Source organism: Triticum aestivum, chromosome 4D (assembly GCF_018294505.1).
Source record: "Triticum aestivum cultivar Chinese Spring chromosome 4D, IWGSC CS RefSeq v2.1, whole genome shotgun sequence".
Taxonomy (NCBI): Eukaryota; Viridiplantae; Streptophyta; class Magnoliopsida; order Poales; family Poaceae; genus Triticum; species Triticum aestivum.
In genome coordinates, this window is record NC_057805.1 from 482,266,209 (window position 1) to 482,338,297 (window position 72,089).

The window sequence follows — 72,089 nt, forward strand, 5'->3', positions numbered from 1 at the left end:
CTGTCTAAATCCTTGTCTTGTGTTGCGTCTCTCGATTCCGCTCAACCCCTCTCAAGCTACCGCATAGATGCGTTGGCCTCGCGACTAAGTCCTCACACTAGGACATCTGCCGTGACAATTCCACGACAGTTGGCGCCCACCGTGGGGCTGACGCACAGTGGTGTTGAGTTCTTGAAGGGATCTTTTTCAGTGTTTCGAGAAGTTCGCAATTCTCCGGATGAAGAAGAACCGGTTCGAAAAGATTGGCATCAGCCTCAAGATTTATGATATGTGAAAGAGAAAATGGGGTTGCGAGCCACCTGCCGCCGTCCTGAGGATCATCTGACGAGTTTTTGAGCCGCCAAAACTAACAGGGGGCAAATTTCTGTGGCGACTTGCTAAGAGAGCGGCCTGATGAATCTGTCGACTCGCTTATGAAAGATCAGGAACTCACCAAGAACTGTATTATTTAAAAAACCAAGAGATCCCATGGTGGATTGTTGGCTGCGCGTACTGACAAAAGCATCAAGAGGAAACATCTGGTGAGCGATTCAGAGACCGAGGCGTCAAACAATTACAGTCAGAAAAGATTCATTAGGCGGCTCGACGTCTAAACATCAGAGTGGCTGCGTCTGTGCACCGTCGTTGTCGTACGGTCAATCCGATTGAGATTGACTCTGTTGCAAAGCTGCTGTTTTCGATTGCCACAGTCGCACGTCATCGAGACCCACAGGGGTTCTATTTGAACGCGTGCAAATTTACTCGAGTCGCAGCCGATCTGTCCGACTAATACAAGAATCAAGTTGCCGAGACCGACGGGATTTCGATTGCGCGCAGCAGTGTCCGAGATTGACAAGAAGTAGGCTGTGAAATAATCCTTGAGATCTTTTTGCCATGGGCCCTGGCATACTTCCGCAGCGTCAGGCACATGCCATACGGCAGGGAAGCTTCAAGTCCCGAGGAGCTCAGGCGCTGTTGGAGTTTTTTCTGCTCGTTTTTTAATCAAGACCGCAGCTATTACGAGGTCATATTGCTGCCACTCAAAAACAGACTACATGGAGTACAAAACACTGGTGTTGCAAGTGCATTGCTACTAGTATTACTACTTGCATGTGGAGATCAAGGGTCACTGCCGTTTCTTCATTAGATCAAGAAAAGAAGAAGATTAGATTGGTAAAAAGGACAACGACCTGGAACCGGATTGGATTTCTGCTTTCAAGCCGTCGTGCCCGAATCAGCTGTCGCGCCCGTACTGCTGGTGTCTGCCACAACTGAGCCGTCAAACCACCCTCGTTGTGAGTGGTCTCACCTTTGTTGTAAGCCGGCCTAGGCCCTACTGAAGCCGCTGTTGTACATCGAACCGGCGCACACTGGGGGTCACCTCTGCCTCCGTTGACCCCACGCTAAGCGGTCTGCCAATGTCATCGACCCGTGGGTGCCGCAGCGGTCCAGGGGCAGTGCGCTGCTGCCAAGCGGATCAGGTGATACCCATCCAAGTTTATTTTATTAAATATATTGGTTTTCATCAAAGAACAAATACTTTGGTATATATATTTTTATGCGCGGCAAAGGTGGTGCCATGTTGTGCCTATGAAGTGTGCGTCAGCACCATCACGCACCGGCGTCTACGCCTGCTTACTGATGGAACAAGTGTGCGCAAGTCGCCGCCCGTGCAACTTAATCTACATCAACCCGCCGGAGCCGTTTTGAGCCGCCCTTGCCGTTTTGAGCCGCCGGGGTTATATTAAGTCGCCGGTCTGCCTAAGTCGCCGGAACTATATTGAATCGCCGGTCTGCCTGAGCCACCTCTGTCGCGATAAATGGATCATCCGTCGTCCGAACAAATTAGGTGATATCCATCTAAATTTATCTATTAAACACTTATTGTTTTTCGTCAAAGAACAATTACTCTGCTCTGTAATATTTTTATACAGGACAAATTTTTTATGCCATTATACCTCGGATACGGAGTGCATGCACTAGCATTCGTCCATGCCACGCTGCTCGACAGACATGCGTGCAAGCCGCCGCCCCCCGTAGTCCGGTCTACCTCAACACACGGCCGACTCACCCGTCCGTGCCGGCTTACAACACCGCTTCACCGTGGTGATCATTAAACTCCGTGGTGGATATTTTCTGGCTTAACATATCAGGTGAAATCCATCCATTATATTTTCATATTATGTATTGCTTTCTTTAAAAAGAGCAATTACCCTGGCTTGCAAGTTTTCCAATGCAGGACAAATTGTCTACTGCAAAAAGGGATTATTATATCGCTGAGCTATTGGATAACCCATGCCGGTTTATATCGTGGTCCAGTCCGCATCAACTCATCAGGACCGTGCGAATTACCCAATAAGGCGTGCACAGGTCGTCCGTCTCCCGCGGCCTGGTCTACATCAACATACCGGGCCGCACCAGTCTGCATGAGTTGTTTATTGAGTATGAGCAAGTCACAGCTTGGGTAGCCCGGTTTTCTTTCAAATTGGAGGCAATTTATCATCAACCGCCGTCTGCGCTGGATGGATCAATGGGAAGGCGCACAAGTCACCGCCACTACAGTTTGGTTAACTTCAAAACAGCCAGTTGGAAGGGACCATTGGCCGAGTTGCTGACACGGCTCATACAGGATCATTTATAACCCGCCGCAATCACCTCAACCTTCTGTGGATTTACATCGCGCTATCAACACCAATGATATACACCTTATGCTATGGTCAATATGGAGAATCTCAAAGCCAACTCCTCGAGTCGCCTTGAGACTCGGGGGCTACAATGATGTGTCTCGGCAGCATTGGTCGGTTTAAATGCATTCAAGAACTCCGGGTCATTGGAGGGAAAAATAATTCGGTCCCGGAGGCTACCGCCCTATTGGTGAAAAGTTTAAAGGCCGTCAGAAAATTTCTGGCTTAAAAAGAAGAATTCCGGTTTAGATCCGGCTCAAGAGACTTGACATCTCCCACAAAGCACTGAAGCTCTTAATATCCGGTTTAAAATCCGGTTCAAGGGAAATTTATTTGCCACAAAGTTTTGAAGCTCTCAAATCCGGTTCAAAATCCGGTTCAAGATAAATTTGTTTATCACAAAGCTTTGAAACTCTCAATATCCGGTTTTTCTGGTTCAAAAAGAATTTATCTCTCGCAAAAGTTCGAGTTCTCAGGAAAAATTAAAGGGACCAAAAAGAGTCTGTTACAGAGCACAACCCAAACATAGGTACCCTGCTTTAATGACCATTGGGAGCTGATCGTATTCGAATTTAGCTTAACCCTTTTGGTGTGACCCTGATCGTATTTGAATCAGAGTCGTTAAATATTCTCATGATCACTAGGGGGCTTCCTGTTCAAACATAGGTCGTATTCGAACCAAAGAGAACATAGTTGTCGGTACCCTTTTGATTGGCACACTGCCGAGCTCACTAGGGGGCTTCTTGATTGTATTCGAATCATAGCTCAACCCCTTTTGGGAACTGAAGTGGATCATATTCGAATCAGCGTCGTTAAACAATTCTCAAGGTCATTTGGGGGCTTCCTGTTCAAACATAGGTCGTATTCGAACCAAAGAGAACATAACTGTCGGTACCCTCTTGATCGGCAACACCAAAGCCACTGGGGGCTCTATGATTGTATTTGAATCTTAGCTTAACCCCTTTGGGACAGTTTTCTGATCGTATTCGAATCAGAAGCCTCAAAATTTTTGAAGTCTCTTTTTGCAAACAATTTTTGAATTTTATTTGAAGCTCTTTTTCATATCTAAAGTGTATATGAGTGGTTGCTATTTAACCCGGCTTGATTTTCGATGATAAATCGCCAGCTTATGACAATCATCATCTATGTGGAAGCATTGGCTTCTAAAGATTGGGTTATCACCCTTACTGCACAAGTCACATAAACTGGCAGTGAAAATTCAATATCACAGGTATAATATTATTATTATAGTTATGTTTCAAAGTTATGATTCATAACAGGCTTATCTGTGACTCCTTGTTACACATCAATGGTTATATGTGAGATATTATGACCCGCCCTGTGGTAAACCGCCAAGGGATCTTGTGATCTAATTATGTGCAGGATAAGACTACATTTGGGTGGTTACCCGCCCTGGTTTTGGATGTTAAGTCGCCAGGGCATATGTTGTTTAAACTCTGTAGGATTTACAGAGCTATGACTTACATAAATGATTAAATTCAAGCCCATCATCAAAGATTGAAATTGGTGTCTCAAAAGGGTTATCAATTCTTGATTTTCTCAAAGGCTATAAGCCGCCGGGTTGTGCAAATTCCGGCTTACAATGGAGGCGTATTAAATCGCCATCGGCCAAGAGCCGCCAGGTATTTAAACTCCGGATTGACTTATCAACAGATGAGGTATTCAAAGTCGCTTTGGCGCAATGGCTATTATTTTATCAATGGATATGATTTATTCTACAATGGAAAGAATAGTCCCGAGTCGCTGCAGGCTTACGACCCGGCACTTGGGGGCTACATTATTTAAATTGAGATCACATCAAATATGCAAGTCCCATGTCACTTCCAGCATGCACCATGGCACTTGGGGGCTAATGCAAAGTCATTTTTTGCTCATCTTATTGAAGACCCGACTCATCACATTATAATGAGCCGGCCCTTGGGGGCTACTAATTGCTCCTGTCAACAATTCAAGGTACACAAGCATTAATCCATTATATTGAACGATCCACTATTCAGTTGGTAGACTACAAAGCTCTTAACCTTGTGGACGTGGGTTCAAGCCCCATGGTGGAGATTATATTATATGATGTTATTATCAAAGTCCCACCTCAGTATTATCTTACTAAGCCGACCCTTGGGGGCTACACGTTGCTGTTCAAGTTTACATGGTTATATCTACAAAGTCCCTACTCATTATTGCATAATGACCCGGTCCTTGGGGGCTACACTGGTTGAAGTTTTCATGAGCATAAGGCAATTACAAGTCCCAGGTTGCTGCAAGCATGACAACCCATCACTTGGGGGCTACAGGTGATATACATATAAGGGGGAAAATCTTCAAATTCTCAGTTTTGAGCAGATCAGATTGACCCGGTGTTTGCAACAATCATGATCCGGTGTCACCAATAATTATGACCCGACGTCGGCAACAGTTATGACCCGGTGCTATCAATATCTACAAGCCGGCAATTTTGATAATTATAACTCGCCAGCCTCTACATCTTTAAACCGGTGGATCACCAGATGAATCTTGAGTCCAATATGTTTATTAATCCGGAGCTTTGGAAACCGACTCAAATGGATTATTTCTTATAATATTTCTCTACAAGAAACTAATGTCAGCAAATGGATTATGAAGCTGGCCTATTGACCCAGATTTTCCAGGAGAAAATGTCAAGGACTTAAGGATGATCAGGTGCCGGCTTACAAGAATATTTAACCCGGAGCACAACCTGTCAAATTTGTTCTTGTGTTTGTTTTACAGGATCAGTTTAACATGGATAAATCCAAAATTAAACTGGGGGCTAATGTCGGGGATATACCCCGCGGTATGACCCGGCATTACTTGGCGACTCACCAGAGACCTGGCTAGAGCTTGGTGACTCACTGGTGATCCGCCCGAACATGGCGATTCACAGGTAACCCGCCTGGACATTGTGACTCACTGGAGACCCGGCGGGCGGATCAGACGGACGACAAGGCCCAAGGCCCAGCAGGCTGGCTTATACTCTAGTGGGCCGGCCTAAGGAGAAAGGGATGACGAATATTTCCTTTACGAGGGAGCAAGACCCGGACTTGTATTCAACTTGTAAGAAAAGATAGACTAGTCCTAGTCCTACTAGGACTCCGCATGTAACCCGTCCCTCTAACTTATATAAGAAGGGGCAGGGCACCCCAAAGAGGGACAAGTAACAAGAAGCAATCTCTAGGGCTAGACACCGAGAGCCGGTTCCCGGCGACTCTCCCGTGATCATAATGAGACCTAGCCACAAACAGCATGTAGGGTTGTTACCGGATGATGTTTCTCGGGGCCCGAAGCTGTCTAAATCCTTGTCTTGTGTTGCGTCTCTCGATTCCGCCCAACCCCTCTCAAGCTACCGCATAGATGCGTTGGCCTCGCGACTAAGTCCTCACACTAGGACATCTGCCGTGACAATTCCACGACACAAACGGAGTCCAATTGACCTGAAACTTGACGGAGCTTGTTTCTGGACCAGAAGAAGACCACGGAGCATCGGAGTTGGGCCAGAAGAGTCCCGGGCTGCCCACGAGGGTGGGGGCGCGCCCACCCCCTGGGGCACGCCCCCTGCCTCGTGGACAGCCCGGAAACCCCCCGACGTGAAATCAACGCCAACACCTCTCATATATACCCAAACTTCTAGAAAGAAACCTAGATCGGAAGTTCCGCCTCCGCAAGCCTCTGTAGCCACGAGAAATCAATCTAGGCCCTCTCTGGCACCCTGCCGGAGGGGGCCATCATCACCGGTGGCCATGGAGGAGTATCCCGGAGAGGCCATCATCGCCATGAAGGCCAAGGACCAGAGGGAGAACCTTTCCCCATCTAGGGGGGAGGCCATGGAGGAGGAAGCACAAGGGGGAGAAACTCTCCTCCTCTCTCTCGGTGGCGCCGGAGTGCCATCGGGAGGGGAATCATCGCCTCGGTGATCGTCTTTATCAACATCACCATCATCATCACCATCCTCATCTCTTTTACGCGGTCCACTCTCCCGCACCCCGCTGTAATCCCTACTTGAACATGGTGCTTTATGCCACATATTATGATTTAATGATGTGTTGCCATCCTATGATGTTTTGAGTAGATATCTTTTGTCTTTGGGTTGATTGATGATCTAGATTGGTATGAGTTGTATGTTTTACTTTGGTGCTATCCTATGGTGCCCTCCGTGTCGCGCAAGCGTGAGGGATTCCCGCTGTAGGGTGTTGCAATACGTTCATGATTCGCTTATAGTGGGTTGGTGAGTGACTGAAACACAAACCCGAGTAAGGGGTTGTTGCGTATGGGAATAAAGAGGACTTGATGCTTTAATGCTATGGTTGGGTTTTACCTTAATGATCTTTAGTAGTTGCGGATGCTTGCTAGAGTTCCAATCATAAGTGCATATGATCCAAGTAGAGAAAGTATGTTAGCTTACGCCTCTCCCTCATATAAAATTGCAATGACGACTATCGGTGTTGTTAACAATTGCCTAGGACAATTCCGCACACCGATCCACCATTATTCCACACTCACTATTTATAATATTTAGTAATATATTCTAACTTTATGATAACAACACCTACTTTTATATTTTAGCTTTCCGATACCATGCAAAGTTATCCTTTCATACCCACAACGTAGTTTTATTTCTCATTTCTAGTTGGAAGCAAACGTTTGGTGCACGTAGAGTCGTATGAGTGGCAGATAGGGCTTGAGAGAATATTGATCTTACCTTTAGCTCCTTCTGGGTTCGACACTCCATACTTATCACTTCCACCTTTGGGAATTGCTACGATGATTCCCTGCACTTGGGGATTATCAGTCCTGCTGTCAGAGGCTTAGACCCACTATTCGACCCATTTTGCATATGGGAAAATAAGATGTCCATGAATATCAGTCAAGTCAAGAAACTCGGAAAGATTGTTAAGATAAAGGAACTTGCGACGAATAACAGCAAGATCTTTGTTTGCACAATAAAGAAGACATCAGTCAACTATAGGATGGTACTAACTCTTTTACCTTGTTTTTACCCCTTGCGCCATTTCAAAATTTATAACAGCGATTTATGCATATCTTTGTTTTCAGTAATTTTCAAAGCAGTTCACCGATGATTGCCTCTCAAACCACCTGCATGGTCAAGAGGCGAGGAAGGTATTCATTCAACATCCACGATACAATATTGTAGTCTTCCTGAAGAGGACGAAGGTTGGGCGGGCAATTATCCTTAGCCACTGGCCTAAAGTTGCAAGGACATTCAACATCACTGAAGGCTCAATATTCGCCTTCCGCTTCTGCAGTTTCCCATATGTGATTCATCTGTCTATTTACCGTGTATGATGTTACTTTTCAAAAGGTTTTCGATGTTGCATGTGAAACTTGGTGCTCTTGTGTAATGGCATAGCTAGCTATATCTCTCTTTGGTGTAACTGAGTGCTGAAGCTATCTGATGTAATTTGATTATGAAATCCTAGTTGTCGTTATACAAATATGAAATATCTGGTGTGTTTTATAAGAAATGTTAATTTGATTACTACATGGATTATCAATAATAGGATAATTACCCTGCTTATTGGGGTTTCTATTGCAGACGGTTACTCAGACAACACCGTGGGCGATAAACTCAAACAACCCACACGGTTTCTAGAAAGTAGGCATGTTGGATCAACTAACAATCACACATGGCTTTTGGCAGACAACTGTTTGCGTTAGGCCACCTTGCACAAACTTTCCACACAAAAAACTGTGTGTGATATACATACGAACGCAAACGTTTTTCTGGGATTCACTGTGTGCGATGTACATACGAACAGAAACGATTAGGTTTCGATGCCTCGCCCGATTGCACACGTGCTCATTTTGCCCCCGCCTGTTTGGCTGGAGGGCCTATCCCCGACGGTTTCTGGGTCGTGTGGGAAGGAACCCCCTTATCGCACACACTCACTTGGCGACGGTTCAAAACGTCGTCGCGATAAGGGGTTAAAAACCGTTTGTATAGCATGTCTCTGTACTAGTGGACGCTTCTTATTCTCAGCCGCAATCATATATGTAGTACTTTGGTTTGTTTATTGATGGCATTTAGCTCGGCGACAAGATGTTCTTTCTCTCGGCAATCCTCAGCCATATGTTGGAGCAGCAACTGTGGTCTGCGTAAGCTGACTTCAAGTTGTGATGGGGGTTGATGAAATATCTTTCGCTCACGATGAGGTAGACGTGGCCCATTGAATGTTTTGTGATAATCTTGATGGCTTGAGTCTGGCGATTTACCCGATGATATACCTTCAAAGACTTGCAGGGTGTCGCCTACTGGAGGAACGAAGCTTTTGTGACTAACCTTAGCCAAGTACTAGGTATGCATATCATGAACAAAAACTTTTTGAATCCATGGTGCATAGACTTTGATGGTTTTCGGATGCTGAGTAGAGTCCTTTAAGATACGCAAAAACATGTCCTCAACATCAAAGACATATCGCTCGGAGATTGCATATATGGCATTTTGAAGAACATCAGAGATGACATTATCTGTATACATCCCGGCCAGAGGGCAAATGGTGTAGGTGAGCAAATGATATAGAGTCTGATTCTCGAAAGTCAAATGCTAGGGCACGGGAGGACCATTGTAGTCTTTAAGCTTTTCTTTGTCCATGGTGCATCGAAAGATTTCATCTGAAATAACATCAATGTTGTGCACTCTAATTTCATTTTTGCCATGCTCGAACCGAGGGAAATGAAAGCGTGAGACAAAATCTGTAGACGAGCATTTGATTATTTTCCCTTTGGCCATCCACTCCATGATCCATTTAGAACTGTCAGACTCATCGCCAGAGATGTACAATGTTGCATAGAATTGAAGGATGAATTCTCGGTTCCACAGATGCTCGAATGCAAAGACATTCCTGAGGCAAAAATCTTCTAGATCTTGTAGTATCTGATCAAAGCAGCCAACACTCTTCATAGCGGAGAAGTCCGGGAACTCATGAGGAAATATCTTTCGGCTGCCATAAAGAATCCGAGAATAATAGATTGCATGTTCATTTGTCCAGAAACGAGGCCATTCAGAGGTGTGTGGCCCTTTATACGGACTCTCTTGAAAGAATTGGGGGTGTGTATCCAATTGAAAAGTGGCCCTTTGGCACCAGCACCAGTCGAGAACAAAGGCAGTTGTTCACGAGGATATGGATATTTAAGTTCATCTTCGACTGAAATTACTTCATCTCCATATACTATGAAGTATGTACGACGAGCAGAAATTGATCTATTTGCAGTCGGAACATCATCCCAAATTCTTCGTGTTGTGTCGATTGACAATTGCAGTTGAGATGGAGAAGATGGCCCAACGGTTGGGGCTGCAGAAACAGGGGGCAACGGAGCAGAATTCTTTTTAGTATGCACTGGAGGCGGTTGGGATTTATCTTCGGGAATCTGGCATTGTGGTTCAGTTGGAGGAGCTGAAACAGTTGGTTCTTCATGAGCAGGACAAGCTTGGGGCTCGGACTGAGGGATTTCACCTTCTTCTGAGACATGTGGCTGAGAAGGGATATCATCATGAACAGGGAAGGCCATAGGCACTGGTTCAGTTGGCCTTGGCGAGGGAATTGCTTTCTCAGGGAAATTTTCTTTCACAGATTGAGCTTCTGAATGATCAAGAGACTTTTCAGTCGTAGGAGGAGGAGCATTTTTCATCGCAGTTTTCTTTTTCTTCTTCTGTGTCTGCCAAGTAGTTTGATCAATGTGTCCCTTGACAAGATCATTATAGCCAGTAACTTGATCTTGATGCTCAATGCAAATCTTGCGAACAATATTATCCAAATCTGAGTGAAAACCCAATCTTCTATTGCGAAGGATAGTCAAAGCCCGATTGACATCCATGTATGATTCTTCAAGTTGCTTAATGACAAACTTGGAACATGTTGCTTTCATTCGATTGTCAAGATCATTAAGTTTGGCAGTGAGGTTGTTAATTTCAATAGAATCTTCTTTCATATCTCGAAGAACATCAGATGCTTGTGAAATGACTTCAGATGGAATTGGCAAAGATTGCACTTCACTATCGAATGGGTTTTCCACGAACTTGTCAAGCTACTCCATGATGAATACATGATTGTAATAATGTGGAGCATCAGATTGGACATCTGTCTGTGCAACAGGAGCAGTTTGCACTTGAACTTGCTCGGATGGAGGCATTGAAGCCAATGGTTGAGTTAAAGTGGGAGCAAACTTGGCAGCCTTTTCTTTCGCTGCAGCATCTTGAGGTGCAGTTTGCTTGGTCGTAGCAGCCTTGATTTTCTTCACTTTCAGCTTTGGAATTTGTTCGTCCGGCTTGGCAGTGCCAACTGGACCATCAATTACCAAATCCTTCAAGTTTATTGCCTCCGGATGGGGAGTTATATTCACAGAATCCTTCATGGTGACAGTTGTAGGTGGAGTCTTTCTTTTGAGAATGATCTTCTTTGGTGGTGCTATTGGAACTGGACGAGCCCGAAGATCGGGTAGCACAGTAGACGTGGTGATGTTCACTTGCTTGGAGCGAGAAGCTTAAATTTCCTCTCTTGTTGGCGGTGGATCATCTTGATCGAAAGAATTGCTTTCTGCAATTCTATTAGTTGGCTCAGCCGGCCTCTTCTTCGGGCGCTCTTTTTCTTCAATGCAGCAAAGCTGAGATCATGTTTGCGCTTGGAGCGACCTTCTGATTTTCCTTCGGCCTTTTTCTTTTCTACGTCAGATTTGAGAAGGCGACGATTTTCTTCTTCTCGAGCTCATTCTTTTTCTGCCTTCTTGGCTCTCTTTTCAGCATTCTTATGGCGCTTAGCCAGCTCATCAGGATATGATTCAGGAGTCCGAAGGGATGACTTATCAGCATTTGGTGGCGGCGGCAGCCTTTCCTAGGATCACTTGCTCGAATGAGGCTAATTTCACGACAATCACCCCAAGGAGGATGAAAGGAAAAGTCCTTCGCAAACCGAGGATGAACCATCTCATAGTTGAACACTTGCGCACCCAGTGGCGTTGAATCCTTTGCAGACGCTTGTCTATTTCTCATTTTGACTCTCCTCGAACAGTGTTATAATTGCCATGAGAGATATACTGAGCCGAATTTGCATATGGCTGTCTGCCACCTTTCTTTTTCTTCAGAGCATCTTCTTATTGCTCGTCAGCATTTTGCTCGTGTCTCTTTCTTTTGCTGGTTGATGGGCCTACCATTGGGCCCTTTGCATTTGGTGCTTTTGACTCATTTGTTGTACCCATGATTACCTCTTCGTCATCGGCCATGCTCATTGGTCGAGCGGAATCTTCAATAGATTGCATATACCTATGAATGAGAATAGATGCGAGGAAAAATGGGGACATGGTTACAAATGCTCACAGCGAAGATTTTTCGAGCGAAAATGTTTTGAGGAAGAATTAAATGCAGACTTTGAGTAATGTTTCGAATGAAGGAAATAACTAGGACAAACTAGTGGGTCCGAAGAATATACTAGTCAGCGTGCTAGGCATTCCATTCGTGCGAGACATAACAGAAACACTAGATCTGAAATATTTCGAATGCGAGGAACAACTACAAACCACATCCGCACAAGGTACCTAAGCAGTAAAGATCTGCGATATGCGGTAAAATCGGAGAATAATAATCGCGAACGAACTCGAATGAGATGAACGAAAGAACGAGTTCACGCCACACATACCCTAGCTTGGTGATGTGCAGTAGCTACGGCGGCGCGGGGAAGAAGATGTCCCGCGACGACGAGGAAGGACTCCGGCGACCACTTTCCAGAAGTGAAGCGGCGAAGGGATCGTCCGTGTTGAGGTCAAGGTGGAGCACTGCGGCGAGGGTTTCGGAGGAGATAGTTGCGACGAGGAAGAGAAGTGGACGAGGAAGAGGGGGTGGTACGGTTTTTATATGCGAAGGGAAATAACCGCACACAGTGAATCCAATCGAACGGCCACTATCTCGAGACTATTGCGATTCAACGGACATGATGGGGTGGCAGTTGATGGATTGCACATGGCAACCGTCATAAAAGATCGTGGTCCTGACTTGGGCAGGAAACCCAAATTTTGGACAGCTTTCGCCAAAATAGATTAAAGTTCGGACCAAATCTTAGTTGTGGTCAAGGACAACAGATAAATTTTCGTTCTAGATGAAATTGATCATTCATAACGGAACATCATAGACTAGAAGAGATAGAACAGAGGGAAAATAGGGTCCTAGGCATTTCACTCAGACAACAAAACGCAAACACTCAAACGAATATCTATGAGAGAAATGCATTCGGACAAACACAAAATCTTTCAATCGGACAGAACCTCAACGAAAAAAACTTGTGGTGGCGTGACCCACCGTATAAGAAATGTATGACCCCGAGCGTCGCACAATTATTGTGGCACCCGGTTAGTCTAGTTCTTCATTAACCTATTCACTCTCAAAATGAAAATTTCACTTTGTCGAAATTTTCAAACTCTTCAAGTGTTATGCACCCATTCCTTCTATGATGTCGAAGTGTTAGCACAGGTGCCGAGTCCAGCTTACTACATGTTTGCGAAGTCCAAGATATTTAGCTCACACCATAACGCATAGAATCTTTTCTCATCAAGAGGCTTGCTGAAAATATCAGCGAGATTGTCTTCGGTCTTGACGTGATTGATGACAAATCCTCTCGAGCAACATGATCACGAATGAAATGATGTCTGATGGCAATATGCTTCGTGCGAGAATGCTGCACTGGATTGTGTGCAATTTTGATGGTACTCCCATTGTCACAATATAAAGGGATCTTCTTGACCTTGATGCCATAATCCTTCAGAGTCTGCTTCATCCACAATAACTGAGTGCAACACACGCCAGCGGCAATATATTCAGCCTCAGTCGTAGAGAGAGGTACACAATTCTGCTTCCTTGATGACCAACATACCAAGGATCTACCAAGGAAATGGCATGTCCTCAAAGTAGATTTCCTGTCAACCAAGTCACCTGCATAATCTGAGTATGAATATCCAACGAGATCAAACTGTGCTCCCTTAGGATACCATAAGCCTAAGGTGGGGGTGTGAGCCAAATATCCCAGAATACGCTTAACCGCTTGGTGATGCAATTCTTTTGGTGCAGCTTGATAGCGGGCACACACGCAAACACTCAACATAATGTCAGGTCTGGATGCACATAGGTAAAGAAGAAACCAATCATCAAACAATGAGCCTTCTGATCATAATCCTTACCGTACACCTCTGCATCCAGCTTACCATTCGTGGGCATAGGAGTTTTGTAGCCCTTCATTTTGGAATCTTGCATTTTAAACTTCTTCAGGCACTCTTTCAGATATTTCTCCTGAGATATGAAAAATTACATTTGCCTGTACGTATTTGTAGTCCGAGAAAGAACTTAAGTTCACCCATCATAGACATTTGATATTTCTCGGACATCATTTTCCCGAACTCTAAGCTGCAAGTATTGTTAGTACAATCGAAGAAAATATCATCCACATAAATTTGACATACGAATATATCATTATCAACAGCACAAGTGAAAAGTGTGGGATCAGTGGATCCTGGCTTGAATGTTTTGTCGAGCAAAAACTTCTTCAAGGTGGCATACCATGCTCGAGGGGCTTGCTTCAGCCCATATATAGCCTTTTTCAACCTGAAAACTTTGTTAGGAAACTCAGGATGTTCAAAGCCAGGTATCTGTCTAACATAAACGTCCTCATCAACTTCACCATTGAGGAAAGCAATTTTCACATCCATTTGATAAAAGCAAGATATCATTGTGCATAAGCGAGAAGAATACAAATTGCCTCAAGGCATGCAACGGGAGCATATGTTTCACCGAAATCAATACCTTCTACCTGTGTGTACCCTTGAGCAACAAGACGAGCCTTGTTTCTCACCACAATGCCATTTTCATCTTGCTTATTGCAGAAAATCTAATTTGCGTCGATGATATTGTGCTTCTTAGGATTCGGTTTGTCAACCAATTCCCACACATCATTCAATTCGAATTGCACCAACTCCTCTTGCATAGCATTCATCCAATCTGAATCATTCATGGCTTCTTCATACTTGGTAGGTTCTACCAATGACACAAAGGAGAAACTGCCACAGTAGTTAGCCAAGCGAGTGTGTGAACAAGTTGTGGGTCGATAATCTGGATTCTCGAGTTCATCGAGAATTAATGAAGGATCAACTCGATTAGCCACTCATGGATGAGGATTTTCATCTTGATGGCCATTATCATTTTCATCGGCATCAGCATTTGCATTTGCATTCCCATTCCCTTCGGGATTGCCATTTTGATCGGCATTTAGAATTTGATTGCCATTTGCATTCAGAGTGGCATTTGGTTCGGTGGTAGCTTGACGAGTTCTCCTTCGAGTCATAGGGGCATCATCATCAGAGGAGTCAGGTGCATTTCCTTCAACTGGCTTGATGCTCCCAATAGCCATTTGCCAAATAGCATCGGTAGTTCATCTATCACATTTGGCAGGTGCTCCTTTTGGGAGCCGTTAGATTCATCAAGCTGCACATTTACCATTTCCATAACTTTTCCGTGGTGAGAGTTATAGACACAGTAAGTATGCAAGTTCGAGCCATAACCAAGAAGAAAACTTTCATGTGCCTTAGGTGCAAACTTGGAAGAATGATTCATGTCAAGAATGTAGCAAGGTGCACCAAAAACACGTAAATAAGAAACATTCGGTTTTTTGCCGGTGATAAGCTCATATGAAGTTTTCTTAAGGAACTTGTGAATAAACACGATTGATAACATGACAAGCAGTGTTAATAGCATCATCCCAGAAGCAAATAGGAGTTTTATAATCACTGAGCATTGTTCTTGCCATTTCGATGAGAGTTCTATTCTTTCGTTCAACAACTCCATTCTATTGGGGAGTGTATGCGGCAGAGAACTCATGAGTAATACCACTTTCGTCAAGAAATTCATCGATACGAGTTTTTTTAACTCGGTTCCATTGTCACTTCTGACGTGCTTAATTCGCACATCATATTCATTCTGGGCCTTCTTGGCGAAACTTTTGAAGATATCTTGGGTGCAGGTTTTGTCTTCGAGAAAGAATACCCAAGTGTATCGAGAGAAATCATCAACAATAACCAGACCATAATGACTGCCACCGAAACTTGCATAATTTAAGCACCGAATAAATCCATATGAAGAATTTCCAGAGGTCTTGTTGTGGTCATAACAGTCTTTGATGAATGATGCTTCTTGGCCAATTTACCAGCCTCACATGCAGCACAAAGACGATCCTTGTCGAATTTTACATCAGGAATGCCGCGAAGATGATTTTTCTTCACTAGGGTCTGGGAATTCCTCATACCTACATGACCAAGCCTTCGGTGCCACAGCCAACCTTTGGTTGCTTTTGCAAGCAAACAAGTTTGGACTGAGGGACCCTTAGATAAATCGACAATATAAGATCACCTTTTGTAATTCCCTTGAATACGAAGGAATTGTCAGAGGCCATGAAGACAATGCATTTGGATATTGAAAATAAAACTAGCATGCCTAGATCACATAGCTTTCCAACAGACATAAGATTGAATCCAAGAGACTGAGTAAGTAAAACATCATCAATGGACTTGTCTCCGGATATAGCAATTTTACCTAGCCCAATTACCTTTCCTTTGTTGTTGTCGCCAAAAGTGATATACTTCAGAGGAGAAGCAGTTAAGTTGGGGTCAACAAACAACGACTTGTCTCCAGTCATATGACTAGTGCATCCACTATCCATTATCCATTCAGTACACCCAGAGACATAGTCCTGCAGAAGAATTAGGCTTTCTTAACCACCCACATCTTTGCAGGTGGCTTCGAAACAGTAGAGCGCGCAGGATATGATTTCTTTTGATAAACATAATTGTTGTATGAGGAAGTGTGAGCATAATCGAAATAATAAGTATTGAAATTCCTTCCAGATGAATGAGCATAGTGATTGTATGAGGTATGCATATACTCATTATGACGAACTTTTGCAAGGATGTAACGAGCATTTTGAGCATGCATGGTTAGTAATGTGGTAACAGGTAATATTTCAATAGTTTTCTTAGGCACTCATATAGCCTTCTTTGGTGGGCCATTTCTGCTGTTTGGTCCAACATAGCGAACAACAGCCTCACCATGTTGATTTTTGAACAGCTTATAGTTGTCCAGAGAATCATTATCACGATATTCAGGGATGGGAGAGTTATATCCCGAAAGTAATGCTGGATCGAGCGTTTTGCTCTTGGCAGGCACCCACACAGTGCCAGGATATTGATGAGGCTCCTAGTATGAACCATTTTCATTCAGTTTCCTTTCAGAACCAATACCTTCCTTCCTGGGATTTTTGTGAAGAATAGATTTGTTCATAATGTCACAAAGGGTTTGATGCCCTTTGAGAGATTTGAACATTCATGTCTCAACAAGATCCTTCAACCTAGCATTTTCACCAGAAACAGAACCATTTTCCTCAACTGAGGGGTTAGCATTTACACAAGATTCAGTATTTGATTCAACATTGGTTTGTTCAAGGCATTTTAAGCAAGGTGGCACAAACACTTCAGGTTTATCCTTAAGTTGTTGGGGAGAAGAGAATTTTCTCTGATAAAATCCTCATGAGCCTCTCTCAGCGCCTCGAGTTCCTGTTTCCTTTTTAGGTAATCATAGGTCAATCTTTCATGGTCAGCTGAGAGAAAATCATGACGAGTTGATAGTTCATCCATTCGTGACTTGAGAGTGGAATACTCTTCGGTCAATGACTGATTTTTCTCCATCTCCTCAACCAACAACCCTCAGGGAAGGGTTTTCTCAATTTTCTCAAGAGAGTTTTGTTGAATATTTGCAATTTTTATCAGTTTAGCATGGTCATCCTCATCCGAAGAATATTGATCACTGGAGTGAACCTTGCGATGTTTGGAGGATACCTTTTCCTTCGACGCTTTGGCCATGAAGCAGTAGGCAGGAGATTCATTGTTGCTTGATGGATTCCCAAAGAAGTTTGTTGCAGGAGAAGAGGCACATGCTATGCCAGCCATGCCGGAGTCGGAATCCTCATCGGATTCATCAGCTTCTTCGCAGTCAGATGATTCTTCTTCATCAGAATCTATCTCCTTGCCAATGAACGCTTTGGCCTTGCGAGAGTTATTCTTGCGGTTGGAGGAGGACTTGGGAGGATTCCTTGAGGAAGATCTTGACGAAGATTTTGAAGTGGAGTTGTCCTTCTTGTTAAAGAACTTCTTCGTTTTCTTCTCATCATTGGAGTCGTAGTTCTTACTCTTGCTTTTGCCTCGATAGTTGCCAGAATCATATCTTCCACTGGACCGAATTTCAGCTTATTAGAGATGGTAGTCCAAAATGAAATGTCCAGGCTTTCTGCACTTGAAGCAGGTGTATACTCTAGTAGGTTTTGATGAAGATTTTGAACCGCCAGAGTTGCTTGAACCTTTCTTATGGAACTGGCTCTTCCTGTGAAGACGCTGGAATCTTTTCGTGATTAATGCCAGATCTTTGCTGAGCCTTTTCTGGGTCATCTGAACCTTCATCAGCATTTCCATCGGAGGATGAATCAGCTACAGCCTTGAGAGCATGATTTTTGCACCGACTTGAGCTGTAGAATTCTCTTTTCTCTTTTTCTTGTTCCTCCTGGGTATTCAGTCTTTCCATGATATTAGCAGAGTCGAGGGTTTTGAAATCAGCTCGTTCACGAATCATCAGAACAAGTTTGTCGAATGAACTATCAAGTGATCGGAGCAGTTTCTTCACAACTTCATGGTCAGTGATGTCGTTGGCACCAAGACCTTCAAGCTCATTTGCTATGTCACTTAGACGATTGAAGGTTTGCTGACAGCTTTCATTTCCAATGTGCTTGAATTGATTGAATTTTGCTCGAAGAGTATCAATCCGGGCTTCTTTCTAAGTTGAAACACCTTCATTTATCTTCTCGAGGACATCCCACAAATCCTTCGCAATTTCACACTAGCGATAGTGAAGAAATTGCGCACAAGAGAGATGGCCACCAACAATTTCATCTTTGGCTTGAGCATCCATCTGAATGAGTTTCTTCTCCTCGTCAGTGGGTGCTTGAGGTATTGCAACCATGAACCTGAACTGCACCACATTCCACATATCATCATCTATTGTTCGGAGATGGATCTTCATCTTCTCCTTCCAGAAGGGATAGTCTGTCCCATCGAATATGGGAATCTTGAGATGCGACTTGTAGCTCACTCAGGACATACTTAAACTCCAAGGTTGTTAGACCAAAATGAGCAGAGTCAAGGAGTAACTTGCTCTGATAACAATTTTAGGATCGAAGTATGTCTACCAGAGGGGGGGTGAATGGGAGTTTTAAAAATTCTTCGGAATGTCAAAACTCTCAGAACCCAGCAGCGGAGCGAATGAAAAACAAACTACAACGAGCTAAAACTAAGTAACGAATGGAAACTAAAGCATGCATCGAGACAATTTACATGAAGGAAAAGCAGATCAAATGTAAATATGGGTAGCAGAGGTAACCAATGGTGCTCGATGGCGACAGGGTATTTGTTCAACCAGTTCGTCCTTCTGCATAAGGACTACGTCTGGTTGGAGGGGTTGTGACTTAACACGGAAGATAAACTCTCTTCACCCTATTCACCTCGACAATTGGTTCATCAACCAATGTCGATCACTCGTGGTAGATCTTGAGGCAATCTCCAAACCTCTACAGACTTCTTCTTCGAGAACCACAATCACTCTTGGTCTCTGAAGAAATTGACACCTAACCGTCTAGAGAATTTGCAGCTTTCAAGAGAAATAGCCGGAGCATACTGAACTTAGATTCGAGTGATGCCAAACCACTATCTAATTCTTCGGCTCTAGGGGTTTTCTCTCGATGGATTTTAAATTCAAATCGCTCAGAGAGGGGGTTGCTCAACAATCTTATCAGAATCAAACGGAGCAGCCACCGTACAAAGCCGGCGCGGGGTGGCTATTTATAGCCGCGGCCTTCCCTGGAGGGAAATGACCATTTTGGACACGCGGTCCAGCCAATGGCCAACCGACACATTTACAACGGTCGGGTTTTGGAGCAACAGTAACATTACTTGAGGAACGAGTAATGCTAACTCCTCGGTCTGAGACAAATCTCTCGCAGCGAAGAAGATCACAGTCTCTTGCTGGCAAGTATTTGCTCGGAACGCGAAGATATTTCTCTCGCAACTTTTATAGGATTTTGGATTAGTATCAGAGAATCAAAGTTTCGAACGCTACACCCTCTTAATAGTACGGTGGTCCTATGACTCAATAAAGAGAAGAAGAAGAACGAAATAAATGCTACGTCTTCACTTCATCTTCAATCTCTTCGGATGCAGTCATTTTTCTTCAGACAGACACCGAACCAATTTCTTCACTTCGGCAATTTTTGAGGGGTCACTCTTGTTATCATAATCTTCGGTGATAACCTTCGCTGCACCGCAAGGAGATTATGTTCGTCGTTTGCATCAACCCCCCCCTTTACCTTCTCTTTCTATTTTCGATGTCGTAGGGACATGTTACTCTGTCTGTACTAGCAAACACATAAGTCCCAAACTGTAGATGTCAACAAACTCCAAAACACAAGGGGCATATCATTGCACCAATAAAGATGATATTAGAGATACTCAACCCTATAGTGTTAATTTTAATAGACTTGATATCCCTTGTGGATAAAGATGTTGGGGAACGTACTAAATTTCAAAAAAAATCCTACGCACACGCAAGATCATGGTGATGCATAGCAACGAGAGGGGAGAGTGTGTCCACGTACCCTCGTAGACCGAAAGCGGAAGCGTTAGCACAACGCGGTTGATGTAGTCGTATGTCTTCACGATCCGACCGATCAAGTACCGAACGCACGGCACCACCGAGTTCAGCACACGTTCAACTCGATGACGTCCCTCGAACTCCGATCTAGCCGAGCTTTGAGGGAGAGTTTCGTCAGCACGACGGCGTGGTGACGATGATGATGTTCTACCGACGCAGGGCTTCGCCTAAGCACCGCTACGATATTATCGAGGTGGATTATGGTGGAGGGGGGCACCGCACACGGCTAAGAGATCCAAGGGATCAATTGTTGTGTCTCCAAGGGGTGCCTCCCTCCCCGTATATAAAGGAGTGGAGGAGGGGGAGGGGCCGGCCACCCTAGGCGCGCCCCATGAGGAGTCCTACTCCCACCGGGAGTAGGACTCCCCCCTTCCAAGTGGGAGTAGGAAAGGAGAGGGAAGGAGAGAGAGGGGGAAAGGAAAAGGGGGCGCCCCCCCCCCTCCTTGTCCAATTCGGACTGGTGGGGGAAGGGGGCGCGCGGCTGCCCTTGGCCGCCCCTCCTCTTCTCCACTAGGGCCCAATAGGCCCATTAGTCTCCCCGGGGGGTTCCGGTAACCCCCGGTACTCCGGTATATGCCCGATACTCCCCGAAACCATTCCGGTGTCCGAACATAGTCGTCCAATATATCAATCTTTATGTCTCGACCATTTCGAGACTCCTCGTCATGTCCGTGATCACATCCGGGACTCCGAACTACCTTCAGTACATCAAAACGCATAAACTCATAATATAACCATCATCGAACTTTAAGCGTGCGGACCCTACAGGTTCGAGAACTATGTAGACATGACCGAGGATGTTCATATTGGCTCCCACATATTCTACGAAGATCTTTATCGGTCAAACCGCATAACAACATACGTTGTTCCCTTTGTCATCGGTATGTTACTTGCCCGAGATTCGATCGTCGGTATCTCAATACCTAGTTCAATCTCGTTACCGGCAAGTCTCTTTAATCGTTCTGTAATACATCATCCCGCAACTAACTTATTAGTTGCAATGCTTGCAAGGCTTATAATGATGTGCATTACCGAGTGGGCCCAGAGATACCTCTCCGACAATCGGAGTGACAAATCCTAATCTCGAAATACGCCAACCCAACAAGTACCTTCGGAGACACCTGTAGAGCACCTTTATAATCACCCAGTTACGTTGTGACGTTTGGTAGCACACAAAGTGTTCCTTCGGTAAACGGGAGTTGCATAATCTCATAGTCATAGGAACATGTATAAGTCATGAAGAAAGCAATAGCGACATACTAAACGATCAAGTGCTAAGCTAACGGAATGGGTCAAGTCAATCACATCATTCTCCTAATGATGTGATCCCGTCAATCAAATGACAACTCTTTGTCTATGGCTAGGAAACATAACCATCTTTGATCAACGAGCTAGTCAAGTAGAGGCATACTAGTGACACTCAGTTTGTCTATGTATTCACACATGTATCATCTTTCCGGTTAATACAATTCTAGCATGAATAATAAACATTTATCATGATATAAGGAAATAAATAATAACTTTATTATTGCCTCTAGGGCATATTTCCTTCAGTCTCCCACTTGCACTAGAGTCAATAATCTAGATTACACAGTAATGATTCTAACACCCATGGAGCCTTGGTGTTGATCATGTTTTGCTCGTGGAAGAGGCTTAGTCAACGGGTCTGCAACATTCAGATCCGTATGTATCTTGCAAATCTCTATGTCTCCCACCTGGACTTGATCCCGGATGGAGTTGAAGCGTCTCTTGATGTGCTTGGTTCTCTTGTGAAATCTGGATTCCTTTGCCAAAGCAATTGCACCAGTATTGTCACAAAAGATTTTCATTGGACCCGATGCACTAGGTATGACACCTAGATCGGATATGAACTCCTTCATCCAGACTCCTTCATTTGCTGCTTCCGAAGCAGCTATGTACTCCGCTTCACATGTAGATCCCGCTACGACGCTTTGTTTAGAACTGCACCAACTGACAGCTCCACCGTTCAATATAAACACGTATCCGGTTTGCGATTTAGAATCGTCCGGATCAGTGTCAAAGCTTGCATCGACGTAACCATTTACGACGAGCTCTTTGTCACCTCCATAAACGAGAAACATATCCTTAGTCCTTTTTAGGTATTTCAGGATGTTCTTGACCGCTGTCCAGTGATCCACTCCTGGATTACTTTGGTACCTCCCTGCTAAACTAATAGCAAGGCACACATCAGGTCTGGTACACAGCATTGCATACATGATAGAGCCTATGGCTGAAGCATAGGGAACATCTTTCATTTTCTCTCTATCTTCTGCAGTGGTCGGGCATTGAGTCTTACTCAACTTCACACCTTGTAACACAGGCAAGAACCCTTTCTTTGCTTGATCCATTTTGAACTTCTTCAAAACTTTGTCAAGGTATGTGCTTTGTGAAAGTCCAATTAAGCGTCTTGATCTATCTCTATAGATCTTGATGCCCAATATATAAGCAGCTTCACCGAGGTCCTTCATTGAAAAACTCTTATTCAAATATCCTTTATGCTATCCAGAAATTCTATATCATTTCCAATCAACAATATGTCATCCACATATAATATCAGAAATCCTACAGAGCTCCCTCTCACTTTCTTGTAAATACAGGCTTCTCCAAAAGTCTGTATAAAACCATATGCTTTGATCACACTATCAAAACGTTTATTCCAACTCCGAGAGGCTTGCACCAGTCCATAAATGGATCGCTGGAGCTTGCACACTTTGTTAGCTCCCTTTGGATCGACAAAACCTTCCGGTTGCATCATATACAACTCTTCTTCCAGAAATCCATTTAGGAATGCAGTTTTGACATCCATTTGCCAAATTTCATAATCATAAAATGCGGCAATTGCTAACATGATTCGGATAGACTTAAGCATCGCTACGGGTGAGAAAGTCTCATCGTAGTCAACCCCTTGAACTTGTCGAAAACCTTTTGCAACAAGTCGAGCTTTATAGACAGTAACATTACCGTCAGCGTCAGTCTTCTTCTTGAAGATCCATTTATTCTCGATGGCCTGCCGATCATCGGGCAAGTCAACCAAAGTCCACACTTTGTTCTCATACATGGATCCCATCTCAGATTTCATGGCCTCAAGCCATTTTGCGGAATCTGGGCTCACCATCGCTTCTTCATAGTTCGTAGGTTCGTCATGGTCTAGTAACATAACCTCCAGAACAGGATTACCATACCACTCTGGTGCGGATCTTACTCTGGTTGACCTACGAGGTTCAGTAACAACTTGATCTGAAGTTTCATGATCATCATCATTAACTTCCTCACTAATTGGTATAGACGTCACAGGAACCGGTTTCTGTGATGAACTATTTTCCAATAAGGGAGCAGGTACAGTTACCTCATCAAGTTCTACTTTCCTCCCACTCACTTCTTTCGAGAGAAACTCCTTCTCTAGAAAGGATCCATTCTTGGCAACGAATGTCTTGCCTTCGGATCTGTGATAGAAGGTGTACCCAACAGTTTCCTTTGGGTATCCTATGAAGACACATTTCTCCGATTTGGGTTCGAGCTTATCAGGTTGAAGCTTTTTCACATAAGCATCGCAGCCCCAAACTTTAAGAAACGACAACTTTGGTTTCTTGCCAAACCACAGTTCATAAGGCGTCGTCTCAACGGATTTTGATGGTGCCCTATTTAACGTGAATGCGGCCGTCTCTAAAGCATAACCCCAAAACGATAGCGGTAAATCAGTAAGAGACATCATAGATCGCACCATATCTAGTAAAGTACGATTACGACGTTCGGACACACCATTACGCTGTGGTGTTCCGGGTGGCGTGAGTTGCGAAACTATTCCGCATTGTTTCAAATGTAGACCAAACTCGTAACTCAAATATTCTCCTCCACGATCAGATCGCAGAAACTTTATTTTCTTGTTACGATGATTTTCAACTTCACTCTGAAATTCTTTGAACTTTTCAAATGTTTCAGACTTATGTTTCATTAAGTAGATATACCCATATCTGCTTAAATCATCTGTGAAGGTGAGAAAATAACGATACCCGCCGCGAGCCTCAACATTCATTGGACCACATACATCAGTATGTATGATCTCCAACAAATCAGTTGCTCGCTCCATAGTTCCGGAGAACGGCGTTTTAGTCATCTTGCCCATGAGGCATGGTTCGCAAGTACCAAGTGATTCATAATCAAGTGATTCCAAAAGTCCATCAGTATGGAGTTTCTTCATGCGCTTTACACCAATATGACCCAAACGGCAGTGCCACAAATAAGTTGCACTATCATTATCAACTCTGCATCTTTTGGCTTCAACATTATGAATATGTGTATCACTACTATCGAGATTCATCAAAAATAGACCACTCTTCAAGGGTGCATGACCATAAAAGATATTACTCATATAAATAGAACAACCATTATTCTCAGATTTAAATGAATAACCGTCTCGCATCAAACAAGATCCAGATATAATGTTCATGCTCAACGCTGGCACCAAATAACAATTATTTAGGTCTAAAACTAATCCCGAAGGTAGATGTAGAGGTAGCGTGCCGACGGCGATCACATCGACTTTGGAACCATTTCCCACGCGCATCGTCACCTCGTCCTTAGCCAGTGTTCGCTTAATCCGTAGTCCCTGTTTCGAGTTGCAAATATTAGCAACAGAACCAGTATCAAATACCCAGGTGCTACTGCGAGCTCTGGTAAGGTACACATCAATAACATGTATATCACATATACCTTTGTTCACCTTGCCATCCTTCTTATCCGCCAAATACTTGGGGCAGTTCCGCTTCCAGTGACCAGTCTGCTTGCAGTAGAAGCACTCAGTCTCAGGCTTAGGTCCAGACTTGGGTTTCTTCTCTTGAGCAGCAACTTGTTTGCTGTTCTTCTTGAAGTTCCCCTTCTTCTTCCCTTTGCCCTTTTTCTTGAAACTGGTGGTCTTATTGACCATCAACACTTGATGCTCCTTCTTGATTTCTACCTCCGCAGCCTTTAGCATTGCGAAGAGCTCGGGAATCGTCTTATCCATCCCTTGCATGTTATAGTTCATCACGAAGCTCTTGTAGCTTGGTGGCAGTGATTGAAGAATTCTGTCAATGACGCTATCATCCGGAAGATTAACTCCCAGTTGAATCAAGTGATTGTTATACCCAGACATTCTGAGTATATGCTCACTGACAGAACTATTCTCCTCCATCTTGCAGCTGTAGAACTTATTGGAGACTTCATATCTCTCAATCCGGGCATTTGCTTGAAATATTAACTTCAACTCCTGGAACATCTCATATGCTCCATGACGTTCAAAACGTCGTTGAAGTCCCGGTTCTAAGCCGTAAAGCATGGCACACTGAACTATCGAGTAGTCATCAGCTTTGCTCTGCCAGACGTTCATAACATCTGGTGTTGCTCCTGCAGCAGGTTTGGCACCTAGCGGTGCTTCCAGGACGTAATTCTTCTGTGCAGCAATGAGGATAATCCTCAAGTTACGGACCCAGTCCGTGTAATTGCTACCATCATCTTTCAACTTTGCTTTCTCAAGGAACGCATTAAAATTCAACGGAACAACAGCACGAGCCATCTATCTACAACAACATAGACATGCAAAATACTATCAGGTACTAAGTTCATGATAAATTCAAGTTCAATTAATCATATTACTTAAGAACTCCCACTTAGATAGACATCCCTCTAATCATCTAAGTGATCATGTGATCCAAATCAACTAAACCATAACCGATCATCACGTGAAATGGAGTAGTTTTCAATGGTGAACATCACTATGTTGATCATATCTACTATATGATTCACGCTCGACCTTTCGGTCTCAGTGTTCCGAGGCCATATCTGCATATGCTAGGCTCGTCAAGTTTAACCCGAGTATTCTGCGTGTGCAAAACTGGCTTGCACCCGTTGTAGATGGACGTAGAGCTTATCACACCCGATCATCACGTGGTGTCTGGGCACGACGAACTTTGGCAACGGTGCATACTCAGGGAGAACACTTTTATCTTGAAATTTAGTGAGAGATCATCTTATAATGCTACCGTCAATCAAAGCAAAATAAGATGCATAAAAGATAAACATCACATGCAATCAATATAAGTGATATGATATGGCCATCATCATCTTGTGCTTGTGATCTCCATCTCCGAAGCACCGTCATGATCACCATCGTCACCGGCGCGACACCTTGATCTCCATCGTAGCATCGTTGTCGTCTCGCCAACTATTGCTTCTACGACTATCGCTACCGCTTAGTGATAAAGTAAAGCAATTACAGGGCGATTGCATTGCATACAATAAAGCGACAACCATATGGCACCTGCCAGTTGCCGATAACTCAGTTACAAAACATGATCATCTCATACAATAAAATTTAGCATCATGTCTTGACCATATCACATCACAACATGCCCTGCAAAAACAAGTTAGACGTCCTCTACTTTGTTGTTGCAAGTTTTACGTGGCTGCTACGGGCTGAGCAAGAACCGTTCTTACCTACGCATCAAAACCACAACGATAGTTCGTCAAGTTAGTGTTGTTTTAACCTTCTCAAGGACCGGGTGTAGCCACACTCGGTTCAACTAAAGTTGGAGAAACTGACACCCGCTAGCCACCTGTGTGCAAAGCACGTTGGTAGAACCAGTCTCGCGTAAGCGTACGCGTAATGTCGGTCCGGGCCGCTTCATCCAACAATACCGTCAAACCAAAGTGTGACATGCTGGTAAGCAGTATGACTTGTATCGCCCAGAACTCACTTGTGTTCTACTCGTGCATATAACATCAACGCATAAAACCAGGCTCGGATGCCACTATTGGGAACGTAGTAATTTCAAAAAAATTCCTACACACACGCAAGATCATGGTGATGCATAGAAACGAGAGGGGAGAGTGTGTCCACGTACCCTCGTAGACCGAAAGAGAAAGAGTTAGCACAACGTGGTTGATGTAATCGTACGTCTTCACGATCTGACTGATCATGTACCGAACGCACGGCACCTCCGAGTTCAGCACACGTTCAACTCGATGACGTCCCTCGAACTCCGATCCAGCTGAGCTTTGAGGAAGAGTTTCGTCAGCACGACGGCGTGGTGACGATGATGGTGATCTACCAACGTAGGGCTTCGCCTAAGCACCGCTACGATATTATCGAGGTGGATTATGGTGGAGGGGGGCACCGCACACGGCTAAGAGATCCAAGGGATCAATTGTTGTGTCTCCAAGGGGTGCCTCCCTCCCCGTATATAAAGGAGTGGAGAAGGGGGAGGGGGCCGGCCACCCTAGGCGCGCCCCATGAGGAGTCCTACTACTCCCCCCTTCCAAGTGGGAGTAGGAGAGGAGAGGGAAGGAGAGAGAGGGGGAAAGGAAAGGGGGGTGCCCCCCTCCTTGTCCAATTCAGACTGGGGGAGAAGGGGGCGCGCGGCTGCCCTTGGCCGCCCCTCCTCTTCTCCACTAGGGCCCAATAGGCCCATTAGTCTCCCCGGGGGGTTCCGGTAACCGCCCGGTACTCCGGTATATGCCCGATACTCCCCGAAACCATTCCGGTGTCCGAACATAGTCGTCCAGTATATCAATCTTTATGTCTCAACCATTTCAAGACTCCTCGTCATGTCCGTGATCACATCCGGGACTCCGAACTACCTTCGGTACATCAAAACACATAAACTCATAATATAACCGTCATCGAACTTTAAGCGTGCGGACCCTACGGGTTCGAGAACTATGTAGACATGACTGAGACACGTCTCCGGTCAATAACCAATAGCAGAACCTGGATGTTCATATTGGCTCTCACATATTCTACGAAGATCTTTATCGGTCAAACCGCATAACAACATACGTTGTTCCCTTTGTCATCGGTGTGTTACTTGCCCGAGATTCGATCGTTGGTACCTCAATACCTAGTTCAATCTCGTTACCGGCAAGTCTCTTTAATCGTTTCGTAATACATCATCCCACAACTAACTCATTAGTTGCAATGCTTGCAAGGCTTATAATGATGTGCATTACCGAGTGGGCCCAGAGATACCTCTCCGACAATCGGAGTGTCAAATCCTAATCTCGAAATACGCCAACCCAACAAGTACCTTCGGTGACACCTGTAGAGCACCTTTATAATCACCCAGTTACGTTGTGACGTTTGGTAGCACACAAAGTGTTCCTCCAGTAAACGGGAGTTGCATAATCTCATAGTCCTAGGAACATGTATAAGTCATGAAGAAAGCAATAGCAACATACTAAACGATCAAGTGCTAAGCTAACGGAATGGGTCAAGTCAATCACATCATTCTCCTAATGATGTGATCCCGTTAATCAAATGACAACTCTTTGTCTATGGCTAGGAAACATAACCATCTTTGATCAACGAGCTAGTCAAGTAGAGGCATACTAGTGACACTCTGTTTGTCTATGTATTCACACATGTATCATGTTTCCGGTTAATACAATTCTAGCATGAATAATAAACATTTATCATGATATAAGGAAATAAATAATAACTTTACTATTGCCTCTAGGGCATATTTCCTTCAAAAGATGTCCAGAGGAACTTAGTAAAAGGTGAATGAGATTATGCCAAAATTTGTGTTTGCATTTTTACATGACACTTCAGCTTCTCGATGGTGTGATGACCTTGTCACTCTATGTGCGTTCACGTGCGTAAATGCGGTTTTGTCATATATATTGAGAACTCTGCTAGCCAATGAACGATCAACCAGTGTTTTGGCTTGGATTTCGGCTATGAGTTTGTTACTGTGCATAGTGGCAGCACTACATCAAATATTATCCAGCTTTCTCTTGAATGTGTGTGTATATGGTAATAACCTCACAAGAGCTCAAAAGAGACAACATATTGTTCCATATTACTCAAACTTAAGCCACCAGACAAAAAGAATTCCAACATGCAAAGACTGAAGTAAAGTGCTTGAGAGCCTTGATGACGAGTCACTTGTGGGTGTTAGTGAGTTACTCTAGTATCGTGTTGTCTTCACGTACCTTCCGCTCCCTAATTCATGTTTTGTCTAACTAGGCTAAATAGTGTGTTCCTGGCAAGCAAGTGTTAACTAGGCTAAATAGAATGAAAGCTACTTTGTTATTTTGTCTAGTTGAGCAAGAAGTTTGTGTTGATTGTCTTTGCTTCACTAACACTTGCATAATAACCATGCCACTGCTACAACTATACTAGGTTTTCACGTGAAGAAGTGGAGGGCTATCTAGTCATACTGATAGTAAGTGAACCAAAACCTTCACGTTTCTTCGGTTTAAACAACTGAGTTCCTTACGGTTTGGATTTCTACCTATGTTGCTCGAGGACGATCAGATTTAAGCTTACGGGAGTTGATGAGTGTTAGTTTACACTCATCACACCTTAGTTTAAACCGGTTTATTTCATAAAAACCGAGAGATCCGCTCCGATATTGCTACTAATGACTAATGCATGCAAAGGATTCCAAAATCCCCTCTTTTGTATTCACAGGAAATTGGGCTAAATAAGGACGAAATCAAGCATATACATGGAAAGGAGTAAACTGGAGATAAGAGAGATCAAATGGGAGGCACACCAGGCGCAAAAGAGCGCAAGTGCTCATACCAGGCACCTGCGGCTCTAGGAGGTCTAACCCAACAACTATTACAAAGTGGACTTCGTCTAATTCGCAAAAGAGCACCGTCCAGACCCTCATATGCGCAATAGAAGCCATTCATCAACCCTAGCCGCCACCATCTCCCATCTCATCTCCATAGCCACCACCATCTTGTAGGAAATATGCCCTATAGGCAATAGTATTGTTTTATTATATTTCCATTATTCATAATTAAGATTTTATGTTTCATGCTATAACTGCTATGATCCTGGAATATGCAATTCAGTGGAAAACTCATATGCACGTGTGAAATGATAAACAGTTAATAATAGGTTCCCTGTTTTGCCTCTAAGACTGGCTCAAGTGTTGTTGGTGATCACGTTTTCCGGATCTTAGGATATCGTTAAGTGTAATGATAGTCCTAAAACAACATTGAGGGTATGACGTTAGAAGAACGATCATATCGAATCAACCCAATACTTGTCTGTTATACTTTGTGATTATCTCGTCTGAAATCATCTTTTATACATAGAGTGTTAGCATGTGTTTTAGTTCCTCGGACCATGAGAGCGTCTCGATTACTTCCTGCCAGACGGTGGGCTTTGGGGTTGCTCAAACGTCATCTGTAACAAGGTGGTCATAACGACAACTTTCAGGCTCACTGGAAAGTTTCACAAGTGACCGGATACCTCGAGAGTGGGATTTGCTCCTCTGGCGATGGAGAGATATTCTTAGGGCCCTCCCGGTGTGACGACATCATCATCGTCTGGCCAGACACAGGTGACTACGTCACAGGGATGCCGGAACACGTCAACGAGAAAGAAGAACAAAACCGGTAACAGGAGCAATGGTGTAGTGAGCATGGTGATGACTCACGAGGATACCGATGCACACCAGGTTTTGTAAAGTATCGCGAAGCGAAGGGAACATCACATGATAACCAAATGTTCACTCAAATATATTCATGTAATCATAGGGACCGATATGGATGTCCACGGTTCCGCTATCGGTCATTGAATATAGGGGTCACAAGCTTAAGGTAATCACGATCTACTGAGTGTTAGTGGGATGGGAGTGATGAGAATATATTTTTGAAATTGTTTCATTAATATCCGAAATAGTTCCGAGTGGTTCCGGAAGCGTTTCAGGGTCACCGGTAGGGTTTTGGTGAATATTTTGTAATACAGGGTATTGCCGATTAATATATATAGATGGAAAATGTTTCCGGGGATGTTAAATTATATATATAATGGTCTGGAAATATTTAGACATTTTATATTTAATTTAAATATCAATGGGCCTTAAAAGGCCAAGTGGTGGAAGGAGATATGGGCCAAGGCCCATATGGAAGTGCCCCCCCCCCTTCCTTATTGGGGGCCGAATCCTACTTGGGAGGGGAGTGGAACTCCCCCCAAGGCTACCGCACCAAGGGGGACTCTTTTCCCCTTGGTGGCTTCCCTCTCCCTCCCCTCTAACCTATATATACTAGAGGATTTCCACCCTATGTGCATACAAGTTTTGGAGCCTCCTCTAGTTGATCTAGTTCTAGTTCTTGTTGCTCCTAGTTGACTAATTAGATCTAGCCCTAGCCACCTCTAGTCCTCATAATTAGAAAGGCAAGTGTTTAGTTTTAGAGTGCTCCCGCACCGTAATTCTCCAGCCTTGGCCCCTCTTGATAGTGTGGTTACCCTACAACTCAAATCAAATCAAAATAAAACCTTCGAGTAGCCGGAAAACATAACCTTTGATCTTTTTTAAGTGGGGGGGCGGGGTCAACCATCTCAACAAAAAACGTCCAAGGAACCAAACACCTGAGATAAACCTTAGCAATCGTCATTAATTCCACTAACCACATTGTCATCACACTGAAATACCCTTTAGAAATAAATGAACTTTCAATAGTGTCTAGTGTTATTATCACCTTCTATAATATATGTTTCTTTACATTTTTGCACACATTTCAATGGCTAAAGATGTAGTAATGTGGAAACAAGAATTTACAGGGAAAGCAACACACTCATGATGTTGCACGAGAGGTGCATTCGAGCATACACTGTGACCACTACTATTTTAGGAAACTAATATGGAGCAAACATTCTAAATAATGTCCCTAATAGCGTGACAACGGTGCCACTGTACAATCACATGGTGTTGCAGCATGGATGAGATCACTATGATATCATGGGTGCGTGGATGTTGTTTTCGGCCATTGAGCAATAATGCGCTGCCCCAATGCACTTCTTTAAGAAAAATCAACGCCGGTAAATATGCAGGTAAAAATATGATACACAAATGTGGTTTAACAATTGTGTAAGTCATATATGATAAATCCCATATGTTTTGCATTTTAGGTTGTTGATGGCCATTCGGTGGTGACACGCTCGACCCAACTGTCCATGCGCATGTCGACAATGTCGTTGACGTGTTTCCTACCCCTCCACCAACTCGCCTCATTATATCTGCCTCTCCCCTCCTCATCCCTCTCGCATTTCTCCACCTACCCAGAGCCCTTTCTCCACCAGATCTGATAGCCTCATGGCTAGGTTCGGGTATTCCTCGAGGGGGCGGAGGCACTGTCGGCCTCCTCTCATGGCTTTCCTCGGCATAGTCGCCGTCATGGTCTTCCTTTATGGCGAATTCTGCTCGGTTCGTCCCGGAGGTACCCTTCAAAATAACCCCCCTTCCTATTCATTGCATTCCCTAGAGATTTTCTCTCCTTTCGGTTCTTGGCACCGCGGTGGTCCCAGGCCCTCAGCTAAGGTCTGCATCTGGGATCCCACTGGTTCGAGGCCCCTTCCATATCCCTTAGTCTCCTGCCAGGCTCTCCCCATCCCATTTCCGAAGACACAAGAGATCTTATTTATACGCAGATCTGGCGCTTCAGTTTTGGTTTCAAGGAAACTGAAGCAGGCAGTCGTGGAACCGTTGCATGCTCTATCTTCCATGGATTGGTGTCGATTCTCTTCGCTCGAGTCGGGGAATGTATCATTCCCCATCTTCTGCTCTGGCTTGAGTGGAATCTCATCCGAAATCCTATGTGTGACCAGAGGCGGCCATCCCTCTCAACCTCCTTCACCAGAGGCATACATCGTGGTCTTTGGATCCAGATCTTCGCCAAGCAAGTCTTCGTTGTTGGTTCATATTCCAGAGGTATGCCAGCACCCGTACAAGGGGCTTATTTCTCTCCTACTTATGATGCTTTGCGTGATCCTCGTCGTCGACGAGCTCGCGCCCTTCCTTGTCCAGAGGCTATCAGACGAAGTTGTCCTTGTCCTCTTTTCGGCGGGCGCCCATCATCTTCATCACCGACGTTCAGCTATGGGGCCCCTATGATTGCGGCCTCTCCCTGCGTGGCTGACTGGCACACGTTATCTGGTGCGTTGTTGTAATTTGCCCCCTGGTGTGTATGTTATTTACTTCTTGTAAATAAATAATAATGAAAGGTCTTTTATTTCCAAAAAAAATCCCATCGCTTATCTCTTCCACGGGTCATTGATGAGGTTCCAGCTGGCCTGCCTTTTATCGACTTACCAAATAAAATTGTATTTTTTTGTAAGCCAATAAATGATTACTTTTTTGTAAGCCAATAAATGATTACCAAATAGGTTTTATTACAAAATAAAATCTTTTTATACGAGTACATTAATATCGACAGATAATCATGGGCTAGCGTATTAAAATATCTATACCCTATTGTCCTCAATTTTTTTCTTTTTCTAAGATGCACGTAAAGTATGTCTTTTTATAAAGAAGAAAAAAAACGTGCTTCCTACCGCTTATTTCCTCCACTGGTCACCGACGAGGTTCCAGTTGGCACGGACACGCGAACGCCGCCCGCTTGCATCCCTAGTAGGGGTGACACGTGGACACCGCCCGCTTGCATCCCTAGCAGAGGTGACACGCGCCACATGCTCCATAAGGTGAGCCCACAGGTAACATAGGTGCGGGATCACGAGGCCGCCCCACAGCCGTCCATCCTATGATCCGTAGGTACGAAGTTTCCGCTGCCGCAAGGCGCCACTGCCAGTCGATGCGTACTAGCCACGGCCAGGGCAGCAGTACACTGAATGCCGATGGAGCTTGCCAAAAAAACGGTGCGTCGCCAGGCTGTGAGCCGCGGCGCAAAAGTGGCGCCTTGCGAGGCCCAGGCGAGCTCACCAAAGAAAGAAAGACAAGCAAACGGGCCGGACGGACGATCGATCGAACACGCGCACCGCGCACGCACGAGTAGCCACCGGCACCGTCCCAACGGACGGCGATTAAAGGCCTCCTTAAAAGCGCGTCGTCTCCCACCGCTCCGCTCCCTCCCTCGCGATTCGATCCATCACCACCGTCTCGACTAGCACGACCCATTTCCGCCGGCGGCGCTGCTTGCACTGCTAGCACGGCGGACGTCCCCAGCGCGAACGAGCAGGTAGAGGTAAGCATGGAGCGCATTGGCGAGGCCCACCAGGTGCACCAGCTGCAGCAGGTCCAGCAGCAGGGGGTGGCGGCGGCGTCGTTCGGCGTGGTCGAGCACTCCGTGGTGGCGGCGGCGGCGGCAGCCAAGCCGAGGGCGCCGGGGCTGCCGCCGACGCCGCCCGCGTCCTTCGCCGGGCAGCAGCGCGGTGCGGGCGGCGACGTGTGCATGGACGACTCCTCGGGGGCGCCGGGGCGCAAGCAGGCGCAGGTCGTGCCGGCGCACCGCCGGACCCGCAGCGACGTGCCGTTCGCGGGCTACTTCCCGCCGCCGACGCAGCAGCTGCCGCAGCCCAAGGCGGAGGCCGGCGGCTGGGGCGACGGCAGCGGCGGCGACGACCTGTTCAGCTCGTACCTGAACCTGGAGGGGATGGACGTGCTCAACTCCTCGTCGCCCGACAGCAGCGCCAAGGCCGACAGCAGCGAGAACGGCGACTCCGAGGAGTGCGCCGCGTGGGGCGCTGGCGCGGGCGTCAAGAGGAGCGCCGCCGGGGAGCCGGCGATGGCCGGGCGGCACGCCCGGAGCCTGTCCGTGGACAGCCTCATGGGGCGGCTCAACTTCGCGTCCCCCGGCGGCGCCGCCAACGGCGCGGGCGGCATGTTCAGCCTGGAGTTCGGCAGCGGCGAGTTCTCCCCCGCCGAGATGAAGAAGATCATGGCCGACGAGAAGCTGGCCGAGATGGCCCTCGCCGACCCCAAGCGCGTCAAGAGGTACGTCGTAATCCATTCGATCATCGCCTCAATCAATCAACCGATCAAGATCGCGAATCCTTGCTAAAGCTTCGCCATTGATGATCGGCGATTGCTGCTTGCCTAAAATGTGCTATGGATTATGGAACTGAGATCGAGTTTGGATTGTGCGCAGGGTGCTGGCGAACCGGCAGTCGGCGGCGCGGTCCAAGGAGCGCAAGATGCGGTACATCGTGGAGCTGGAGCAGAAGGTGCAGATCCTGCAGACGGAGGCCACCACGCTCGCCGCGCAGATCAACCTCCTTCAGGTACCACCTTCCTTCCTCCTCCTCTCGACCTCGTGCAACATCCATCCATTTTTAATCTCATTGATTGAAATTCAGTTAACTGATGGTTCGAATTCGATGGCGCAGCGCGACTCGTCGGCGGTGGCGACGCAGAACAACGAGCTCAGGTTCCGGCTGCAGGCCATGGAGCAGCAGGCGCAGCTCCGCGATGGTACGTTGCGTTCACCCTTCGTGCGTGCTCGATCTGCTCGTCAACGTCCGACCGATCCATCCATCCATCCACCGATGTGCTTGGCACTAGACTAGAGTCTACATAGATGGTCCTTATCGTATCCCGGCTCCTGACGTTGACATGTTTATCTGTGTGTCCAGTCCTAGTCGTACGTGTGCTCCGCTCACGACTGCGGCTCTGAATTCCCTCGGTAGGTACGCAGGTAGCTGAGCTCGCTCCATACCGGTAGTCGTTGGCATGTACTCGATGTCGGTACTAATCCATTACGCCAGCAGCAGCAGCACGGATGTGCTTAGCACTTGCACTTGACAATGATCAAGAACCAAGATTTGCTCATGTTTTTAAATTGAGTCTGCAGATAAAATAGGTTGCTTTCTCTGAGGATGCTGTGGAGTTGCCAGCATGAACGCACGTAGCTGATTAGAAATAGATTGATTTGGACTGCAGTGTCTTCGTTCATAATTTTGCAAGTGTTTCTTTAACCGCTCGGGTGGCATGTGCTGGCTTAGTCCGAGTACACGTATCTCCAGAGTCCTCATTCATAATTTTGCAAGTGTTTCTTTAAACTCATGGTTCTAACATTCACTTCTTCTTATGTTCTTGAGCAGCTCTGAACGACGCGCTGACAGGCGAGGTCCAGCGCCTCAAGATCGCGGCGGTGGAGCTCGGCATCGGCGACTCCTGCTCCTCCAACGCCATGGCCCAGCAGCACAACCTCATGTTTCAGCACCAGCAACTGCAGGCTACACCCATACCATTCTACCAGCTGCAGCATCAACAACAGCAGCAGCAGAACGGCACAGCCAACAAGCATGAATCAAGAGAGTGATGGCGATGATCGCAGAGGCATTTGATTGGACTAGAGAAGAAACATTGCAGATTGCAGACGCCAAAGGAAAACTTTGGTTTAGAGTTGAACTGTGAATTCATATGGTTTTATTGACTCTTTTGTTTTAATGTCGTCGTTAATAATCGTAAGTTTTTCCAGGCGGTGAGCCCCTGCCTGTACTTTCTTTTTTCCTTCTTATTATGTTCATTGATTCTGTGGATATGTTACCTTTCAGTCACCAAAACTGGTGGAGCAGTAGTTGATTTAATTAATAATATATTCTTTTGTAGTACCCCTCCGTTCCTAAATATAAGCTTTAGAGATTTCACTGTGGACCACATACTGTTTGTAGATGCATTTCAGAGTGTAGATTCACTCACTTGGCTCTGTATGTAATCCATAGTGAAATCTCTATAAAGACTTATTTAGGAATAGAGGGAATATTACTCCCACCGTTCCTAAATATTTGTCTTTCTAGAGATTTCGACAAGTGGCTACATACGGAGCAAAATGAGTGAATCTACACTCTAAAATATGTCTATATACATTCGTATGTGGTAGTCCATTTGAAAATATTTAAAAAAATAAATATTTAGGAACAGAGGGAGTAGTTTCTATTTGTTGGGTACTTTCTGCAGCTTCGTCGCTTGGGGATACACCTGACATCTTTGTTCCTAAATATAAGACGTTTTGGCAGTTTAATTTAAACTGCCAAAACATCTTACATTTAGAAACAGCGGTAGTACAAAATAAGAATGTATTATTTTGAAGGGTGTGGCTAGACAAGGTCCGTCTTCTTGTAACTAAATCGAATCTCGCCTAGGCCTCTAGTACTTTTGGAAGAGGTGACGCATCCGTGCATGAATCAAAATCATACTCCCTCCGTTCCTAAATACTTGTCTTTCTAGGCATTTCAACAAGTGACTACATACGGAGTAAAATGAGTGAATCTACACTCTAAAATATGTCTACATACATCCGTATGTAATATTCATTTGAAATGGCTAGAAAGACAAGTATTTAGGAACGGAGGGAGTATATTCCATTTTATTTTTAGTCAAGTGATTTAAGAGCTAGAGATCTTTGGAAATCCCCTACTCCTTTTGGGGTGAATGAGTGAATCAAAGATGGTTCTAAATATGTCTTGCGTAATCTCACAAACTGAAAAGGCTATCAATCACACATTCAGCTTGTTCAGGGAGCCAGCAGTCTCCCTCGCCTTAACCAAGTCTGACATGACATGTAAGTAAAGAAAAAGAAATATCTAAAAAGAAATGTTTGCACAGATCCTAATGTAAGATCTCATGAATACAACATCGACTGAGACTGAGACATAACCAAGTCTCAGTCGACTGAGATTTAGCAAGACTGTAATTTGAAATCACACGCTATTTCACTTATATTTGTTGTTATCCAATTCCTACCGTTATACTATCTTGAGATAAATACCCATGGGTTTTGTAGGTACTACCTCCGTTTATATTTACTCCACATATTAGCTTAACTGAAATCAAACTTTATAAAGTTTGATCAAGTTTGTAGAAAACAATATGAACATTTACAATAACCAACGTATATGATGTGAAAATATATTCAATGATGAATCTAATGGTATTGATTTGGTGGTGTATATGTTAAAATATTTTTCTACAAACTTGATAAAGTTTATAAAGTTTGACTTTAGACAAAAGTTAATATGCAAAGTAAATAAAAATGTAGGGGGTACATATAACTACTTAACTGGAGTAATAACAATTGCCATAATGTTCCATTTTAGGAAGACGTAGAACGAAAGCGATGGCAATGCCAAGAACTAGATATTTCAGATTGGACAAGTGATACAAAGAAGTTAGAAGCACAAGGAGACACAACGATAAAAGTTTATACCCCGACTCGAAGGGTGCAGAAACTTAAAAATCAACATATATACGAGGAAAATCAGTTGTTTTTAGGCCTAACCCACAGAGTCCTCAACCATGGCTTCACTGTCAATATCTGCATCCCCGGCCTCACTACCGTCCCGAGTCTCAGCATCAGACTCGCTATCTTCAACAAAGTTTCCTGGGAGCTTCTTTTCAGGATCAAGAAGTCCAATCATATGATTAATAGCTCGACGACCATCGGCATTAGTCTGGCTACCAGCTGAGTGGCCATCAGAGTTAACCAAACTGGTCAGAGCATCAGCTGCTGTTCTTTCTCCTGCGTCATCATCGTGTCCTTCAGAGGGGTCACCACCCACGTCTTCCGAGCAGCACGGAGACTCATTCTCCCCATTGACAGATGGTCCTGTTTCCACTGCCCAGCTACCGGCAACTTCTGAGGCCAACAGATCAGCTGTGCGAATAGTTCCATCCTGCGTGTCGTCAGGTTTGCTCGCAGAGCAGTCACCCTCACGTTTCCCTTCAGAACACTGACCAATGCCATCTTTGAGGGTTAGGGATTGTTGTTCCTCATTAACTAGTGGCTGCCCTCCATCTTTTGGAATCAAGTTAGATTCCTCGGTTTCTTGTTGTGCCTGCATTTCATCCTCTAGCTGCAAAGTCTCTCCCCCCATAACGCTGTTAATGGAATTATGATCATTGCAGCCAACATTGCCGATTTGGCTTTCTGTCTCCAGAACTTGCTCGGTCTCTTGCTCAGGAGCTGTAGCAGTGTGATCACCATGAGAATCAGATCCGATTTTCTCTACTGTCCTATCTGGACTAGTGCACTCTAAGTCTTGAGTGCCCCCTTCAATTCTGGTACCACCATCCTGCTGCTCGGTCATATCGGCATCTTCATCGGTGGAACTATGTTCACTTGCTTGGGTATTCTCTGCTGAAGCACCCGAAGCCTCCAACGTATCTTTTGCGTAGTCTGCTCGCTTTACACGGGCATCATCAGTGTTCACATTTGCTACTGGTACTTCATTGAGATCAAGACCCAGCAAGGTGCTCTCATAGTTCTCTTCGTCCTCTAGAGTTCTCTGCATAGCCTTAAGCTGTTCCTGCTGTTTTGCAAATAGAGAAGAGATCTCTTCCGTGGTTGAATAGAAAGCACGCAGTTGGGTCTCTCTGCAATAAGCAACAGAGGAAAGGAAGGCATTGTATAAAAAGTTAGTTCCACAAAATTGGACTCACGTTGCTTATATATGATGCCCAAATTAGATGCTTACCGTAAAATAACTCTTTCTCTGGCCCCTTGATACCTACGTTTTTCAATTGATAGATCTCTCATTGTAGCAGCTACTTCAAGTTCAAGAGATGAGACCTTTGCCCATGCTTCTTCCCGAGCAGCCTGCTAACGAAGCACATGTATTATCAGATTGTAAGTAAAGGAGTGTAGCCCCTCAAAGGATGGATGGTACATGGAATAGAATAAACTTCTGCTGTTTGAAATATATGATACAACTTCAAACCCATGAACAAGCAGAGTCAATAGCACAACAGAAAAGGAACCCTGATCTTATGAAGAAAGCAAAGGAAGACCAATATAATTTGCCGATGTGATGAAACATCAGAGAAACAGAAAGAGTCCAATTATGTGACTGGAACATTTTTCTACCTTCTCATTTTCAAGTTCTTTCTTGAGCTTCCGCAGTTCAGTTTCCAGATTATCAGATTTCTGCAATTGCAATAGCAAAAACGGAAAATGTTATACGACATTGAAGTACAAAAGATAAAAATACTTTTCACGGATGTAAGTTGTACAAAGTTTAACATGTGCAGAACCTCATGATACCTTTTGACTTTTAGCAGACACAAGCTGCTCATCCTGGAGTTGAGTTTCCAGTTCTCGCACTTTTTTCTCAGATGTTACAAGGCTTTCACGAGAGTCTTCCTGCATGAGAATGCAGCAGTTGAAGTACATGAATGGAATGACATTACTTAAGATGAATAACTGCAACCAAAATAATTGTGCATACCAGCTTGGACCTTAATGTTTCCACGAGCAAACGGGTGTCTTTTTCTGATTCCTGAAAAATAATGAAACTCTATTTTTAGTATATGATATCACGAACATGAATTAGTTACCCGACCTTTGACTAGAATTGGAAGAGGATTAAACCTGAAGCTTGATGATAAACTCTTTCTGTTCCTTTTGTTGTTTAAGGTAAGCCTCTGTCTGTCTCTTCATTTCGTCTTGAGCCTCTGCTTGTACTTTATGCAGTGCAGATTTAAGGTCTTCTGCAGCCTTATCACGCTCCTCTATTCTTAAGTTTCTCTCCTCACTTAGCTGTTCCTCAAGCTCGCATATATTTGCCTTCTGGCTGAAAACATTTCAACTTTATATAAGTGGTGCTAGTACCGGAGTTCATACATGGCAAAAACTATTTAATTTATTTTCATAAGGTTAACCTTTCATCCCTGGAGGAAAAAAAGTGCAGTATGAAAACTTAGACTTGGCCTGTTCAGAACGCATTTCACAGCTTATTTGTAGGGAATATAGCAATTCCTCTAGAATTCCTATCAAAATCATGATTCCAACCCAGGAATTTTTCACAGATTATGAAATCCATGCACCCTTATGATATAGAAAGTTACGAGCAAAATCCTCTGTATTGTCAGAGTGGTAATGCAAAAAATCAATCCAACAGCTATGAAGCTTACCTCTGAATTATCTCATCAGCATCAGCACGTGATTGCTTTGATGCACTAAGCCTCTCATCCAGATCTTTTATGGAATTCTGTAACTCTGTATTTAATGTACTAAGAGTATCTAGTTGTTTCTGTTTCCCCTCTAGTGCTAGCTGAAGAGATTTAGTTTGCTCGAGATAAGAACTTGATGTACTTTCTTTGAACTCCTTCAGTTCCTGCATCATCAGATTTGCACCAAAAATTTGGTTACAGGGAAGGGCAGTCATCAGTATAATTTCATAATTATATAATTGCTGAAAACAGATGGACAATTTTAATCAAAAAGGGAACAAAATGTTTGCATTTGAAATCAGAATACATACTAGTGTATTACATCAACAAGGCAATAAATATAAAAAAAAACTTGGCAACACCAACAATCTTTCTTGCATTAGAATATGCAAGAGCATTATTGGCTTATTACGTTGACTGAAGAAAAAATAGAAATAACCCTGTGATATGCGGGATACTCATATATCTTGCAAAACCATAAGCAAATAATTATTTGTGTTTGTGGATACCTTTTCATGCTGCTCTTCGGCTGTTTTGCTTGCAGTTCTCAATGTCTCAATTGTCACAACATGTGCCTCGAGTTGTTCCCTGAGCTCCTGCATGGATTTTAGCTAAATAAGATCATGGAGATACAGGGGTGATTAACTATTGCCATCTTGAAGGAGCCAACTTACTGCATTAGATTTTTCTAGTCTTCGAACATCATCTAGTGAAACAGGACCATCAGATGAACCAATGCCCAGACCCTTTAGCCTCTTGCTTTCAGAGCCCATCTCCCCTTTAGGATCAAATATAAATGGACAGACGTATCTCAGAACATGCGGTGTAGTTGCGAAATGTGATGAGCAAATCGTAAGACAACATATTCACACTCTTACCTGATTTTCTTTTAAGTATGGTAGTACCATTCCCTACGCAGCTGACTGCATTAACTTCCCGATAGACAAATGCATAGGAGGCATCTGTAAAATCAATATACAAGTTAAATGGGCATCAACAGGTAAATCACTTCTATAAAATTAGAGTTAGCGTTCATGCATGCAAGAAGCATGACAGTGGCAACATAATAAAGTGCACAGAAGTAAATAAGGAGGGAACGGGCACAAAATGTGAGGAAACACTAAATGCTTATAGAGAACAGCAAGCCAGGTAGCACAGACCAGGTACAGGCCAATGGATACCATACCCAAAAAAAAACAAGGATCGGACTAGTAAAGGCAGAATAAGCAGAGCATTTTACCGTGATGAGGAGGTGTGGTAAATGATATGATGTCCCCGTGATTAAGCTTGGTCGGAGGTGAACGTTTCATAAACTTATTCCAGTTGACGTATGTGCCATTCGTGCTGCACAGCTACAGCAAGTTAATATAAGAAAAGGAAATTATTATTGTTAGATAGAGCAAGATCCAGAAGGAAAAGAAACCTCGAGTCCTTGAGGTAAACAGGCACAGGCTCATCACGCTGCAGCTCCCCTATCACAGTGTCCTTATATATCTTGCAATGATTCCCGCTGACTGACACAGCAGAAATCCTGAAGCGAGGGTTCTCGACCGTGCGGCCTAGAATGTGCTCGTCAGCACTCAAAAGAATGTTCATCCCCTTCAGTATGGAGAAAAATAAAAGATTCCAATCAGCAAATTCATGCCTCCTTATTACAATGGTGGTATGCGTAACACAAGTAAAGGCACCATGCCTCAACTCTCAACCATTGACTAATCAACAACATATTGATGCGTTTCTGCCAAGAAAGTTCCTTGAAGGTTACATAGTTATATACTCCGTGGAAGCAAAGTGTGAAATCTTGCTTTACACTAACAGTTAGAGCAAGCCGGCTGTTCGCCACACAAACAGCTTACTAGCAGAAGCAAAGCTGCTAGGGCATTACTGTACTGGTATCAACAGTTAAGCAGATAACTTTATCAGGGCCAGAGATGCCAGGTAAATTCTTCACGGGTAAAGAGTACAGATGTACAATGCTTGCCTCTTTTATCCATAAAACAGATTAATGAGCAATGCAGATAGGAACATGACACGGTGACTGGAATGCCGAGTACCCCACCCAAAAATAAAAAGACGAAATATTGGGGTCTGGGTCTAGGGTTTAAGAAGGGGAGGGAGTGGACCTCGGAGCGGAGGCGGGCCTTCTTGGAGATGGCGGTGAGGACGGCCCAGACGCCGGGCTCCGGGTTCTGCACGGGCTGGTCGGCGAACTTGCGGGCCACGGCGCGCATCTCGTCGGCGCCTACCGGCGAGGGCTTGGGCGGGGTGCAGGAGACGGGCGACTCGGCCTTGGAAGCCATCTTGGGCGTCACCAGCATATCAGGCGCGCGCGGGGGGGCGCGGCCGGCCGGCGGCGGAAGGGCGGGCCGGGTTGGCGGGGAGGGGCGGGGGAGTGGGGAGCGCGGCGGCGCGAGTGGGTGGTGGCAGTTGGTGGGCGCGGGACCGACGGCGGAACCCCTCGGCGTGGGGCCGCGTGGCGTGGTGTTGGGCTGTTGGGTGCCTCGGAGAGAGGGGTGAGTGAGGGAGGGGGCGCAGAGGGTTAAGATTTGCGCGGGTGAAGGTTAAGATTAGTTGAGAGGATTTGCGGGAAGATGATGGTGACTGTGTTGTGTTTGAGAAGGAACCGAACTGATTGGGATGGTCAAGACACACGGCGCGTTTGGCAACTGGAAATGGCGATTTAGTAATTGGCACTCTTTTGTCATGATCCTGAGATGTTCACAGCCGTTGAATTTTCGGTGTTAGGACACTGTCCGACCAAACTCTCTTGCAACACATTCGAAGCCCTTCTTGGGTTGAATGTCTTACTTTTCCACAAGAACAATCGCAAACCATGCGGCAAAGCCAAGAAAGCCGCCCCTACCCCTCACCGACCTCTCGTCTCTCTCCCACGATCTGCGCGAACTTCGTCGCCGCAACTCCGCCAGTGCCGGGTCCGCTGCTCATCCGGTTATCCCCATCGTCGCAGCCTCACTTACGCTCTTGCGGAAACGATGGTGACCTAGGCACTCCCCTCCCAGACAAGACCTCCTCCTCGACCTCTCCTTATCTCTACTGACCGACGAACATGTGGTCGTCGTCACGGAGCTTATGCCGGCGAGATCCTGCATTTATCCACAAGCGCACATGGTTCAACCTTTGTGGCCTCGATTCCCTGTACCGCCATGACGCCCACCACCTCGAGGTCTTCATTCCACACACAAGATGGCAGATGGTGGTACCCCTTGAAGGCCCCTTGGGTGGTTTGATCTGTCACCTTGACTCCTCTCCATCACTGCATTATTATTGGATTTGAGACTTAAGGTCAGGTTGGATTTGTGGGATAGTTTAGAAACTCACGTTTTTCAAGAAGAAGGCACATACCGAAGTGTATGCTTTCATTCTATAAGTTGGATATCTTCTCATTGGCGTTGCCTTTGGAGACCATGTCTTCATATGTTCGCTTTGCTCATACCGTTTTGTTTGGCCTCGTCAACGAGATGGAGGAGGTCGAGACAGCGGTCTCGAGTTTGTTGGTTGGATGCCGGGGCGGCGGCCCCGAGCTTCGGTGCGGCAATGGCCCTATTTGGTGGGTTGTGGCTTATGCATCATGTTGGGGGCATTCAGGCGCGGAGGGTGGCAAGGTATGTCATGGTTGTGGGGTTTTGCATGATTGTCCCTTTATCAATCATCTAGTCTGTTTTTTGCACGGTTGTTCCTTAATCAATCGTGTGGTCGGTTTTTTTCTGCACGGTTGTCCCTTATCAATCGTGTGGTAGTTGTGTGTGTGTGTGTGTCGGGTTTTCGCCCGGTTATCCCTTATTAACCGGGCAATTCTCTTCTTCTTAATGAACTTCAAGAACCCCCTACCCGTCTTGAGGTGTCCAAAAAAAGGAATATTTCACACTTAATATGACACTTGGATTGTTAGATTTGTTTTTTGGAGTTAGTCGGTGTTGACATAGTTTTGGACTAATGCATCAAATAAAATTTATTAATCTATTGTGCACCACATACGAAATTTGGTAATGTGCACTGGCCGCAAAATTTTCTTAATGTGCCCTGGTTGTAGGACGACTTTGTTGATGCTCTGATTAAAAGTTATGGTCTTTCAAGGTGAAAAAGGCACTGAAGGCTGAAGGCTGATGCATTTTGATTTGGAGAACAATGCCATACAAGGTGAAATCGTCACTCCTACTTGATTTGTACCTCTATCATCAATAAACCACATGAATTATCATTTATAACATTCATTCATTCATGTAAATGCTGAAAATGCATTTGATACACCAAATCCACATGTCTAAAGATCACACTTTGCTTGTTTGTTTGTAGATGAAAGACAAAGTCAAGGAGCCTTCCGCGAGCGCCATAGATCGGGTGATCTTCATTTTTCTAACTAATTGTGTCGGTCACTGTTGCATAACATTGACATTGACCAAGTGTTATCCATTAGAACTTTCAGGTAAGGAAGCAAAAACAATCGGATGCCAGGAGGTTCAAGATGGATCATGGTGCGAAGACCATGGCCTCAGTTAAGCCAAAGGTGGATAGAGGATGGGAAGCATGAGAATGTAGTGCACCTTTGCATAAGGAAGAGGTAATCTTCTAAGCATATGCTTGCATCATAACATGGCTCCATTGCCGGGCGAAGCAGCGAGCGCACAAACGGGGCACAACAAGGCTGCACGTGAAGCCTGCAGGCAGAGCGACGGCTAGATCGGGTGTGAGTGACAACGGAGGCGTGTGATTCGGAGGCAGCGGTTTGAGGAATGGAGAGGCAACAGATCAATCGAGATAGAGGAGCGCAGATCGACCGGGATAGAGGAGACCGAAAAAGAAATTCTGATCGGGAGGGCGAGTTGCAGCGCCAGAAAAAAACTAAACCTAGGCACATAGTCTAATAGGACTCCTAGACCAATACTAATACTTCTTAAAAAAAACCAGATACTATTTTTCATTATATTGACTTTACCTTTGATATGTGACTGAATTGGAGAGACTTTGACAAATTGCTGATGTGATAAAATAAAGGTTTGTAGCTGACGAGCGAGGAAATGGGGGTGATGTTACGTACCTGCTTTTCCCAGGTGCATCTCCGTTAGTTAACTTCTATAAGCTTGTTAGCTTCTGTTAGATCATTAACTAACTACATATGTCATGGATTTATTAGTATAGCTTTTTTTGTGAATGAAAATTTGTATTACTCAACCACCAAGATTACAATCAGCAGAGGCTAGTTCAACTGCTACACAGGGGCCAGAGCCAATCCAAGTCATAGTTCTACCCTCAGTTCGAGCAAATTTTGTTAGGCTATCACTAACCTTATTTATAAGCGGCTATCATGAGTAATACAATTTTCACGAAGAGACAAGTGATATCTAATATCTTTAACTAAAGAAGCATAAATGGATCTATCTTGATCTCGTCCTTGGATCATCTTAACTGCAACTGAAGAGTCCATCTCAATCATAACTGGGAGATCGCTCCACTAGATTGCCAAGGATAATCCTTCCATATAGGCACTCAACTTTGCCTCCAACGCTTAACGACACAAGAATAAATTCCTGCAAGCAGAAAAGATGATACTACCATTGGAGTCCCAAAGTACCATACATGCTCCTACCCTGTTATCAGCAAATGATCCATCTGAGTTCAGTTTGACCCATCTAGTCGGCGGAGGAGCCCAAGATGGTGGTGGACTCACGCTCTGAACCGGTTCCTTGTAAAGCATATGGTCATAAGAAATGACAGATTTTCCTTTCAAAGGGTCAATATTGGATTCAACTTGATTGCTATTAAGGACTCTAGATAGCTGACGAGAAATTTCTTGGACACTTCAAGCGGAGGTGGCTTTTTTAGATGAACTCTCATTCCAAATGAACCAACAATACCATAAAGTCATGAGCAACCTGGTTCTTTCAATCTCATGTAGGGGATCCAACACTTGGAATAACCATTCCTTCCCAGTATTCATAACCTGGTCGACAGCCGGAAGATGCCAAACATCTAACATGTATTTCCAGTGTTCACGAGCTCTTGGGCATCTACAAGATGGGTGGAAGTTATCCTCAGGTTGTAAACCACACACTGGGCACATACTAGTAGTCTCAAGTGTTCTCTTGTGTTTATTTTTCAAGTTTGGCAGGGAGTCCGAAACAACACGACATGCAAAAGTTTGAACTATAGGTGGTACTTCAGCAGACCAAATGTTCTTCCACAGCGTCCTTCGGCCATCTGGAGCTAAACTTGAGGTTGTGGCAATGGCTCTATTTGCTTCTTCAAAAGCAAAATCATATGCACTTTTTACAGAAAAAAGACCAAGTTTGCCCGGCCCCCTAGCCAAAGTATCTGCATCATGCCTTGGAGATGCTCTAATTTTCAGAATCTCACTCACATCGCAAGGCAGAAATTAACTGGTCAGTGGATCCATGTTCCATGACCCATTGTCATTTAGGAGCTCAGAAACAAAGCGAATATGCCAGTGTCGTTGAGGAGATATTTGTTGGGGAACGCAGTATTTCAAAAAAATTACCTACGATCACGCAAGATCTATCTATGTGATGCATAGCAACGAGCGGGAGAGTGTGTCCACGTACCCTCATAGACCGAAAGCGGAAGCGTTAAGTAACGCGGTTGATGTAGTCGAACGTCTTCGCGATCCAGCCGATCAAGTACCGAACGCACGGCACCTCCGCGATCTGCACACGTTCGGCTCGGTGACGTCCCTCGAACTCTTGATCCAGCTGAGCCCGAGGGAGAGTTTCGTCAGCACGACGGCGTGATGACAGTGATGATGAAGTTACCGACGCAGGGCTTCGCCTAAGCACTACAATGATATGACTGAGGTGGAAATCTGTGGAGGGGGCACCGCACACGGCTAAACAATCAACTTCTGTGTCTATGGGATGCCCCCTCCCCCGTATATAAAGGAGTGGAGGAGGGAGAGGGCCGGCCTCATGGGGCGCGCCCAGGGGGGATTCCTACTCCTAGTAGGAGTATGTTTCCCCCTTCCCTAGTTGGAGTAGGAGAAGAAGGAAGAGGAAGTCGGAAAGAAGGAAAGCCCCCCCCCCCAATTCAGATTGGGCTTGGGGGGCGCGCGCCTCCCACTTGGCCGCCTCCTCCTCTCTTCCACCATGGCCCATTAAGGCCCATTAACTCCCCGGGGGGTTCCGGTAACCCCCCGGTACTCCGGAAAATGCCCGAACTCATCCGAAACCTTTCTGGTGTCCAAACAAATAGCCTTCCAATATATTGATCTTTATGTCTCGACCACTTCGAGACTCCTCGTGATGTCCGTGATCACATCCAGGACTCCGAATAACCTTCGGTACATCAAAACACATAAACTCATAATATCGATCGTCATCGAACGTTAAGCGTGCGGACCCTACGGGTTTGAGAACTATGTAGACATGACCGAGACTCATCTCCGGTCAATAACCAATAGTGGAACCTGGATTCATATTGGCTCCCACATATTCTACAAAGACCTTTATCGGTCAAACCGCATAACAACATACATTGTTCTCTTTGTCATCGGTATGTTACTTGCCCGAGATTCGATCGTCGGTATCTCAATACCTAGTTCAATCTCGTTACCGGCAAGTCTCTTTACTCATTCCGTAATGCATCATCTCATAACTAACTCATTAGTCACATTGCTTGCAAGGCTTATAGTGATATGCATTACCGAGAGGGCCCAGAGATACCTCTCCGACAATCGGAGTGACAAATCCTAATCTCGATCTATGCCAACTCAACAAACACCATCGGAGACACCTGTAGAGCATCTTTATAATCACCCAGTTACGTTGTGACGTTTGATAGTACACTAAGTGTTCCTCCAGTATTCGGGATTTGCATAATCTCATAGTCATAGGAACATGTATAAGTCATGAAGAAAGCAATAGCAACAAACTAAATGATCATAGTGCTAAGCTAACGGATGGGTCATGTCAATCACATCATTCTCTAATGATGTGATCTCGTTAATCAAATGACAACTCATGTCTATGGCTACGAAACTTAACCATCTTTGATTAACGAGCTAGTCAAGTAGAGGCATACTAGTGACACTCTGTTTGTCTATGTATTCACACATGTACTAAGTTTCCGGTTAATACAATTCTAGCATGAATAATAAACATTTATCATGATACAAGGAAATATAAATAACAACTTTATTATGGCCTCTAGGGCATATTTCCTTCAGTCTCCCACTTGCACTAGAGTCAATAATCTAGATTACACAGTAATGATTCTAACACCCATGGAGTCTTGGTGCTGATCATGTTTTGCTCGTGAGAGAGGCTTAATCAACGGGTCTGCAACATTTAGATCCGTATGTATCTTGCAAATCTCTATGTCTCCCTCCTTGACTTGATCGCGGATGGAATTGAAGCGTCTCTTGATGTGCTTGGTTCTCTTGTGAAATATGGATTCCTTTGCCAAGGCAATTGCACCAGTATTGTCACAAAAGATTTTCATTGGACCCGATGCACTAGGTATGACACCTAGATCGGATATGAACTCCTTCATCCAGACTCCTTCATTTGCTGCTTCCGAAGCAGCTATGTACTCCGCTTCACACGTAGATCCCGCCACGACGCTTTGCTTAGAACTGCACCAACTGACAGCTCCACCGTTTAATATAAATCCAGTTTGTGACTTAGAGTCATCCGGATCAGTGTCAAAGCTTGCATCGATGTAACCATTTACGACGAGCTCTTTGTCACCTCCATAAACGAGAAACATATCCTTAGTCCTTTTCAGGTATTTCAGGGTGTTCTTGACCGTTGTCCAGTGATCCACTCCTAGATTACTTTGGTACCTCCCTTCTAAACTAATAGAAAGGCACACATCAGGTCTGGTACACAGCATTGCATACATGATAGAACCTATGGCTGAAGCATAGGGAATGACTTTCATTTTCTCTCTATCTTCTGCAGTGGTCGGGCATTGAGTGTGACTCAACTTCACACCTTGTAACACAGGCAAGAACCCTTTCTTTGCTTGATCCATTTTGAACTTCTTCAAAACTTCACACCTTGTAACACATGCAATTAAGCGTCTTGATCTATCTCTATTGATCTTGATGCCCAATATATAGGCAGCTTCACCGAGGTCTTTCACTGAAAAACTCTTGTTCAAGTATCCTTTTATGCTATCCAGAAATTCTATATCATTTCCAATCAAAATGTCATCCACATATAATATTAGAAATGCTACAGAGCTCCCACTCACTTTCTTGTAAATATAGGCTTCTCCAGAAGTCTGTATAAAACTGTATGCTTTGATCACACTATCAAAACGTTTATTCCAACTCCGAGATGCTTGCACCAATCCATAAATGGATCGCTGGAGCTTGCACACTTTGTTAGCATCCTTTGGATCGATAAAACCTTCTGGTTGCATCATATACAACTCTTCTTCCAGAAATCCATTCAGGAATGCAGTTTTTACATCCATTTGCCAAATTTCATAATCATAAAATGCGGCAATTGCTAACATGATTCGGACGGACTTAAGCATCGCTACATGTGAGAAGGTCTCATCGTGGTCAACTCCTTGAACTTGTCAAAAACCTTTCTTAACAAGTCGAGCTTTGTAGACAGTAACATTACCGTCAGCGTCAGTCTTCTTCTTGAAGATCCATTTATTCTCTATGGCTTGCCGATCATCCGGCAAGTCAACCAAAGTCCACACTTTGTTCTCATACATGGATCCCATCTCAGATTTCATGGCCTCAAGCCATTTCCCGGAATCTGGGCTCATCATCGCTCCCTCATAGTTCATAGGTTCGTCATGGGCAAGTAACATGACCTCCAGAACAGGATTACAGTACCACTCTGGTGCGGATCTTACTCTGGTTGACCTACGAGGTTCGGTAGTAACTTGATCTGAAGTTACATGATCATCATCATTAGCTTCCTCACTAATTGGTGTAGGAATCACAGGAACTGATTTCTGTGATAAACTACTTTCCAATAAGGGAGCAGGTACAGTTACCTCATCAAGTTCTACTTTCCTCCCACTCACTTCTTTCGAGAGAAACTACTTCTCTAGAAAAGATCCATTCTTAGCAACGAATATTTTGCCTTTGGATCTGTGATAGAAGTGAAGGAAATATGCCCTAGAGGCAATAATAAAGTTATTTTTTATTTCCTTATTCTCATGATAAATGTTTATTATTCATGCTACAATTGTATTAACCGGAAACATAATACATGTGTGAATACATAGACAAACATAGTGTCACTAGTATGCCTCTACTTGACTAGCTCGTTGATCAAAGATGGTTATGTTTCCTAGCAATAGACATGAGTTATCATTTGATTAACGGGATCACATCATTAGGAGAATGATGTGATTGACTTGACCCATTCCGTTAGCTTAGCACACGATCGTTTAGTATTCTGCTATTGCTTTCTTCATGACTTATACATGTTCCTATGACTATGAGATTATGCAACTCCCGTTTACCGGAGGAACACTTTGTGTGCTACCAAACGTCACAACGTAACTGGGTGATTATAAAGGTGCTCTACAGGTGTCTCCAAAGGTACTTGTTGGGTTGGCGTATTTCGATATTAGGATTTGTCACTCCGATTGTCGGAGAGGTATCTCTGGGCCCACTCGGTAATGCACATCACTATAAGCCTTGCAAGCATTGCAACTAATGAGTTAGTTGCGGGATGATGTATTACAGAACGAGTAAAGAGACTTGCCGGTAACGAGATTGAACTAGGTATTGAGATACCGACGATCGAATCTCGGGCAAGTAACATACCGATGACAAAGGGAACAACGTATGTTGTTATGTGGTTTGACCGATAAAGATCTTCGTAGAATATGTGGGAGCCAATATGAGCATCCAGGTTCCGCTATTGGTTATTGACCGAGATGTGTCTCGATCATGTCTACATAGTTCTCGAACCCGTAGGGTCCGCACGCTTAAAGTTCGATGACGGTTATATAATGAGTTTATGTGTTTTGATGTACCGAAGGTAGTTCGGAGCCCCGGATGAGATCGGGGACATGACCAGGAGTCTCGAAATGGTCGAGACATAAAGATCAATATATTGGACGACTATATTCGGACATTGGAAATGTTCCGAGTGATTCGGGTATTTTTCGGAGTACCGGAGAGTTACGGGAATTCACCGGGGAGTATATGGGCCTTATTGGGCTTTAGGGGAAAGAGAGAGGAGAGGCTGCGCGCCCCCCCAAGGCCTAGTCCGAATTAGACTAGGGGGAGGGGCTGCGCCCCCTCCTTCCTTCTCTTCTCTCTCCCCTTTCCTTGACTCCCACTCCTACTACTTGGAAGGGGGGAATCCTACTCCCGGTGGGAGTAGGACTCCTCCTAGGGCGCGCCATAGAGAGGGCCGGCCCTCCCCCTCCTCCACTCCTTTATATACGGGGAGGGGGCACCCCTTGGAAACACAACAATTGATCTCTTGATCTCTTAGACGTGTGTGGTGCCCCCTCTTCCACCATAATCCACCTCGATAATATCGTAGCGGTGCTTCGGCGAAGCCCTGCGTCGGTAGAACATCATCATCGTCACCACGCTGTCGTGCTGACGAAACTCTCCCTCAACACTCGGCTGGATCGGAGTTCGAGGGACGTCATCGAGTTGAACGTGTGCATAACTCGGAAGTGCCGTGCGTTCGGTACTTGATCGGTCGGGTCGTGAAGACGTACGACTACATCAACCGCGTTGTGCTAACGCTTCCGCTTTCGGTCTACGAGGGTACGTGGACACACTCTCCCCTCTCGTTGCTATGCATCACCATGATCTTGCGTGTGCGTAGGAAATTTTTTGAAATTACTACGTTCCCCAACAGTGGCATCCGAGCCAGGTTTTATGCGTTGATGTTATATGCACAAGTACAACACAAGTGAGTTGTGGGCGATATAAGTCATACTGCTTACCAGCATGTCACACTTTGGTTCGGCGGTATTGTTGGATGAAGCGGCCCGGACCGACATTACGCGTACGCTTACGTGAGACTGGTTTTACCGCCGTGCTATGCACACAGGTGACTAGCGGGTGTCAGTTTCTCCAACTTTAGTTGAACCGAGTGTGGCTACGCCCGGTCCTTGGGAAGGTTAAAACATCACCAATTTGACAAACTATCGTTGTGGTTTTGATGCGTAGGTAAGAACGGTTCTTGCTCAGCCCGTAGCAGCCACGTAAAACTTGCAACAACAAAGTAGAGGGCGTCTAACTTGTTTTTGTAGGGCATGTTGTGATGTGATATGGTCAAAGCATGATGCTAAATTTTATTGTATGAGATGATCATGTTTTGTAACCAAGTTATCGGCAACTGGCAGGAGCCATATGGTTGTCGCTTTATTGTATGCAATGCAATCGCCCTGTAATGCTTTACTTTATCACTAAGCGGTAGCGATAGTCCTAGAAGCATAAGATTGGCGAGACGACAACGATGCTACGATGGAGATCAAGGTGTCGCGCCGGTGACGATGGTGATCATGACGGTGCTTCGGAGATGGAGATCACAAGCACAAGATGATGATGGCCATATCATATCACTTATATTGATTGCATGTGATGTTTATCTTTTATGCATCTTATCTTGCTTTGATTGACGGTAGCATTATAAGATGATCTCTCACTAAATTTCAAGATAATAGTGTTCTCCCTGAGTATGCACCGTTGCCAAAGTTCGTCGTGCCCAGACACCACATGATGATCGGGTGTGATAAGCTCTACGTCCATCTACAACGGGTGCAAGCCAGTTTTGCACACGCAGAATACTCAGGTTAAACTTGACGAGCCTAGCATATGCAGATATGGCCTCGGAACACTGAAACCGAAAGGTCGAGTGTGAATCATATAGTAGTTATGATCAACATAGTGATGTTCACCATTAAAAACTACTCCATTTCACGTGATGATCGGTTATGGTTTAGTTGATGTGGATCACGTGATCACTTAGATGATTAGAGGGATGTCTATCTAAGTGGGAGTTCTTAAGTAATATGATTAATTGAACTTAAATTTATCATGAACTTAGTCCTGGTAGTATTAGCATATCTATGTTGTAGATCAATAGCTCGCGTTGTTGCTTCCCTATGTTTATTTTGATATGTTCCTAGAGAAAAACTATGTTGAAAGATGTTAGTAGCAATGATGCGGATTGTATCCGTGATCTGAGGATTATCCTCAGTGCTGCACAGAAGAATTATGTCCTTGATGCACCGCTAGGTGACAGACCTATTGCAGGAGCAAATGCAGATGCTATGAACGTTTGGCTAGCTCAATATGATGACTACTTGATAGTTTAGTGCACCATGCTTAATGGCTTAGAATCGGGACTTCAAAGACGTTTTGAACGTCATGGACCATATGAGATGTTCCAGGAGTTGAAGTTAATATTTCAAGCAAATACCCGAGTTGAGAGATATGAAGTCTCCAACAAGTTCTATAGCTAAAAGATGGAGGAGAATAGCTCAAGCAGTGAGCATATGCTCAGATTGTCTGGATAAAATAGTGATTGACAGAATTCTCTAGTCACCATCACCAAGTTAGTAGAACTTCGTGATGAACTATAATATGCAAGGGATGACGAAAGTAATTCCCGAGCTCTTCGCGATGTTGAGATCGGCGAAGGTAGAAATCAAGAAAAGAGCATCAAGTGTTGATGGTTAACAAGATCACTAGTTTCTAGAAAAGGGAAAAGGGAAAGAAGGGGAACTTCAATAAGAACGACAAGCAAGTTGCTGCTCAAGTGAAGAAGCCCAAGTTTTGACCTAAGCCTGATACTGAGTGCTTCTACTGCAAAAAGGACTGGTCACTGGAAGCAGTACTACCCCAAACAATTGGCGGATAAGAAGGATGGCAAAGTGAACAAAAGTATATTTGATATACATGTTATTAATGTGTACTTTACTAGTATTTATAGCAACCCCTCGGTACTTGATACTGGTTCAGTTGCTAAAGAGTAGTAACTCGAAACGGGAGTTGCATAATGAACAGAAACTAGTTAAGGATGAAGTGACGATGTGTATTGGAAGTGGTTCCAAGATTGATATGATCATCATCGCACACTCCCTATACTTTCGGGATTAGTGTTGAACCTAAATAAGTGTTATTTGGTGTTTGCGTTGAGCATGAATATGATTTGATCATGTTTATTGCAATATGGTTATTCATTTAAGTTAGAGAATAATTGTTGTTCTGTTTACATGAATAAAACCTTATATGGTTACACACCCAATGAAAATGGTTCGTTGGATCTCGATCGTAGTGATACACATATTCATAATATTGAGGCCAAAAGATGCAGAGTTGATAATGATAGTGCAACTTATTTGTGGCACTGCCGTTTAGGTCATATTGGTGTAAAGCGCATGAAGAAACTCCATACTGATGGACTTTTGGAACCACTTGATTATGAATCACTTGGTACTTGCGAACCGTGCCTCATGGGCAAGATGACTAAAACGCCGTTCTCCGAAACTATGGAGCGAGCAGCAGATTTGTTGGAAATCATACATACAGATGTATGTGGTCCGATGAATGTTGAGGCTCGCGGCGGGTATCATTATTTTCTCATCTTCACAGACGATTTAAGCAGATATGGGTATATCTACTTAATGAAACATAAGTCTGAAACATTTGAAAATTTCAAAGAATTTCAGAGTGAAGTTGAAAATCATCGTAACAAGAAAATAAAGTTTCTACGATCTGATCATGGAGGAGAATATTTGAGTTACGAGTTTGGTCTTCATTTGAAACAATGCAGAATAGTTTCGCAATTCACGCCACCTGGAACACCACAGCGTAATGGTGTGTCCGAACATCGTAACCATACTTTATTAGATATGGTGAATCTATGATGTCTCTTACTGATTTACCACTATCGTTTTGGGGTTATGCATTAAAGACAGCTGCATTCACATTAAATAGGGCACCATCTAAATTCGTTGAGACGACACCTTATGAACTTTGGTTTGACAAGAAACCAAAAGTTGTCGTTTCTTAAAATTTGGGGTTGCGATGCTTATGTGAAAAAGTTTCATCCTGATAAGCTCAAACCCAAATCGGAGAAATGTGTCTTCATAGGATACCCAAAGGCACCTTCTATCACAGATCCAAAGGCAAGATATTCGTTGCTTATAATGGATCCTTTCTAGAGAAGGAGTTTCTCGCGAAAGAAGTGAGTGGGAGGAAAGTAGAACTTGATGAGGTAACTGTACCTGCTCCCTTATTGGAAAGTAGTTCATCACAGAAATTTGTTCCTGTGACTCCTACACCAATTAGTGAGAAGCTAATGATGATGATCATGTAACTTCAGATCAAGTTACTACCGAACCTCGTAGGTCAACCAGAGTGAGATCCGCACCAGAGTGGTACGGTAATCCTGTTCTGGAGGTCATGTTACTTGACCATGACGAACCTACGAACTATGAGGAAGCGATGATGAGCCCAGATTCCGCAAAATGGCTTGAGGCCATGAAATCTGAGATGGGATCCATGTATGAGAACAAAGTATGGACTTTGATTGACTTGCCCAATGATCGGCGAGCCATTGAGATTAAATGGATCTTCAAGAGGAAGACGGACGCTGATAGTAGTGTTACTATCTACAAAGCTAGAATTGTCGCAAAAGGTTTTCGACAAGTTCAAGGTGTTGACTACGATGAGAGTTTCTCACTCGTATCTATGCTTAAGTCTGTCCAAATCATGTTAGCAATTGCCGCATTTTATGAAATCTGGCAAATGGATAAACAAAACCGCATTCCTTAATGGATTTATTAAAGAAGAGTTGTATATGATGCAACCAGAAGGTTTTGTCAATCCTAAAGATGCTAACAAAATATGCAAACTCCAGCGATCCATCTATGGACTGGTGCAAGCATCTCGGAGTTGGAATATACGCTTTGATAAGTTGATCAAAGCATATAGTTTTATATAGACTTGCGGTGAAGCCTGTATTTACAAGAAAGTGAGTGGGAGCACTACAACATTTTATGATAAGTATATGTGAATGACATATTGTTGATCAGAAATAATGTAGAATTATTCTGCAAAGCATAAAGGAGTGTTTGAAAGGAGTTTTTCAAAGAAAGACCTCGGTGAACTGCTTATATAATGAGCATCAAGATCTATAGAGATAGATCAAGACGCTTGATAAGTTTTTTTTCAATGAGTACATACCTTGACAAGATTTTGAAGTAGTTCAAAATGGAACATTCAAAGAAAGAGTTCTTGCCTGTGTTACAAGGTGTGAAATTGAGTAAGACTCAAAGCCCGGCCACGGCATAAGATAGAAAGAGAATGAAAGTCATTCCCTATGCCTCAGCCATAGGTTCTATAAAGTATGCCAAGCCGTGTACCAAATCTATTGTATACCCTACACTGTGTTTAGCAAGGGAGTACAATAGTGATCTAGGAGTAGATCACTGGACAGCGGTCAAAATTATCCTTAGTGGAATAAGGATATGTTTCTCGATTATGGAGGTGACAAAAGGTTCGTCGTAAAGGGTTACGTCGATGCAAGTTTTGACACTGATCCAGATGACTCTAAGTCTCAATCTGGATACATATTGAAAGTGGGAGCAATTAGCTAGAGTAGCTCCGTGCAGAGCATTGTTGACATAGAAATTTGCAAAATACATACGGATCTGAATGTGGCAGACTCGTTGACTAAACTTCTCTCACAAGCAAAACATGATCACACCTTAGTACTCTTTGGGTGTTAATCACATAGCGATGGAACTAGATTATTGACTCTAGTAAACCCTTTGGGTGTTGGTCACATGACGATGTGAACTATGGGTGTTAATCACATGGTGATGTGAACTATTGGTGTTAAATCACATGGCGATGTGAACTAGATTATTGACTCTAGTGCAAGTGGGAGACTGAAGGAAATATGCCCTAGAGGCAATAATAAAGTTATTGTTTATTTCCTTATTCTCATGATAAATGTTTATTATTCATGCTAGAATTGTATTAACCGGAAACATAATACATGTGTGAATACATAGACAAACATGGTGTCACTAATATGCCTCTACTTGACTAGCTCGTTGATCAAAGATGGTTATGTTTCCTAGCCATAGACATGAGTTGTCATTTGATTAACGGGATCACATCATTAGGAGAATGATGTGATTGACTTGACCCATTCCGTTAGCTTAGCACACGATCGTTTAGTATTCTGCTATTGCTTTCTTCATGACTTATACATGTTCCTATGACTATGAGATTATGCAACTCCCATTTACGGGAGGAACACTTTGTGTGCTACCAAACGTCATAACGTAACTGGGTGATTATAAAGGTGCTCTACAGGTGTCTCCAAAGGTACTTGTTGGGTTGGCGTATCTCGAGATTAGGATTTGTCACTCCGATTGTCGGAGAGGTATCTCTGGGCCCACTCGGTAATGCACATCACTATAAGCCTTGCAAGCATTGCAACTAATGAGTTAGTTGCGGGATGATGTATTACAGAACTAGTAAAGAGACTTGCCGGTAACGAGATTGAACTAGGTATTGAGATACCGACGATCGAATCTCGGGCAAGTAACATACCGATGACAAAGGGAACAACGTATGTTGTTATGCGGTTTGACCGATAAAGATCTTCGTAGAATATGTGGGAGCCAATATGAGCATCCAGGTTCCGCTATTGGTTATTGACCGGAGATGTGTCTCGGTCATGTCTACATAGTTCTCGAACCCGTAGGGTCCGCACGCTTAAAGTTTGATGACGGTTATATTATGAGTTTATGTGTTTTGATGTACTGAAGGTAGTTCAGAGTCCCAGATGAGATCGGGGACATGACGAGGAGTCTCGAAATGGTCGAGACGTAAAGATTGATATATTGGACGACTATATTCGGACATCGGAAAGGTTCCGAGTGATTCGGGTATTTCTCGGAGTACCGGAGAGTTACGGGAATTCGCCGGGGAGTATATGGGCCTTATTGGGCTTTAGGGGAAAGAGAGAGGAGAGGCTGCGCGCCCCCCAAGGCCTAGTCCGAATTGGACTAGGGGGAGGGGCTGCGCCCCCCTCCTTCCTTCTCTTCTCTCTCCCCTTTCCTTGACTCCTACTCCTACTACTTGGAAGGGGGGAATCCTACTCCCGGTGGGAGTAGGACTCCTCCTAGGGCGCGCCATAGAGAGGCCCGGCCTTCCCCCTCCTCCACTCCTTTATATACGGGGAGGGGGGCACCCCTTGGAAACACAACAATTGATCTCTTGATCTCTTAGCCGTGTGCGGTGCCCCCCTTCACCATAATCCACCTCGATAATATCGTAGCGGTGCTTAGGCGAAGCCCTGCGTCGGTAGAACATCATCATCGTCACCACGCTGTCGTGCTGACAAAACTCTCCCTCAACACTCGGCTGGATCGGAGTTCGAGGGACGTCATCGAGTTGAACGTGTGCAGAACTCGGAGGTGTCGTGCATTCGGTACTTGATCGGTCGGATCGTGAAGACGTACGACTACATCAACCGCGTTGTGCTAACGCTTCCGCTTTCGGTTTACGAGGGTATGTGGACACACTCTCCCCTCTCGTTGCTATGCATCACCATGATCTTGCATGTGCGTAGGAATTTTTTTGAAATTACTACGTTCCTCAACAAGAAGGTGTACCCAACAGTCTCTTTTGGGTATCCTATGAAGACACATTCTCCGATTTGGGTTCGAGCTTATCAGGTTGAAGTTTTTTCACATAAGCATCGCAGCCCAAACTTTAAGAAACGACAACTTGGGTTTCTTGCCAAACCACAGTTCATAAGGTGTCGTCTCAACGGATTAGGTGGTTCCCTATTTAACGTGAATGCAGCCGTCTCTAAAGCATAACCCCAAAACGATAGCGGTAAATCAGTAAGAGACATCATAGATCGCACCATATCTAATAAAGTGCAGTTACGACGTTCGGACACACCATAACGCTGTGGTGTTCCGGGTGGCATGAGTTGCGAAACTATTCCGCATTGTTTCAAATGAAGACCAAACTCGTAACTCAAATATTCTCCTCCACGATCAGATCGCAGAAACTTTATTTTCTTGTTACGATGATTTTCCACTTCACTCTGAAATTCTTTGAACTTTTCAAATGTTTCAGACTTATGTTTCATCAAGTAGATATACCCATATCTGCTCAAATCATCTGTGAAGGTCAGAAAATAACAATACCCGCCGCGAGCCTCAATATTCATCGGACCGCATACATCAGTATGTATTATTTCCAATAAATCTGTTGCTCGCTCCATTGTTCCAGAGAACGGAGTTTTAGTCATCTTGCCCATGAGGCATGGTCCACAAGTACCAAGTGATTCATAATCAAGTGATTCCAAAAGTGCATCAGTATGGAGTTTCTTCATGCGCTTTACACCAATATGACCCAAACGGCAGTGCCACAAAAAAGTTGCACTATCATTATCAACTCTGCATATTTTGGCTTCAATATTATTGAATATGTGTATCACTACTATCGAGATTCAACAAAAATAGACCACTCTTCAAGGGTGCATGACCATAAAATATATTACTCATATAAATAGAACAACAATTATTCTCATATTTAAATGAATAACCGTCTCGCATCAAACAAGATCCAGATATAATGTTCATGCTTAACGCTGGCACCAAATAACAATTATTCAGGTCTAAAACTAATCCCGAAGGTAGATGTAGAGGTAGCGTGCCGACGGCGATCACATCGACTTTGGAACCATTTCCCACGCGCATCGTCACCTCATCCTTAGCCAATCTTCGCTTAATCCGTAGTCCCTGTTTTGAGTTGCAAATATTAGCAACAGAACCAGTATCAAATACCCAGGCACTACTGCGAGCATTAGTAAGGTACACATCAATAACATGTATATCACATATACCTTTGTTCACTTTGCCATCCTTCTTATCCGCCAAATACTTGGGGCAGTTCCGCTTCCAGTGACCAGTTCCTTTGTAGTAGAAGCACTCAGTCTTAGGCTTAGGTCCAGACTTGGGCTTCTTCACTTGAGCAGCAACTTGCTTGCCGTTCTTCTTGAAGTTCCCCTTCTTCCCTTTACCTTTCTTCTTGAAACTGGTGGTCTTGTTGACCATCAACACTTGATGCTCCTTCTTGATTTCTACCTCCGCAGCCTTTAGCATTGCGAAGAGCTCGGGAATTGTCTTATCCATCCCTTGCATATTATAGTTCATCACGAAGCTTTTGTAGCTTGGTGGCAGTGATTGAAGAACTCTGTCAATGACACTATCAACCAGAAGATTAACTCCCAGCTGAGTCAAGTGATTATGACACCCAGACATTTTGAGTATGTGTTCAATGACAGAACTATTCTCCTCCATTTTACAGCTGTAGAACTTATTGGAGACTTCATATCTCTCAATCCGGGCATTTGCTTGAAATATTAACTTCAATCCCTTGAACATCTCATATGCTCCATGACGTTCAAAACGTCGTTGAAGTCCCGGCTCTAAGCCGTAAAGCATGGCACACTGAACTATCAAGTAGTCATCAGCTTTGCTCTGCTAGGCGTTCACAACGTCCGGCGTTGCTCCTGCAGCGGGTCTTGCACCTAGCGGTGCTTCCAGGACGTAATTCTTCTATGCAGCAATGAGGATAATCCTCAAGTTACAGACCCAGTCCGTGTAGTTGCTACCATCATCTTTCAACTTAGATTTCTCTAGGAATGCGTTAAAATTCAACGGAACAGTAGCACGGGCCATTGATCTACAATAACATAGACATGCAAAATACTATCAGGTACTAAGTTCATGATAAATTAAAGTTCAATTAATCATATTACTTAAGAACTCCCACTTAGATTGACATCTCTCTAATCATCTAGGTGATCACGTGATCCAAATCAACTAAACCATGTCCGATCATCACGTGAGATGGAGTAGTTTTCAATGGTGAACATCACTATGTTGATCATATCTACTATATGATTCATGCTCGACCTTTCGGTCTCAGTGTTCCGAGGCCATATCTGCATATGCTAGGCTCGTCAAGTTTAACCCGAGTATTCTGCATGTGCAAAACTGGCTTACACCAGTTTATGTGAACGTAGAGCTTATCACACCCGATCATCACGTGGTGTCTCGGCACGGCGAACTGTAGCAACGGTGCATACTTAGGGAGAACACTTGTACCTTGAAACTTAGTGAGAGACCATCTTATAATGCTACCACCGAACTAAGCAAAATAAGATGCATAAAGTATAAACATCACATGCAATCAATATAAGTGATATGATATGGCCATCATTATCTTGTGCCTTTGATCTCCATCTCCAAAGCACCATCATGATCACCATCGTCACCGGCTTGACACCTTCATCTCCATCGAAGCATCGTTGTCGTCTCGCCAACTATTGCTTCTACGACTATCGCTACCGCTTAGTGATGAAGTAAAGCAATTACATGGCGATTGCATTTCATACAATAAAGCGACAACAATAAGGCTCCTGCCAGTTGCCGATAACTGTTACAAAACATGATCATCTCATACAACAATTTATATATCATCACGTCTTGACCATATCACATCACAACATACCCTGCAAAAACAAGTTAGACATCCTCTACTTGTTGTTGCAAATTTTATGTGGCTGCTACGGGCTTAGCAAGAACCTTTCTTACCTACGCATCAAAAACCACAATGATTTTTCGTCAAGTGTGTTGTTTTAACCTTCAACAAAGACTGGGCGTAGTCACACTCAATTCAACTAAAGTTGGAGAAACACACCCACTAGCCACCTGTGTGCGAAGCACGGCGGTAGAACCAGTCTCATGAACGCGGTCATGTAACGTCGGTCTAGCACACTTCATCCAACAATACGGCCGAATCAAAGTATGACATGCTGGTAAGCAGTATGACTATTATCACCCACAACTCTTTGTGTTCTACTCGTGCATATAACATCTATGCATAGACCTGGCTCTGATTCCATGATGACCCACAAGTATAGGGGATCTATCGTAGTCCTTTCGATAAGTAAGAGTGTCGAACCCAACGAGGAGCAGAAGGAAATGGCAAGCGGTTTTCAGTAAGGTATTCTGTGCAAGCACTGAAATTATCGGTAATAGATAGTTTTATGATAAGGTAATTCGTAACGGGTAACAAGTAACAAAAGTAAACAAGGTGCTGCAAGGTGGCCCAATCCTTTTTGTAGCAAAGGACAAGCCTGGACAAACTCTTATATAAAGGAAAACGCTCCCGAGTACACATGGGAATTATCGTCAAGCTAGTTTTCATCATGCTCATATGATTCGCGTTCGTTACTTTGATAGTTTGATATGTGGGTGGACTGGTGCTTGGGTACTGCCCTTCCTTGGACAAGCATCCCACTTATGATTAACCCCTCTCGCAAGCATCCGCAACTACGAAAGAAGAATTAAGGTAAACCTAACCATAGCATGAAACATATGGATCCAAATCAGCCCCTTACGAAGCAACGCATAAACTAGGGTTTAAGCTTCTGTCACTCTAGCAACCCATCATCTACTTATTACTTCCCAATGCCTTCTCCTAGGCCCAAACCATGGTGAAGTGTCATGTAGTCGACGTGCACATAACACCACTAGAGGAAAGACAACATACATCTCATCAAAATACTGAACGAATACCAAATTCACATGACTACTTACAGCGAGACTTCTCCCGTGTCCTCAGGAACAAACGTAACTACTCACAAACCATATTCATGTTCATAATCAGAGGGGTATTAATATGCATGAAGGATCTGAACATATGATATTCCACCGAATAAACCAACTAGCATCAACTACAAGGAGTAATCAACACTACTAGCAACCCACAGGTACCAATCTAAGGTTTTGAGACAAAGATCGGATACAACAGATGAACTAGGGTTTGAGAGGAGATGGTGCTGGTAAAGATGTTGATGGATATTGACCCCCTCCCGCTGAGAGGATTGATGGTGATGACGATGGTGACCATTTCCCCCTCTCGGAGGGATGTTTCCCCGGCAGAACAGTTCCGCCGGAGCCCTAGATTGGTTCTGCCCAGGTTCCGCCTCGAGACGGCGGCACGCCGTCCCAAAAGCTTCCTTATGATTTTTTCCAGGGCAAAAGACACCTTATACCATAAGATGGGCATCGGGGGGCTGCCAGGTGGCCCACGAGGCAAGGGGCGTGCCCAGGGGGTAGGGCGCTCCCTCCACCCTCGTGGACAGGGTGTGGGCCCCCTCTGGTGCTTTCTTCGCCCAATATTTTTAATATGTTCCTAAACTAACTTTCGTGGAGTTTCAGGACTTTTGGAGTTGTGCAGAATAGGTCTCTAATATTTGCTCCTTTTCCATCCCAGAATCCCAGCTGCCAGCATTCTCCTTCTTCATGTAAACCTTGTAAAATAAGAGAGAAAAGGCATAAGTATTGTGACATAATGTGTAATAACAGCCCATAATGCAATAAATATCGATATCAAAGCATGATGCAAAATGGACGTATCAACTCCCCCAAGCTTAGACCTCGCTTGTCCTCAAGCGGAAGCCGATATCGAAAAATATGTCGACATGTTTAGAGATAGAGGTGTCGATAAAATAAAATACGGACATGAAGACATCATGATCATTCTTAAAACAACAACATATATACTGTCATATGATTTCTTATGCTAAAGTAACAATCTATTCACAGTGTAAAGTATGAATCAGAAACTTCATTGAAAACTAACAAACTATAATCTTAGTCATTGAAGCAATTGCAATTTATCATAACATAGGAAAGAGTCAATATAAGAGCTTTTCAGCAAGTCCACATACTCAACTATCATTTAGTCTTTCACAATTGCTAATACTCACGCAATACTTATGGGTATGCAGTTTTAATCGGACACAGAGAAAGATAGGGGCTTATAGTTTTGCCTGTCAACCTTTTACCTCAAGGGTAATGTCAACAATAATGATTTATGAAAACCCACATCCAATTGGATATATATATATATATATATATATATATATATATATATATATATATATCAGGATCTTTCCAACACATAGTGCTTGCCAAAGGATAAAGTGTAAAAAGGAAAGGTGAAGATCACCATGACTCTTGTTTAAGGCATAAGACAAAAATAAAAGATAGGCCCTTCGCAGAGGGAAGCAGAGGTTGTCATGTGCTTTTATTGTTGGATGCACAAAATCTTAATGCAAAAGAACGTCTCTTTATATTGCCACTTGTGATAGGGACCTTTATTATGCAGTCCGTCGCTTTTATTTCTTCCATATCACAAGATCGTATAAAGCTTATTTTCTCCACACTAATAGATCATACATATTTAGAGATCAATTTTTATTGCTTGCAACAATGACAACTTACTTGAAGGATCTTACTCAATCCATAGGTAGATATGGTGGACTCTCATGTCAAAACTGGGTTTAAGGATATTTGGAAGCACAAGTAGTATCTCTACTTGGTGCAAAGAATTTGGCTAGCATGAGGGGGAAAGGCAAGCTCAACATGTTGGATGATCCGTGACAATATAATTTATTTTGGATATAAGAAAACATAACACATTACGTTGTCTTCCTTGTCCAACATCAACTTTTTAGCATGTCATATTTTAATGAGTGCTCACAATCATAAAAGATGTCCAAGATAGTATATTTATATGTGAAAACCTCTCTTTCTTTATTACTTCCTATTAGTTGTAACGATGACCAAAACTATGTTTGTCAATTCTCAACAAATTTTATTCATCATACTCTTTATATGTGAAGTCATTACTCTCCATAAGATCAATATGATCTTTTTATTTCTTTTTATTCTTCCTTTTATTCCCTCAAGATCATAGCAAGATAACCAAGCCCTCGACTCAAAACTAATCTTTATTATATATAGCTCACGGACTCGATTACATAGGTAAGGATCAACACAAAAACTCAAAGCTAGATCATACTAAACTTTATTCTACTAGATCAAGATATAACCAAAAGGATCGAACTAAGAAAAATGGTAAAGATAGAAGTGTGAAGGTGATACGATACCGGGGCACCTCCCCCAAGCTTGGCTGTTGCCAAGGGGAGTGCCCGTACCCATGTATTTATGTCTCTTTCTTCGGGGGTGGTGATGATGGAGTTGTTGATGACGGGGTGTCGCACATCGAGCGTAGGAGATCCTCCAACTTGCGAATAATACCCTTGAGTGCGGTGATATGCTCTTGCAACAAAAGGTTTTCATGTGTGAGATACTTATTTTGTATGCGAGCTATCTCAATTATCTTGAAAGCTTCAATCTCAGTTGGGGTAAGATGATTGTAGTAAGGTTGAGAGAAGCCTTCTTCTTCTACTGTCGGGACTTCCTCCTTCGCGACCTCCTTGATCTTGTCATCTTCCTTGGTTTCCCGGATTTCTTCCCGCTTCACCTCTATCTTCATTAGCCAAGCATCCTCGCCCGCGTTGTTGGAGGAGGGGGACGACATGATGCCTGACCTTGAAAACTCTGGCAGAAAATAGCTCGGAACAAAAACAGAGGATATTTGCGTGGTACGGTGGTCAAAACCTTCGGGAGATTATATAATGAATTTTTACCGACCAAAAGAAGTACCGTGTAAGAAAACGAAGTCCAGAGGGCACACGAGGTGCCCACGAGGCAGGGGGTGCGCCCAGGGGGGTAGGGCGCGCCCTCCACCCTCGTGGACGCCTTGTGTCCTTCCCGGACTACTTATTATTTTCCTATTTTCTTAAATATTCCAAAACGGAGAAAAATTGCTATTAGAACTGTTTTGGAGTCGGTTTACTTACTGTACCACATACCTATTCCTTTTCGGAGTCTGAAACGTTCTGGAAAGTGTCCCTTATGTACTCCTCCGGGGTTACGGTTTCAATAACATTAGTTTCAACATTTATGAGATTACGTGAGATATAATGTTTGATTCTTTGACCGTTCACCACCTTTGGATTTGTACCTTCGAAGTTGTTGATTTTTATGGCACCGGAACGATAGACCTCCTCGATAACGTAAGGACCTTCCCATTTAGAGAGAAGTTTTCCTATAAAAAATCTTAAACGAGAGTTGTATAACAAAACATAATCACATACGTTAAACACACGCTTTTGTATCCTTTTGTCATGCCATCTTTTAACTTTTTCTTTAAACAGTTTGGCATTCTCATAGGCGTGGGTTCTCCACTCATCAAGTGAGCTAATGTCAAATAGTCTCTTCTCACCGGCAAGTTTGAAATCATAATTGAGCTCTTTAATGGCCCAATATGCCTTATGTTCTAGTTCGAGAGGTAAGTGACATGCTGATACGTCTCCAATGTATCTATAATTTTTGATTGTTCCATGCTATTATATTATCTGTTTTGGATGTTTAATGGGCTTTATTATGCACTTTTATATTATTTTTGGGACTAACCTATTAACCGAAGGCCCAGTGCAAATTGTTGTTTTTTTGCCTATTTCAGTGTTTCGCAGAAAAGGAATATCAAGCGGAATGAAACCTTCGCGAGGATCGTTTTTGGAACAAACGCAACCTAGGAGACTTGGAGTGGACGTCAAGGAAGCAACGAGGCAGCTACGAGGCAGGGAGGCGCGCCCAGAGGGTAGGCGCGCCCCCACCCTCATGGGCCCCTCGTAGCTCCACCGACCTACTTCTTTCGCCTATATATACTCTTATACCCTGAAAGCATCCAGGGGAGCCACGAAACCTATTTTCCACCACCGCAACCTTCTGTACCCGTGAGATCCCTTCTTGTGGCCTTTTACGGCACTCCGCCGGAGGGGGAATCAATCACGGAGAGCTTCTACATCAATACCATAGCCTCTCCAATGATGTGTGAGTAGTTTACCACAGACCTTCGGGTCCATAGTTACTAGCTAGATGGCCTCTTCTCTCTCTTTGGATTTCAATACAAAGTTCTCCTCGATCTTCTTGGAGATCTATTCGACGTAATTCTTTTTGCGGTGTGTTTGTCGAGATTCGATGAATTGTGGGTTTATGATCAAGATTATCTATGAACAATATTTGATTCTTCTCTGAATTCTTATATGCATGATTTTGATATATTTGCAAGTCTCTTTGAATTATCGGTTTAGTTTGGCCTACTAGATTGATCTTTCTTGCAATGGGAGAAGTGCTTAGCTTTGGGTTCAATCTTGCGGTGCTCGATCCCAGTGACAGAAAGGGAAACAACATGTATTGCATTATTGCCATCGAGGATAAAAAGATGGGGTTTATATCATATTGCTTGAGTTTATCCCTCTACATCATGTCATCTTGCCTAATGCGTTACTCTATTCTTATGAACTTAATACTCAAGATGCATGCTGGATAGCGGTCGATGTGTGGAGTAATAGTAGTAGATGCAGAATCGTTTCGGTCTACTTGTCACGGACGTGATGCCTATGTTCATGATCATGCCTAGATATTCTCATAACTATGCGCTTTTCTATCAATTGCTCGGCAGTAATTTTTTCACCCACCGTAGAATTTGCTATCATGAGAGAAGCCACTAGTGAAACCTATGGCCCGGGTCTATTTTCCATCATATTAATCTCCCGCTTACGTGCTATTTCTGTCACCGTTTATTTTGCAATCTTTACTTTTCAATCTATACAACAAAAATACCAAAAATATTTATCTTATTATCTTTATCAGATCTCACTTTTGCAAGTGGCCGTGAAGGGATTGACAACCCCTTTATCACGTTGGTTGTAAGGTTCTTGATTGTTTGTGCAGGTACTAGGTGATTTGCCTGTAGTCTCCTACTGGATTGATACCTTGGTTCTAAAAAACTGAGGGAAATACTTACGCTACTTTGCTGCATCACCCTTTCCTCTTCAAGGGAAAACCAACGCATGCTCAAGAGGTAGTAAGAAGGATTTCTGGCGTCGTTGCCGGGGAGATTTGTGCCAAGTCAAGTCAAGATTTGATCTCCCAACAACTAGCCATTTCTGGCGCCGTTGTCGGGGGATCTACGCACAAGTCAAGACACACCAAGTACCCATCACAAACTCTTCTCCCTCGCATTACATTATTTTCCATTTGCCTCTCGTTTTCCTCTCCCCCACTTCACCCTTGCCGTTTTATTCGCCCTTTTTCCGTTCGTCTCTTTTTGCTTATTTCTTGTGTGTCCGTGTATTATTTCGTTTGTTTCGCCGTCATGGACAGTCCTTCTATCATTGTTAGTACTCCCGAAAATGAAGTTCTTAATTTTAAGCAAAGGGAGGGAGAAAATTTAAAAGATGCTTGGTATAAAATTTGCAATGCTTAGAACAGATCCACCAGGAAGCAATCCACTTCTGTTCTTCTTCGCAATTTTTATGTAGGCATCATTCCTTGGAATAGATATATTCTTTTTTTGAAGGTTAGGACAGTAGGAAAGGCTCCTACTGCTTATATATATTACCACAATGTAAAAGTTTTGTTACATATGCACAGGGGGGAGGGAGGGAGAAGAACAACTACATAACTAAGTTACAAGGTGGAGGCAACTTCCTTAGCAAGGATCCCTCTACAGCTCCCTCTATGTATAGGTTCATTGTATAGTAGCCAAAGTGTCGTGCACAAGTTGTTTTTTGTGATCAGGTAGCCTGTGTAAGAGGTCTCGAAAATCATTTTTGAACCTCCCTTTCCAAGAGTCAATGCATGGCAGCACTTTTCTAAAGTAATTGTTGTTACGTTCCTTCCACAAGCTCCAAGCTGCCAGGAGGAAAATCTCCATGATCATTTTGTGATTGTGCCTTTCTTTCAATCTTTCTAGCAGCTGAAGGCGATGTTGGTGATCACTCCAGGTAATGTTCAGTATCCTCCAGCAAGATTGGCTGAAAGTGCAGTGGAAGAAGAGGTGTTCCACTGTTTCTTCAATGTGTTGACCACATAACAAACAGTCCAGGTTGGTCCCAATGTTATAGTGTCTCCGTTTTAGCATGTTCCTTGTATTGAGACGGTCAGAAAGTAGCAGCCACCTGAAAACCTTTATCTTAGCCGTGCACTTAGTTTTCCATAGCCATTTGAATGCCACATGTGCAGTTATCTCTCTGAAGTAGTAACTGTAGTATGATGTTGTTTTGAAACTTTGTGCACCCTAATAGCAGGTCCATGTATCATTCGCGTTCGTGAGTTCCACGTTTGCTACCTCTCTTTGGATTTGCCTCAGCTCATCGTGGGCTTGTACTGAAAGTGGTAGATGAAAGGTTGTTGCCAGATCAGTTGTGTTGAGGAAGGCCTGAATCGGAATGTCTCCGTTCTTGCAGTAAGAAAATGCTCTTGGGTACTTTTCCTCATATATAGAATTGTTCCAGTCGTCTTTCCAGAACAGGGCTGAGCTGCCATTGTGCACATTGACTTGGGTCACTCCTCGATAAATTGGCATTAGTTGGATGAGGTCCCGCCACCAAAAGGAGCCGCAGGGCTCTGTTGCATGGGGTACAGACTCTGTATAGTAAGTATTCCAGATGAGGCTAACCCAGGGCGTGTCATGCTGATTGTAGAACTTGTGTAGGAGTTTGAGCAACAAAGCATCGTTTTGAACATGTAGGTCCAGTATCCCGAGCCCACCACTCTTTTTTGGGCGGCAAACCATGGACCAAGCTGCCAACGAATTACATTTGTCCCCATTATCCGTTTTCTTGTTCCAGAGGTAGTACCGTCTGATTTTGTCCAATTGGGCAATAATTTTCGGAGGGAGTCTTAATGTACCCATGGGGTAGATAGCCAGTGACATGATGATGGAGTTGAGAAGTGCTAGTCTACCCGCATAAGACATGAGTGACATAGCCGCCGTAATTTTCCTTTCTGCCTTGCAAACAAACGGTGTCAGATCCAGAACCGAAGGTCGAGTAGTACCTAAGGGCAACCCAAGGTAAGTGAATAGCATGGTTGCTTGAGCACAGCCAAAAATCGCTGTCAGCGTATCGCATTTGTCCTGAGGGGTGTTGATGGGCACCAAAGTTGACTTATGAAAGTTGATTTTGAGTCCCACTGAAGTGGCATAATCCTCAAGTATGTGCTTGATCTTGGCAGCCTAGTTGATGCAAGCAGGGAGGACAATTATTGTGTCATCAGCGTATTGAATCACCGGGTATTGGTCATTTCCCTTTGGTGGGATCGGGTGTTGGATGGTCTGGTTTTGAAGAGCCTCATTAAGAGTGGTTTGGAGCAGGTCAGCTGCTAACACAAATAGCAATGGTGATAGAGGATCGCCCTGACGCACTCCACATTTGCAGAGAAATTGGCGGCCTGGCACCCCGTTGAGAAGCACCGAGGATTTGCCCGATGAGAAGATATTTTCCATCCAGGTTAGCCATTGGGTTGGAAAGCCCATGTGTTTCATAATGAGCAACATCGCAGGGTGTTGTATCGTATCAAATGCCTTCGCGAAGTCTAGTTTCAAAAGTACGATCTCACGTTTGGACGCTTGGCACTGATGAATATACTCGAAAGCCCAGGCAAGGCAGTCATGAATGGAACGACCACGGAGGAAGCCATATTGGTTGCGATGAACAATCTGCAGAATAATCTTCTGAAGGCGATTGGCAAGGATCTTGGTTATAAGCTTAAGACAGCAATTCAGGAGCGTGATCGGGCAAAAGTCATTGACTGTCACAGGAGCATTCGTCTTAGGTATCAAAGTGATATGTCCATAATTGATGCTCTCCAGATTTAAATTTCCTCCATGGAACTCTTCACATAGCTGATAAATATCATGTTTGATAATAGGCCAGCAAGCTTTAATGAATGCACCGTTAAACCCATCCGGTCCTGGGGCCCTATCTGGTGGCATTTCTTTGACTACCGCGTCTATTTCTGCATGTGTAAAGGGGGTAATCAGGCTGTCAAAATCTACCTCTCGTCAGAGCATTTGTGAGAGGTTGAACTTCATTGGTTGTGGGTTGTATGATCCCAGTCTGTCCTTGTATGTATCAAACAGGATTGTCTCTTTCGCTATGTGATCGT

At 44.0% G+C, this 72,089-nt stretch overlaps 2 protein-coding genes across 3 annotated transcripts; one reads left to right on the forward strand and one right to left on the reverse strand.

The window, feature by feature from the left end:
- The first annotated feature begins 34,006 nt into the window (after nucleotides 1-34,006).
- On the forward strand, nucleotides 34,007-36,853 carry LOC123100443 (bZIP transcription factor 29). Its single transcript, XM_044522380.1, has 4 exons — nucleotides 34,007-35,234; nucleotides 35,389-35,521; nucleotides 35,627-35,711; nucleotides 36,341-36,853. Exons 1-4 carry the CDS (start codon nucleotides 34,492-34,494, stop codon nucleotides 36,559-36,561), a joined length of 1,182 nt encoding a protein of 393 aa, XP_044378315.1. The 5' UTR covers nucleotides 34,007-34,491; the 3' UTR covers nucleotides 36,562-36,853.
- A 1,492-nt stretch (nucleotides 36,854-38,345) lies between these two features.
- Nucleotides 38,346-43,732, reverse strand: LOC123098829 (myosin-14). Of its 2 annotated transcripts, none has more exons than XM_044520904.1 (13): nucleotides 43,313-43,732; nucleotides 42,613-42,788; nucleotides 42,430-42,533; nucleotides 42,068-42,151; nucleotides 41,864-41,967; nucleotides 41,699-41,785; nucleotides 41,151-41,353; nucleotides 40,609-40,810; nucleotides 40,466-40,516; nucleotides 40,282-40,380; nucleotides 40,105-40,164; nucleotides 39,716-39,840; nucleotides 38,346-39,614 (listed from the first exon to the last, which is right to left on the reverse strand). In XM_044520904.1, exons 1-13 carry the CDS (start codon nucleotides 43,505-43,507, stop codon nucleotides 38,516-38,518), a joined length of 2,589 nt encoding a protein of 862 aa, XP_044376839.1. In that variant the 5' UTR covers nucleotides 43,508-43,732; the 3' UTR covers nucleotides 38,346-38,515. The 2 variants fall into 2 exon arrangements, with proteins under 2 accessions (XP_044376839.1, XP_044376840.1); XM_044520905.1 differs by having other exon boundaries at nucleotides 39,716-39,837; nucleotides 43,313-43,685.
- Between the last annotated feature and the right edge of the window lie 28,357 nt (nucleotides 43,733-72,089).

Coding starts and splice junctions, on each gene's coding strand:
- LOC123098829 (XM_044520904.1), bottom strand. CDS start 43,507: ATGCTGGTGACGCCCAAGATGGCTTCCAAGGCCGAGTCGCCCGTCTCC. Junction 41,968..42,067: donor CATACTTAAAAGAAAATCAG/GTAAGAGTGTGA, acceptor TTGATCCTAAAG/GGGAGATGGGCTCTGAAAGC. Junction 40,517..40,608: donor AGTTTATCATCAAGCTTCAG/GTTTAATCCTCT, acceptor ATTATTTTTCAG/GAATCAGAAAAAGACACCCG.
- LOC123100443 (XM_044522380.1), top strand. CDS start 34,492: ATGGAGCGCATTGGCGAGGCCCACCAGGTGCACCAGCTGCAGCAGGTC. Junction 35,522..35,626: donor CGCAGATCAACCTCCTTCAG/GTACCACCTTCC, acceptor TCGATGGCGCAG/CGCGACTCGTCGGCGGTGGC. Junction 35,712..36,340: donor GCAGGCGCAGCTCCGCGATG/GTACGTTGCGTT, acceptor GTTCTTGAGCAG/CTCTGAACGACGCGCTGACA.